Here is a 58,962-nt window from a genome sequence, read left to right as displayed (position 1 = left end):
GAGTCCGGACGAAGTCTACTTGTAGCTGTTGGAGTTGAGACGAAGCCGGCTCCCGTGGGAGTCCGGGCGGAGTCTTCCTACAATCAAAGTTAAAGGTGAAGTCCGGCTCCCGTAGGAGTCCGGACGGGCTTACAGCAGTTGACGCTGAGGACGGAGCCCGGCTCCCGTAGGAGTTCGGGCGGAGTCCGCTTGAGGTCGAAGTTGTCGGCGGAGTCGGCTCCCGTAGGAGTCCGGACGAAGTCTGCTTGTAGCTGTTGGAGTTGAGGACGAAGCCCGGCTCCCGTAGGAGTCCGGGCGGAGTCTTCTGCAATCAAAGTTAAAGGTGAAGTCCGGCTCCCGTAGGAGTCCGGACGGGGTTACCAGCAGTTGACACTGAGGACGGAGCCCGGCTCCCGTAGGAGTTCGGGCGGAGTCCGCTTGCGGTTGAAGTTGTTGGCGGAGTCCGGCTCCCGTAGGAGTCCGGACGAAGTCTGCTTGTAGCTGTTTGGAGTTGAGGACGAAGCCCGGCTCCCGTAGGAGTCCGGGCGGAGTCTCCTGCAATCAAAGTTAAAGGTGAAGTCCGGCTCCGTAGGAGTCCGGACGGGGCTTACCAGCAGTTGACGCTGAGGACGGAGCCCGGCTCCCGTAGGAGTCCGGGCGGAGTCTACTTGCGGTTGAAGTTGTTGGCGGAGTCCGGCTCCCGTAGGAGTCCGGACGAAGTCTGCTTGTGGCTGTTGGAGTTGAGGATGAAGTCCGGCTCCCGTAGGAGTCCGGGCGGAGTCTTCCTGCAATCAAAGTTAAAGGTGAAGTCGGCTCCCGTAGGAGTCCGGACGGAGCTTACCAGCAGTTGACGCTGAGGACGGAGCCCGGCTCCCGTAGGAGTCCGAGCGGAGTCCGCTTGAGGTCGAAGTTGTCGGCGGAGTCCGGCTCCGTAGGAGTCCGGACGAAGTCTGCTTGCGGTTGAAGTTATCAGTGACGGAGTCCGGCTCCCGTAGGAGTCGGACGGAGTTGTCATGTAGTCGATTCCACTGAGGACTTCGGCTGTGGGTATTTTTATACCCTACACCTTCTTGCAGTTTTGTTTAGAAAAAAGAAAACATATGATTTTTTTTTTAATGATTATATCCTTTTATATTCATCGGTCTAAAAAAAAATTGAGGTTGATGAAGTTGTGAGGATCATCAACATCCTTCGAACTACTTTGTTTAGTGATGGTCATCTGTCGAATGCTTCTCTTTGAACAAAGCATATATATCATGTGCATTACATACTAGTTTTAATAAAGCGATGCATGTGAACCTAACACAAAAACAAGAATGATTGTCTAGTCCCCATGAGAAATCAATATTCTATATCGAGCAAGTATACAAGCCTTGGGCCACAAGGACGACAAAGAGGTTGAAAAAGCCAAAAAACTAATGGTCTCAGTCAACATTTGTCTTCGTTGCACAAAATTTCCTATTCTAAGTTTGGATGGGATTTCCTATGAATTTCTTTGCGTGTTTCAACTTGTACCTTTTTTTATTCCTTGTTTTGGGGGGGCTATGGGCCTTCGAATCATAAACCCTTCACAATTGTGCTCAAATGGATTTGGCATCGTAAAGTTCGAGAACAAGAGCCTTGATCTTATCAAAAACAAATCGAGCCGAATTGAATTATTGGAGCCAAGTTTGTCCAAAAAAAAAAAAAAGAAAACAAAATCTATTCAGATCACCGTACTCGCAACCCTATCCACCTACGTCTTTGCATCCCTACGTCGAGTATAATATGAAAGAGGGTGGCTGTCTGGCTTTTGTTCCTTTTGCTTCCGAGTTTCACCTACGGCTTTCCATCCAGCGGTCACCACACGTTGGGCGCATGATCGAGCCTCTGCACACCCGAGTGGGAAGTCCGCAGCAGCGTCGCTGATGGCGACGCGCCACATTCTCACCTCCGCCTTCAATTTAGGAGGGAGTGGGGCAATACCCCTCGGTTGCTTCTCCAAGCCAAACGATGGTCTCCTCTTTCTTCCCCGTTTCGGAGGGCGAACAGCAAGACTAGGTGGAGCAAGTGGCGGCGCTGCTTTAATCTCTCTCACACCATCCATTTTCTTCTTCTTTAATTTGAGGTATCGCTTTATCCCTCTCTCTTACTCTTTCATGAGATAAAATCCTTTTCCTTCCTTCAGATGGCGAGGAACCGTGACCCCGACTGTAAAAAGGGCTTTCTTTTTTCTCTTTTTTTTCTTTTCCTTTTTTTCCTACACTTGTTGAAAAGGAAAGATTTTTGATCCGATTTCGATGTTAATGAGGTAATGGACAGTATGGATTCATCCCCCGTTCGTTGAATGGAACTCATGGTTGCTTTTTTTTTTTCCTACTATATTTGGTTTTGTTGATAATTTTCTTTTAGGTTTTGTGGAGGACTTTGATTGAAGTGAGGAAGCTGAGTGCAGCTCGGGAGATTCAATGGCGATGGCAATAGTGCTCAAGGGGCCCTGCTGCTGGTGCTTCCGTGATGGATTTGGAGGGATTCTGGGATCCATGTTCTGGTCGTCGAGGTTTCTTTGATTGAGGTTCTTTTCAGATTGAAGGATTTGGGGTGGAAGTTTTGACCGTTCGGTGGTTGTATTGTTGAGTGGAATTGGCAGAAATGGAGGAAGACTTTGGTTCTTGGGTGACAAGGGCGAAGTTTTCGCAGGCTGTTTATCACCGGTGGGATTCTTCCAGGTCGCCTGCGGTTTGTGATTTCGATTGGGGTTTGAAGCCAAACAGCTCGAGTCTAGGATTGAAGAACAGGAGTTCAAGTTTGGAATTGAAATCACAGAGCTCGAGTATTGAACTGAAGAACAGGAGTTCAAGTTTGGATTTGAAACCAAAGAGCTCGAGTTCTGATTTATCTAGCTCTGCGATTCCGTCATCGGCTCAGCTCAATTCTGACCAGGGACTCAAGCCAAAGGTGTCTGTTTTAGAGCATTCAAATGCGCCTTTGGTCCAGTTCTCTTTCCTACCTGACAACGATCCAGTTTTGAAAGTGAAGAGCTTTAGTTCAGGTCTGTCTGTGCTGTCTAATCCATCTCGGGTACAACTGGATCGCAGCTGGGGACCAAAAACAATGAATACAAGCTTGGAATCTGCCAATTTTCTGTCTGTTCCATTCTCTTTCCAACCAGGTAGTAATCCCTCGAAGCTACAGCCCAAGGGCTCAGATCTACACTCTTCTGATTTCTCTTTCCGTCCTGACAGAAAACCTGACTCGAATCCAAAAAGCTCGGCGTCTGGTAAAGTTTCTAAATCTTCTTGGAGGGCTATAACAAATTATGAGTCTCCTAAATCTAGTTTGTTTACTAATGGTAGAAAACAGAAATCTAAACCCAAGCAGAGGTCATCATCTCCTCCTCCGACTACCATTCTTTCTGATGTTTTTAAAGAAGCTAGGTCAATTACAAAGAGATTCTCAAGCCCCCCACCTAGCAGAAAAAATTCTAATAAGACCCTTCAGAGGTTCATTGGAAAGAGATTCTCAAGCCCACCACGTAGTGGGAAAAATTCTAATAAGACCTTTCAGAGTCATAGATTCACTTGGCCATCACCTCCAAAAATGGGTGCTTTTCAGGATGCGTCTTCAATTAAAGCCTCTGAGCACTTGAAGACTACTTTGAATTCTAACGTTTCAGGTTCAAGCATGGTTTCTGTCTACTCTGGGAGGACTGCAACACTTCCTGATTCTCATAATTCTGTTCTGTTGACGAACAGTAGAAACTCTAAACCCAAGCAGAGGTCAAAATCTCCTATTCCCACTACTGTCCTCCATGATGTCTTTAAAGAAGCTAGATCCATTGGAAGGAGATTTTCTACCCCACCTCCTAGCAGGAAGAGAGCTGATAAGATGCATGAGCATCATAAGCTCACTCCCCCTTCACCTCCCAATCTGAGTCCTCTTCGGCATTTGTCTTCAGTTAAAGCCTCTGAGAAGTTGAAGAGCAGGAAGGACTCTGCTTGGGCAAAATATTTTGATTATGGGGGAGGGAGAGTTGCTGCCGTGGATACCTTGGAGAAATGCACAGTTGATCTCTCCAAATTGTACGTTGGGCTTCGGTTTTTCCTCTGGAGCTCATAGCAGGCTATACCATGGTATTTATAAGGATCAGCCTGTTGCTGTGAAAATTATCAGACAACCTGATGATGATGAAAATGGAGTGATGGCTGCACGACTAGAGAAGCAGTTCACTAGGGAAGTCACCTTTCTGTCTCATCTTTATCATCGAAATGTGATCAAGGTACTTGCTCTATTTTTTTTCATTTTTTTGACATTTTATTTTGCATTTTTGATAACCTGTAAATAAATTTAGGATCAGCATGTTGGGAAGATAAATGCAATATGACTAGTTTGCTAGCACCTCCCTGTAGTTATCCACTGAGTTTCAGTGGTCTTGAACCAATCCTGAACTTCATAAAGGGTGACAGCTAGTGAATCATTGATAAATTGTTCATATATATTAAAAAGATGCAAACTAGTAAATAGGGTGCCAACTGGCCTAGGCTCAGTTGGTTGGCACTCTCACTTAGAAGAAGGTTCAGGTTTCATACCCTAGTGGTGGTGTCCCCACCATATTTTTCTTTAGAAAATAGAAATATTTTCCTCCGAATAAATTCCTTGAGCCTAGAGTGAGCTTTCACTATATTATTCTTTATGCTATATTTGTTGTGTTTTTATACTCAAATTTTATATTGGTTATGTACGCCTAGAAGATTTTCTTTATGCAGTGCTACCTGGACACTTTAAAACCTGGGTGTTTTTTTTCATGCCTCGACACTTAGACACTTCATGACGCTTCTTGACACTTCAAGTCAAGAAACTGTGATCACCACAGTTGCATATCAATTTGGCTCTTACATCTGGAAATTTTCAAGTCTAGCACCATATTTAGTGAAGAATACATGATTCTTTTTTCAAACTACTAGCATTGGTCTAACAAACTATTTATTATCAAGTACATATAGACATTTATAACCATATCTATATAATATGATCTGTCTCCACATCCATAAAATGTCCCGTGTCTGGTTCTCATGAACACTAGGGCATTTGAGACCTTTGCCACATGTCTAGGTGACATTACTTTTATGTGCTTATAATTGCTTTGAGATAAATATGCTGAGAAGTTATATCGCTTGAAACTTAGTTCCTTTTTTTCCAAGACAGTTGATTGCAATCATATTATCTGCTTAAAAGTTTTCAGTGGGAAAATTGAGCAATTTTCAATGTGGATTGAAAAGAAATTCTGATTGGAAGATTCTTCTTATTCTTTTCCCTGTAGTACAATGGATGATATGTGTAAAAACAAAGAAAAAGAAAAGGATGGAGATTAAAGCATCGTATGGGGATAAAGAAGGAGGTGAGCATCTTGTTGTTGAAGATGGCTCCCTTGATAAGATGCCCTGTGGAAGATGGAGTAGACCTTGGAATTTGGTTAGGTCGATAGAGACTAATTTCCTTGGATGATTCTGATTGGAAGATTCTTCTTATTCTTTTCTCTGCAGTAGAATGGATGATATGTAAAAAGAAAGAAAGAAAAGGATGGAGTTTAAACCATCATATAGTGGTAAAGGAGGAGGGGAGCATCTTGTGGTTGAAGATGGCTCCCTTGATAAGGTGCCCAGTGGAAGATGGAGGGTGAGACCTTGGAATTTGGTTATGCTGATAGAGACTAATTTCTTGGATGATTTTCATCTCTTTAATTTGTAATCTGCTATTATTTGCATGTTTGTCTCTAGAAGGTCTAAAGTTACTAGAACTTTTTAATGGGTGGGGCTCTCGACGTGATTATCCATACTTTGTAATGTTGTGTGTTGTGTAGATTTAATTATTGTTCAATGAATAAATAGTAAAAATGCTTAAAACAACCATGAACTTTCTTAGTTATGGTTTTATATAGCGAGAGAAAAAAAAAAAAGAAGCAAATTTTAATGTTATGTGTAGGGGAAGGACAAGGAAATTAAATGAATTGAATATTTGCTTTTATTTGATGAATACAAGTATTGATATAGGTATAACTTGCATGCTAAAATTTATGTCCTCTTAAATTTTTATCAACTGCTCTAGAAATGACATTATGTCCTCTTAAAATAACCTGGCCCCGTTAAGGAAAAGGAAAGACTTAACTGTGTTACTTTGACAAGGAATGATGGAGGATTCACAAGGAAAAAGAAAGATTGGCGATCAGTTTTAGTCGTAAAGTGGTGACAGGGCTAATATGTGTAGCGAGTCTTTTGAATTTTACATGGGAAGAGAGAATATTTTGGGATCTAATTATAATCCCTGGTTATGCATCATAATCCTGCTTCTGAGACAGGATTAAAGTCATGCATGGTATTCTTTCCGGTCACTAGCTAGCACATCTTGCATATTGTACCGCACAGGCACATTCAGCAGGGACTGCTATCAAGAAAATAAACAAAACTGTTAGAGATATTTGACTAGCATGCCATGACAGACCACTCTTTCTTTCTCATATACAGTACTTTGCAATTCATTCTACTAAAAGCTACACATGTGAACGCTCAAACATAGTACTTGACCTGAACATAACAAGTGTAGCATTTTAAGATGCTTTAGGAATGTTTGTTGTTGCTCACCTATCTGTTCTAACTGCATACTTGCAAAGAAATCCAACCCATAAACTAACTTGGATGACACTATATTGGTCTTGAAAAGCAAAACTCATAGGAGTTCGAGAAGGTCTGGAAGAGGAATACTATTGTTGAAGCACTACAATTTCACTTGTATGAATGTGTAGTTAAGTCACACCTTTCTATTTGTACAAGCTCAACTGTAGCATATTGCAGTAATATCTTATGGTATGGGCTGATAAAAATTGGTATGTAGCTTTACAAGCTGGTACTGATACACACTGCAGCTTAGCATGTATAAAATAACATGATATCAGGTGGATTAGCACATGCTGCTGCAACATAGATGTGGTCTTCTGTTGGATTGATTTTGCTAATGTTTCTGTACTATTCAATAATCAAATTTAATTGAAAAGACATGGAATTATTTTATAATACAAGTGCATATCAAAATCATCTGTGTTATCTCAATTTGATTATTTCTGGTTTGATGCAGCTGGCAGGGGCATGCAAAAATCCACCAGTCTTTTGCATCATCACAGAATATCTCTCAGGAGGCTCTTTGAGAGCATTCTTGCACAAACTTGCCCACAAATCCCTTCCTTTACCAAAACTGATTGCAATTTCTTTAGATATTGCTCGAGGAATGGAGTATATTCACTCACAAGGGGTCATTCACTGTGATCTGAAACCTGAGAATATTCTATTTGATCAAGACTTTTGTGTAAAAATTGCTGATTTTGGAATTGCATGTGAGGAAGCATATTGTGATGCATTAGCTGAGGACCCTGGTACTTATCGCTGGATGGCACCTGAGATGATCAAACACAAAGCTTATGGACGGAAAGTTGATGTTTACAGCTTTGGATTACTGTTATGGGAGATGGTGACAGGAACTGTCCCTTATGAAGACATGATGCCTATCCAGGCTGCTTTTGCAGTGGTTAATAAGGTATGCTTTTTTACTATCACACATTCCTTTTTAAGATCTTTTTTCCTGTATCATCTTCTTGGATAGCATTTTGTCTTAGCTACTGTTATGCAATCTTTTCAATGGCAATAGACTCATCAAAGTGGCATTTTCTGACATCGACCCATCATATTGCCCAAAAAACTTTGGGTGGTGTTTATGTCAAGACTTTGAAAAAGTTACCTTTTTTCAATTATATAGCTGGCCAGTGTTCTGCAAGGTAAATTCTGTATTAATTATCCTTGTCACTACCTGCATTTGCATTGGAAAAATCTAGTTATTAATATATAGAGATGATGGTACTGGAAGTGATGACTCTGTTCAAAAAAAAAAAAAAAGAAAAGTGCATCGATCTTTCCATCAATGTTTACAAATTGACCAAAATACAAAATCACGACCATTATTTTATTTTGCCAATGCATGGAGTTCAAATGAACCATCTCTGTAGATGATTTATTCACATGCCATTTTAACATAGCGTTTAGTTTTGTATATTTCATTCCTCCGTATGACACTTTACTGGTCAAAAGGAATAGTTTCTTGTAATACCTTTATATGTTTTCATTGCTACTATCATAGTTCTTCGATACAGTGGAACAAGCTTTGCCACGTTTGTATTTCTAGATTTCTTGGTTTAACTTAAAAAGCGGAGAACATTGCTGGCAACTTGTTATTTATGCCCTAACAACTGTAAATGCGCTTTTCAGAACCTGAGGCCAGTCGTTCCTGCTAACTGTCCAGCACTCTTACAAGCCCTAATTGAGCAATGTTGGGCTCTGCATCCAGAGAAGAGGCCTCAGTTTTGGCAGATAGTGAAGGTCTTAGAACAGTTTCAGTCTGCTCTTGCTCGTGATGGAACACTTGACCAGCTTCACAGCTTGACCAACCAGGATGACAAGAAGCCGCTGTTCCATGGGATCCAAAAGCTCGGACCCTTGCATGTTTAAATTGCTGTAGATTCTCACCCCTGAATCAACTAAGTAGCTTTTCTGCCTCTGCAGTTATCATACTTCCCAACCGAATAGAACTGCAGATTGTTTTCAGAAAATTTTTAAGTGAACAGCTGGTTCTGCTGTTGCATTTGCTCATGAGCGAACAAGTCATCACCGGTTTTGGACACAACATATCCGTTGTATTTGCAAGGAAACAGATCATGTTTCATGTTAGTTTTCAATGTATCTGCCATTGAGAGGTTTTCAACTTCGTTGGTTGCTGTGGACTTTTTGCTGGTTGGTCTCGTTCGTGTTTTGTCTGCCTTTGTTGGTTGTTCTGTCTCACTGTGACTAAATCTATTCTATCTCTCAAGTTTGTATATCTGCTGTTTTACTAAGCTTTTTGATCGGTCCTTTAGATTTTGTGTTTTGACCGAACAAAGCTCTTAGAAACTCTCTCAAACTAGTATCTTCTCTATATTCTAGTGGATAAAATCTACTAGTAGGTACTCTGAATAGCTGGAAATCATGTTTTGGATGCTTTCAGAAATCATAACATTTCGTGCTTTCGTCTGAAAGAAAGGTCTCTTCTAGAGTTAGTGTTGTATCCAGATGAACAAGACTCGTTACATTTTGTTAAGACAGAGGTGGGAACCTGCATCATATTCGGTTTCTCATGAGAGGAAAAAGGAAACAAAATAAGGCATTTTGGTTCATAGAAGACCAAACTTGCATTGACAATTAGAGGAAGGGAACTCCAGCTCCCCAACTGGTCAAGCCATATCTACTTTAAGCAAACATAGTTTCTTGGTTTTTTGCCATGGTAGTTACATATTGCTGGTATACTTGTTGGCGTTAGTCCTGTTAGATGAACATATATAGTCCCTCCCACGGGAAAAAAAAGAGAGAAGAACACGGTTCCTCCATCTTCTCCATTCAAGTTGGGTTAAGATATGAATACGATGACCAAAACGGGCTGTTGCTCGTAGGCTATTGGCTAGGTTGACCCAAGACTTGCACCTCCTGAAGCACATGGGGTCCCAACAACCAGCGTTGCACGGTTGTCCCTCACCACAAATACTTCATGTTAGTAAACAATCAATTAGAACCATTTTCCTTTTTTTTTTTTTTTTTTTTTTGGTAAAAAAAAGAGATCAATATCTACTCTTAGAACTTCTTGCACTGAGAAATTTATTAGTTTACCTTGAATCGGCTAATGAGATGCGCGAGGGAACGCCCAAGATTTTCCGTCCAAGAAGTCCAGCATGGGATATTCCAGCTCGCCCTCAGAAGCCATCCAAAAGTTAGACCGGGGGGAATCAATCTGGCAAAGCTAGAAGTTCCGGTTCATAAAAACACATTTGGTTCTCGAAGGATTCTGCTGGCGTTGTTTTCGTTATAATAATAATAATAAGAAAGCTGGACGCCTGTCGATACATTAGCAAACGCCGCCGGTGACGAGGTCAAACGGTTTCTTCCGGCAGCGCTAATTTGTGCCCTTTGTGGGCCTCGTCACCTTCGTTGGATCCGCTAGATTTCAAAAATTTAAAACTCGATAACTACGAGGACTTGGACGTTAACGCCTTCCTAACCTGCATCAGATTGACGTGTAAGTGTCCTTAAGAGCCGACCGTTCGGCAGCGTTAATTTAACTCTTTGTTGACCGTTCGGCAGCAATGAAGGGAGAGCATAGGTCGGACGCGCACCCACTTCTTCAGGATATTCGGATCTACCCCTATGATTTCGCTCCAATTTTTATTCAGCATATTTTTTGAGAAACGGACAATACCGTTGATTAGATCTCTCTTATATAAAGAAGCACACCGATGATTGGATCTAGCATCAAGATCAAATTTATCTACAAGTTCTGTAAAATATTTCATTTTTTGATCTTTTGAGATATACTCATGTTAGATCAGTGTGAGTATTTCCCCTCCAAAAAAAAAAAAAAAAAGAGAGAGAGCATAGGTGGAAATCCAGACAAAGTCATGAGAGCTTTTTTTTTTCCACTTCTTTTTTTTTGGCTCTCATACCTTCCATCCTTATTTTCTCCGACGCTCTTGTCCATATTGCAATGTTTGGTTTGAGTCCGATAAAAATGATATGTATGTTGGATGCAATTCAACTTACAAACTTAAACCATGACATATGATTTTCAACATTCTTCCCACTTACTCTACTTTCCATGCCTACTCGGTCTATGACTCATCTCCTACCAACTCGCATATATCCGTTCTTTATAAGAGCTGTACGGCTTTTGCCTAGGATACCATTTGTTGAGGAGAAACAAGAAGTTTGGATCCAACTAGAAAAAGACCTTTAATATATATGCTGAAACCTAGATTAGCACCGTCAAAAAGAAAAAAAGAAACCTAGATTAGCATAAAAGCTTAGACCATTAAATTTTGGACTCAATTATCTATATTAATCCATATACCTGTCACTGATTATTTTGTATGAGACAAAACTGATATATAATCTTCTACCTCTGGGTTTTAAAATCAATAGTTGATTAGGAGGATCTTCAAATTCAATGTGAATTATTTTGACCACCATGGATAGGATTGGATAGGATCCAGAAATAAAATCCACCATCAACTAAAATATCAAAGATAAATTTTTAGTTTTGAAGTTGAATTTGATTTCTAATCAAAATCAGACTTGACAAGATGTAATTTATTCTAAAAGGTGCATTATTGATTTAAGGATAAAGGCAAGCTCACCAAGTTTTTCCCATATTGGGGGCTTGCGGCTAACTTTAGTTGCATGTTTCATATAATGTTTTTTTTCCATCTGCGTCTGACCTTCACGGCTCTATTTTTCCAGAGTATCCATCTCCGGTCAAAAGTAGTGTTCCAGACTACAAAGAAGCATCACTTTCCATCCTCGGTGCACACACATTGGCATTGGGCACCCCTAATTAATTCATTAATTGCCTCCTACCAGCCATTGAAAATTTTGCTGCTTCAATATTATACGCAAAGAAATCCTTCGACCAAAGTATCTGTGGATCATTCAATTGCTATGGTTTTGAGATTATGGTAGATCCGAAAATGTTGTTGCTTAATGCGGCGGTGCCTACAGTCGCACTCAAGGCAATGGAAAGGGACTTCTCCTCTTGGCCATTACTAAAATCTTTGTTGGACCTTCATTTTGCTAGTTCGTGATTTGTCGGAAACAATAGATTTCGTTGTTAATGATGCTAATGAGCTTGGTTTCACTGGTCGATGCCTTTCCCTCGCCGGCCTATAGCCTTTAGGTGGTAGAAAAGGAAAAGCAAGGAAAAGAAGGAGAGAAAAAAAATCATTCACCATGACTTTGTATGACAACCACTAACCAACTGATAGCTGTGTTAACCGAGACAATGGATCTAGTTGGTGAACATTTATTCCACTCAGAGCATTAGAGATACTGATGGAAAAGGACTCACAACATGATTGGAAAAAGTTTTTTAATAAAAAATATATTTGCATGGTTTCTATTTCACTTATACAAATGGTTAAGAAATTTTATTTAAATTTTAAAATATTATATATAGAGTTAGGTAGGATGTGATCTTGTGTATTTGATCCCAAATATTTTATATTGGAGATCAATAATATACCTCTTAAATGAAAATTGACACTATAGAACATTATCCTTGGTGCAGGAAATGCCTAGAAACAAAAAATCACGTAGTTTCAAGATTTTTAATCCATACATCATACCGGTGAAAATAAATGATTTTAAAGTATGATGGCATGTCATCATTGATTCAAAGTGTAAGCATTTAAACGAGCTGAAATTTGATATATACATATATCTTAAAATAATCAGATCAAGATTAACGATTTAGATTTGTGAACCATATTGTGTACAACATAACCAAGCTCACTAGCTATGCTGCTACCACTGTTGGAACTATATAATTTACAATTTTAAACTGTTAATCTTGATCTAAAGATGTTTAGGATTTAACAAGCAAAATGTGATTGTAACCATATAATTTACAATTTTAAACCGTTAATCTTGATCTAAAGATGTTTAGGATTTAACAAGCAAAATGTGATCGCCCCCAGCTCTCCCAAAACCTGCAAAGCCTGGCAGGTTCTGCCATCTAAAGCATGATTCTTTTTTCCTCCCTTCAAGCATAGGTTTTAAGCACCTAACATGCTTCTTATTGAACGCACGGACGGACGGACGGGTACAACTAATGTGCTTGGTCAACTTCTAAATAAATAAATAAATAAATAAAAAGGAACTTAAGAAGAAGAAGAAGAAGAAAGGACCGTGCGCTTGGTTGTGTGAAGCCACCAGAACTCGGACCCACAGTTTCGAGGAGGTCCACCAACCAGTGCTATGCTAGCTGGGAGAGAAGTTGCTTCGTATGAGACTGCCAACGTTTATCCTCAACAGTTGCTTAAGTTGACTCCCCTGTAAGAAACCTTCGGTTTTATCCTGGGTCCCAATCAACTCAGAAGGATTCAATCACTTCATTACTTGGCAACCTCTATGTCAAGGAACATCCTCAGAAGTTTCAAAACATAATCTGACAAAAAAGTTGTTATTTTCAAAGATTTGTTGTGCAAATAGTCCGTTAATATACTCATGTTAGTACTTGACCGCATCCGATCTCTTGTACAGTAATTGTGCTTGCACTCATAAATGTAACAGTAGTGTGGTTGCTTCACTTCTAAAAGGAGAATTGTCAAAGACAACAAAAATGGAATGTATAAATCTCTCTCTCTCTCTCTCTCATGTAGGTAAGTGTACATTTTTCATCTCTATGGTGTAGCATACATCTTAAAAGATCAAAATCTCACAGAGTATTAGTTAGGTGATAGATCCCAACTGAATGTACTGACATTGTTGTGGTCAGATGCAGGAGACATAATCCTGCATTAATTAATTAACTTGGGAGGACGATTGCTGGCTCTCCGTCTAGAACTGAGATGGCAGCCTATAAAACATCCAAGAGCTATGGTTTCGGTTGTGTTGCAGCATGAAATTGCCGCCATGTTCACAGGTAACGTCTTCTTTTTTGGGGCCCTGATGCGAAGCTCATTTCAGAAAGAGCCATCAAATCCTTTGACAAGATCAATAAGCTAAAGGAATCACAACTTAAGCTATGGTGTCAATAACTCAAGTTTGTTGACGACCCTAAGAGTAAACATAAGGCTTCAAGCACCCAACTAAGAACTAAAAAAAAGAAGAAAAAAATCTGAAATTTCTTAGAATCACCTTCCTGCCAGAAATTTTACCGTTGGTTAGATGTTGTATGAACCTTGCACCATGCGGAAACCTCAGACAAGTGACATCTAAATAATTCCCAAATTCTAGTATCATGTAACATTTTGATTCTGGGCTTACTTTACATTCAAGACCTATAGCTCTCATTGTTTCACCCAGAATTCTGACAGATCTTATTTACACTGGTTCCAACCAGGCGTCTTTAAGTGAACTATCCTCTTCATAAGCTTAGCTAGCCTATGAGCCCCAGGTCCAGGCTTCAGCTGTGTTGGATCCCCAATCTCCGAGCATGGCGGATTTCCCACACACCATCCCCCAGGGATAAAGCTCCCATTATTCCGGCCAAGGAGGTCTGCGTCTATCTTATCCAGTACTGTGACGTTTGTGCCGAACTTGCGAGCAAAGGGTGCATTGCTGCCAATCATTTTAGGGACATCGGCTAGGGAGAGGACGTGAGGATGCTGCTTTGGGGGCACATCCCATGCAATGTAGTGGAGGTCATGGTTCACCACCGTGCCCGCGAACTCCGGCGCGTTGCAGATGACTGTTTGGAAATAGCCTTCAGGTGAGGAAACGAAATTTGTGTAGTACATGAGGAGAGTTCTTGGTAGGTTGTCCCAACCCCAGACACAGTACTCGACGAACTCCCGGGTTAAGGCCATCCATGCAGAGCCTGTTAGAGTAGCAGCAGCAGTAACAATCAACCCCCAAGAATGAGTGATGGAATTCAATGTTTGTTCTATTAATATAGAAGGTAATTTTCTTTCCCCAGGAAACCATAAGAAGGGAACATATTTGTTCATGTAAGCTTTAGCCTATTATGTGATCAGGGAAGTGCTACACTGTCCCACAGAATTGACACTGAAAGCAAAAATATTTCGCTATGAGAAGCATAAGATGATTGCAGTCTAGAAGAAACTATTTAAACATAGCCCCAAGGTTTCTAAGATTCTTTTACTTGAGAGGATCAAAGCAAATATGAACGTAAAACGAAATTTTGGAACCCATTTAGGAAAAACAGATTGGGTGGATGACCTGATCAATTTATACTAGCTCAAGTAGAGAAGTAAAACTGATATCTAACCTGCCTCAGAATGACCTTGAATATTTACTAGCCGAAGAAGGTACAGGGTCGATCAGATTAAGTTAGATGATGTATCGAATTCTAGTTTTCTGGAAAGAGTAAGGTCTTAGAGAAGATTCCAGAGATCGAAATGTATGAATGAGAAAGCTGCCCTTTCCCTAGCCAAAACTAACATGATTTAGTAGAGAGTTTACCTGTAAACAGCTTAAATGCAGTTGGTAGCTCTCTATTGGGAGTCACCGAGAAGATTTCCTTTTTCTTGGACATATAGAGCCCAGGGTCTATGATTAATGGCTTTGCCCTCTGCATACTGTAACACCACCAACAAAACCAAATTCTCTTGTTATGCCACAAGATTTCTTCAGTTCAGACTGCAAAAAAGAAACTACCATGAGGCCTAAAAGATGATAGAATGATGTTGCTTACGCCTTCCATCCCAATCGACTCGTGTGCTCGACAAAATTCAGATTCCTAGGCAGTGATGAGAAGGTATGGAGGATATCTACACCCACAAACATAAATCATTAAAATTACTACACAGAACAATGAATCAAACCAACAACAATTCAAAGCAGAGGAGATCCAAAAGGCCTACACGCACCATCTTGCGTCATGAGAGGATAATCGGAGGCACTGAGGTTTATGAACCAATCCCAATCCTTGCTCTTCTTGAGAAGTATAGCACAAGCATGAAGAGTATTGGCAACCATGGTCGGCCCTCGATATGTAACCATATTAGCCTTAGTAATCACATGAACATTGCCGACCTTCTGATAAACTGTTTCATTGGCCACCCGAGAAGCCAATTCCGATCTCTCAGCAGGAGGGGATTCCAAGTCCAGATGGACCACATAGAGATTCCGAGGGTGGTAGAGAGCCTGCAATGTCCTCCATAGGCAATCCAAGTCACCCTTCGATCCCGAGACAAAGTAGGCCAGCCGGGGAATCGATGGGCCGGCAGGCGGTGGCGGGTTACTGGAAAATTTGATTTCCACAAACTCAGGACTCGGGCCCGTCAAATTCCAGGCTTTGAAGTTGGAGAAGATGCTGGGGAGGGGGGAGAGGAGGCCCATATTCATGGAGGTGACAAGGAAAATGATGCAGACAGTAGTGCTCAAGGCCAATGGACATGCCCATTTCTTCTCCATAATTGGAAGCAGAGGAGCTCTTGTCTTCATACATTCCATCGTATATCCCTATACACATATATGTATATAATAGTATATCCTGCCCCTTGAAGCAGTTTATTATGTATGGTTCCAAGTCTAGCTATATATACTAAAACTTCTGCAACGAAAAAGAGATGAGACAAGGTTCAGTGCTGTGGGATTCCCTGGAAACTTTTGATGCTAATACGAAGGTAAACGACACGGGATGAGCAGAGTGGAAGCGCTTTTGTGTAATCCACAAAGGAGACGCTGAAATTTAGAATAAACAAATGAAAAGAAGAATAACAAAAACTAAAAGAAATTAAAAAAACAGAAGGTTGAAAGTTTGAAACTTGAGAATAAAGAAATGGGAAGAAGAAGAAGAACATCAACAAATAGAAGAAAGATATGAAAAACAGTTTTTGAAGGTGAGATTATTTATGGAGGGAGTAACAACAAGATCGATGGAGTAAGCGTGAGTTTCTTAAAGGAATTTGTTGAGGAAACCGAAGCGGAACGACGACGGTTATGCTATATGAAACTAGTTAAAAACAAAAGGGGATCCAAGAAGAGAGAGGAAGGTGACAAGAAGACAAACAAAAAACAAACAAGAAGGAAGTGGACCAAAGCTCTCGGACAAAAGAAAGGATGAATCCCAAATCCAAGGAGGAAAGCCTCGTTCTTATCAGAGGAACAAGAGCTGAAAAAATACCATGGAAACGCAGAGAGGATTGGAGGTAAGCAAGATGAGAAACAGAGAAGGAAGCTATAATTTTTCATCCCATGTGACATACTCTTGTGTATTAATTATTGTTTTCAGTTTTCTTTATTAGGCTCATTTCACCTCTGATTGTTTTAGCACACACATTTTTGAGTCCCTCCCTTTCGCCAATGTTTTACAGATTGGCCATAGAGGGAAGACGGGTATATTATGGAAGAAGGGGGGTGGAAGTAACTTGACCGTCGGTTACATTTATGTGAGCTAATAAATCGGCAAACAGTTGTATCTAATGGGCATTGGCATCGCATTCACGCCGCCCAAGACGGCAGCCAGGTCGCCGAATTCAACCCTTGGCTCGCGTGGTTACGTAGCCATCTCTCTCTTCCCACGCTTCCGGCTGGTTGAGAGCTTTTTGGAGCCGTGCGCTTGCCACCCTTCATTTCCATGCCTTTTTTTTTTTTTTTTGGAATTATTTTTCCTTTTCCGTGCCTTTTCCTTCAGCTAACACCAACGGTTAAAGAATTAAAATTCTACTACATCGTAACGTTTGTAGTATCTAAATTTCGTCCAACACCAACATGCACGTCTGGTTCTCCTTGTTCATTTATTTTTGTCTATGCCATCCTCAAACAATGTTGCATCTCTTTTTAAAGAAAATGAAATACACATTTCATGGAAGCTACGGCACACTTGCAGTTAGATAATTAGTTTCAAAATAGGGATAGTAATAGGTTTAGATCAGATAGATCATTATTCGCCCCATACTTGCCTCAAAGCCAAATAGATAGAATCTTGGAGCAACATGGGATGGTAGAGTTAAAAGAAATGGGTTGGACGAAATGGGTCGTACAAAATTATAGAAAATATTTTTTTTACATATAAATTATTTTTTATGTTAAAGAAAGAATTTGTGAAGAAAGATATATCCAATCATATTTGGAGCTAATTTTATTATCATCCATCCTATTTGGATCCATTCAAATTGGATACCCAATGAACCGAGTAAATTATCATCCCGAATTTCAAGAACCTTTTGAGACCACTTAGAATACACATTCTATAGGAGATCCTAACTAAACTTGATTTATAAATTTGAGCCATGATCATATACTATTTTTATCTTTGAAGCCGCTGATGTTACTTTACCAATAAATTGGCCGGCACCTTCATGATTTAAAACAAATTATGTGATGTCAAGGTCATACATCTGACCTCTAGTAATCTTGTAGAGCTTACGGATTCTTTTTGTTAAAATCTCGAGGTTAAATATAATCTGGATTGTATATCATGCACGTTCGCTTAACTTGCATCATACCACTGCGTTACAAAACAAGGACAAACGGTTTGTACTTGAGAGGGATGCCTGCATGTGAATCTCTAGTGTCCACACAATCAGTCTTCCACAGCAATAAAAATTGTTGCCTTCGATGGAAGGTAGAGTCTGTCTCACTTCCAAAGAAAACTGCAATAGAAAGTATAATCTTTGATCCAAATGATCTATTGTTTAGAGGTTTAGGAATATTTTCAAAAAGGTTACCGTCTTACCGGTATCGTGTCTCACATCTGCATGTGCTTTCTATCAACCAGAAGGAAAAAAATAAAAAAAATTACACTAAAGCTACAAGGGGCAAATCAAGCTCCAAGAAAAAGCTCTTCATCCGGTTGGCTATGTGTCAAGAGAGGAATGGCATGATTCACGAGGTCAAACAAATTATAAGCATGACGTATCCTTGAAATCTTTTTTGATAGTGAGATTAGGACACAACGCATTTTTGCATATTATATATTGATTAGCCATGTCGTGGTGGATGATAGAATAGTGCTAGCTGGATAAGTTGAGCTTCGTGGCCAAGGCCTAACTTGGATGATTTGAAACTTTCGGTTCTTTAGTAATTGACACCTAAACGCATTATAAAATAATGGGTTAATCAGCCGGATTATTTTTGTGCGAAAGAATGACTCATCTTGTTTTAGCGGTGTGCATCATTGGAAGACCTATACAAAGAAATAGCAAGAGCAACTATAGAGTGCTTTGAGATCTATACGAGATATGGCCTAATGATTGATATAGTGAAAGAAGATCAATCATCTTTTTATATGAAAGATACGAGTCGAAGCCTAAAATAATATTGACCAATTTGATAAGAAAAAACAAGCGAGGCCCCTTATGTGAAGAAAAATTCATATCAGCAATCAGGGGCGGCTCAACATCTTTGGAGGCCTAAAGCTAAAAACAAAGGCGGGATCAGGGAGGGGTCTTCTTCTGGGCTCTGGCTTTCGAGAAACGAAGGCGGACCGGCGGGCTGCCGGCCCGGTGCACAACCGGAGCGGAGGAAGAGTGTCGAAAAATAAAAAAAAAAATGAAGAAACTTACCGGTGGAGGCCGGGGTGTGGATTGGGACGTCGGAGGTGGAGGCTGGACGTCTGGACCGGGACGTCGGAGGCGGGAGGTGGAGGCTGGACCGCGATGCTGGATGTGCGCAAGAGGGGGGGGCCTCCTGGGGGCGGAGGCCTAAGGCAAGAGTTTCGGTGGTTTTGCCCTTCAGTGCCACATAGACAAACGTTAGTGCGGCATGGGAAAGTGAATATTTGAAAGCTTGACCATGCGACTATGAGTTGTGGCCGGCAGCCACCGCCTTGCAAGCCCCTATGGGAGGCCACAAAGAAAGGAAGTACCTAATTAACTAGCCGATGACTGGTTCGGCCTCACACTGGTATAATTCTGGGGTTCTCGGGGAATTGTTGGTTCTTGGGGAATTGGGTATGATTCTGCGAGTATAATGTTGCAGGGGATTGCGGTCCCACAATCAATTGTGATTGTTCCCAGTCTTCTATCCTGTCTATATGTATGCTTGTGGTAAATGTGCTTGGTTTAATTACCATGTGAATTTCACTGGCGCAAATCAAGTTTTGCATCATAAAGTGTGACAGAAGACTGTATAATCTAGATGTATTTCTATTATACATAAATAGAAAAATAAGAACATTTTATTTTTGTTTAAAAATTGGAGAATTTTGTTTTATATAGACTTTAGGATTAAAATTTTATTTGAATTCTAGTATTCTATTTATATACAAATTTTTATTAAAATTTTTGATTTATGTAAATCTATTATTATATAATTGAGAATATAAGTTTGCATTATTGAGATTTGAAAATATTGAGTTGCCTTCACTCTTTATCTTTTTTTTCTTTCTCTTATCCCCTCTTTTTTTTCTCTCTCCTTTTTCTTCTTTTGTAGTGTATCAATTCGGTTCAAGAGCATCCTATTCTTCCTACCTTTTGAATTCATCCTCCATCAAAATGCTATAAGTCTTCCGCATCATTTTTAAGGATTGTAAATTACTACTATTATTCTGGTCCTAAAACAACACCCTAACCTCCTATCTATTGCAACGAAAATTAGCTATGCTTTACCCTAGAATCTGCAAGGTCATCACCTTGCTTGTCATGTGAGGGACCAGAAGAATACCAGACCTAGGCATCCTAATGGTTCCTAACTTCATGGCTCCTTTATTTGCCTCCATTGAGCAGCTTTGTAAACTATGCGTCTATATATTATACAAATTATAAACCAATGCATGAGCAAGAAAAAAAAAATTGTTAAGGACCCTTTTGTCAATGCATTTATTTTTTATTTTATTTGCAAACTAAATAATAGAGATCGAGATAAAAAATATATATTTGATGCTATTATTTTTATTTTTTATTTCAAAATATTTTTATTATGTCAAAAAAATATATTTTTTATACTAAAGCTGTAGGTGCCAAATTTAGCTCCAAGAAATTAAAAGCCCTTCTTCCAATAGTGGGCTATATGCCAAGAGAGGATTGGCATGACTCACGAGGTCAAACAAATTATGAGCATGATCTGGTGTAAAGCATCTCTTATGACACCAATCCTCGAAATCTTTCTTGATGGCAAGATTAGGACAAAAAGCATTTTTGCATATTATATACTGCTTAGCCATGTTAAGGTGCATGATAGAATAATGTTATCTAGATAAGTTGAGCTTGGTGGCCAAGGCCTAACTTGGATGATTTGAAACTTCTAGTTCTTTGGTAATTGACACCTAAGCATGGTTGAATCTTTCATGCGAAAAAATGATTCAATTTTTTTTTTTTTTTTTTTAGCGATGTGCACCATTGAAAAATCCATGCAGATAGATGATAAGATAGAGTCCACAGTTGAGATTTATACAAAATATATATATTTCAATAGTTGATACTACAAAAAAAGATCTTTCATTCTGTGGTGTGAAAGATACAAACCAAAGCATAAAATAACATTGACCTACGTGAGAAGGAACAATAAGCAAGACCCTTATACGAAGGAAAATCCATGTCAGCACGTCGTTTAACGGGTAAGGCAAAGTGAAAGTTGGAAAACTTGACCATGCGAGTATAAGTTGCAGCCATCACCATTCACACCCAATACCTACATCACACAGCAATGTGGGAGGCCACAAAAGAATAGAAAAAATTATCTATAGATTCCTAGATTGAGCTGGACTTACTTTTAAGCCCTTGACCTTTTCAGATAGAATAAAATCTCTTTGAACTATTTAAAGAGTTATTTTTAGGTCCCTACCATCCACAGATTTATGTTCAAATTATACGGTTCTCTGATTACCTAGTTTCAAGAATTAATTATACAGATTTAGGTTTAGATTACACAGATATATATCTTGGTTACACCGTTGTTTTATTCAGTTATATAGTTTTATTATTCGATTATATGATTGGATGGTAGGGATCTAAAAAAAAAATTTTAAATAGTTTAAAAAAATTTTATTTCATCTAAGAAATTTAAAGACTTAAAAATAAATTTAGATCAATTTAGAGATCTGTAGGTAATTTTTTTCAAAAGAATACCCGCTTAACTAGTGAACGGCTGCTTGGGCCTCGGACGGATACAATTCTGCCGGTTCTCTGGGGAATGGCCGTTTCCCGAGGAATTGCATATAATTCTGCGAGAATAATGTTGCAGGAGAATGTCACGTGAATATGCCTCTCCAGTTTACAATTATGCTCGTGGTAAATATGCCTGGTTTAATTACCATGTGAACTTCGCAGGCTCAAGTCACGTTCGCATAATAAAGTATGACAAAAGACTGTATAATGAAAAATATAGATATACTTTTATTGGACATAAATATAAAAATATAAAAATTATATTTTTATTTAAAATTAGAAAATTTTATTTTATATGGACTTTAGGATTAGAATTTTACTTGAACTCTAGTATCCTATCTATATACAAATTTTTGTTAAGATTTTTAGCCCATATAAATATATTATTATATAATTATAAATTTAAATTTATATTATTGAGATTTGAAAATATTGAGTCGCTCTCACTCTTTATGTTCTTCTCCTCTTCCTCTTTATTATTTTTTTTTTCTCTCTCTCTTTTTTCTTCTCCTGTATTGCATCAGTTTGGTGTGAGAACATCCTATTCTTCTTGTCTTCCAAATTTATCCTACATCAGAATGTTGGAAGTCTTCTAAATGATTTTTAGGGATTGTAAATTACTATATATTATTATTCTGATCCTAAAACAGCATCCTAAACTCCTGTCCATTGCAACGAAAGCTAGCTACGTTACACCCTGGAATCTGCAAGATCTTTACCTTACCAGCCATGTGAGAGATCAGAATAATACAAGAGCTAGGCATCCTAACAGATCCTAATTTCATGGCTCCTCTATTTGCCTCCATTGAGCAACTTTGTAAAATATGCATTTATATTATACAATATGCCAATGCATGGGTAAAAAAAAAATGTTGAGGACCCTTTTGGCAATGCATCTAGTTTAGGACAATGCATTTATTTTTTATCTTATTTTGAAAATTAAATCATAGAGGCCGAGATAAAAAAAATTATATTTGATTCTCTATTCAAAAAAATATTTTTATTACTTTTAGTAATAAAAATAAGAATTTCTTAACCCATTGTTTTCGAAGATAACCAATTCATATGTTTTACCATTGACACCGATATCATTTCCTTCATTGTCATCATAACAATTGTTGTCTCCATCATCACCATTGTTGGTAATATGGCTGTCTCTATTTTCACTGTCACCATCATCATCATTTCCACCATTACAACTACTGTCATAGTCATCATCATTCAGCCAATACTATCACCACCATTATTATCACTATCACCACTATATAGTTGATATTGTCAGCATCAATATCGCCAACACTTCATCATTACTGCCACTACAACCACTATAACTTTTATTATCTTTACAACCACTATTACTGTCTTGGTCACCATCATAATATTATTATTTCTAAAAATAGTTGGTTATATCAAGTAAATTTCTATTTTAAATTTTTTTTAAAATAAATAAAAATAATTTTATGTTTTATTTTTAAAAGGTAAGGAAGATAAAAGTGATGCTAACTATGCTGTTGATAAATTTTGAGGATTGGCGGCAGAATTTTTAGAATTCCAGCCATGAAACCGTATCATTGCCTATCCGATCCACATTAGACCTGAAAGCCCATGTGCCCAGGAGGTGGTGGACCCTCTGTAACGGCCCAGTTACTTGGGCCTGTAGTCCAGACGGCCCAACAGCACAAAAAAAAAAAAAAAAAAATCAGAGGAGGAGGAAGACTCCTAGCCGGAGTCTTCTTCCTTCACGATTCCGGCAAAATCGGACTCAAAGAGTCCGGCTAGGGTAGGAAACCTCCACTATAAGATCCCCCGTCCTCTCTTAGGAAATTACAACAAAAATTTCGAAGTAAATCAAGGGATTTGAGGGATTTTTCTCAAAGATTTTCGTGGTGGTTGATCGGAAGAAAAAGGGATCGTCGGAGCTGTTTTTGGCCACCGGAACAAGGTATGTTCCTTCCTCCTTCCTTTCGATCTAGTCTCTCCGATCATGGGGTGTTCGGAAGCCGGCGAGGAGCTGGTTCGAGCTCAAACAGGGATACCCTGTTTGTGTGACTTTTCTTCTTTCCCACCGCCGGCAACGAGGAGGGTGGCACTGCCACCGACACGGTAGCATCGCCGGCGTCGGGACGTTGCCGGGGAAGGTGGCTGGAGGTGCTCTCTGGGTCGGGATGTGGGGAGAGTTTCGGATGGGGGCTCGGGTCCCTGTTTTTGAACATGAGGAAGAGAAGAAGAAGAAGCCTCTTCTCTCTTCTTCAAATAAAATAATAATAATAATAATAATAAATAATATATATATATATAATAATAATAATAATGAATAAAATTAAAAAGTACATATATATATATAATATAATTATATATATATATATATACATACATATATATATATAAAAGGGGGGACATGGGTATGAGTCAGATAACTTCAATAAATATAAAAAAAAAAAATTTTTGGTTAAATTAATTTATTTTTGTTTGATAGGAGAACAGTCTAACGATCAGGGAGACAACGAGTAGGGCTTGATTTTCGGACTATAAGGTTGTGAATTTGAATTCTCAATTATCGAGGTAAGAATCATTATACATGATCATCATCACATGTATATATTATTTTACTGATAGTTTTGCATCGTTGGATTTGAAATTAATGAATTTATCATATGTAAAATGTTGACATTTACTTGTGTGGTTGCGAGCATGAATATATTTTCATCAAAGCATATGATGGCATGATTATATAGTTATGATATGTTTATTTTGAGTACACTGCAAAATTTGAATTGATTAATGAAGTCAAATATTATAATTTCATGAAAATGAGAAGAAAGAGAAATATGGTTTGGACTGGCCTTGTCATGTGGAATAGCTTGCCAGGAGCTTATGCCTGGGACAGCCCCCACAGGCTTATGTGTGGAAGAATATGATCCGAGAAAGATCATGAAGAATATGATCCGAGAAAGATCATGAAGAATCTGATCCGAGAAAGATCATGAATGATTTGATCCGAGAAAGATCATGGCCACTTTGATCCGAGAAAGATCATGAATATTTCGATCCGACGAAGATCACAGAAATCGATCCGAATAAAAGATCGTCGCATGATCCTGGTAGTCCAAAGCCAAAAAGGAATAAAAGGTTGTCATTCCAAAGATGTGAAGAATGAAACATATAATATGAAATTCAAACAATGAATGAAGATTTCACCTGATGATGTATGATGATATATATATATATGCATATTTGTGATAATATTCCAGTTATTATATATCTATGTGTTTTCTCAATTGTATTGGTTTTAAAAATATTAATTTTATCTACTAGTTTGATGTACATGTGCAGTGATTCTTACTGAGCTAGAGAAGCTCATATTTCTTTTTTATTTTTTTTCAGACCTACAGGATGCATAGTTTGGGCGGTTTGGGCGAGAGCAAATAAGAACTGAAGCCTTAGTAATTTAGTTAGTTTAAATTCTCTGATGCCAAAGAACATTTGAATAATTGTATTGAACAAGTTTGCTTTCAATTTGAAGCTGTGACATCGGTTGATTGTTTTGGTATTTAATTGGTTATTTAAAATTTGAAGTGTTAAATTTTAGGCCTTACATGATCCTAGGGTGCTGCTCTAGGATTTGTGTGGCCGTGTCATATGCCCAACTCAGGTGCTGGGTTTGGGGCGTGACAGAATGGTATCAGAGCCAGGTTTAGGAATCCTAAGGTTTATTTTAAAGAGAGAGTATATGGGTAGAATTTTAGATGGAAATTGACTAATATGAAACATTATTTTTAAATTCTTGACTAAAGTGAAATTGTGTAGGTTGTCATGGCAAGAGGGACTGAGCGTGGGCGAAATCGGAGACTTACTCATTTTGCGGATGGCTCTAGTGCTTGGGAGCCAGCTACACCACAAGAAAATGCTCCACCCTCATCGAATGATGATGCACCATAACAAGAACATCCTACCGAGCCTGCAGAGGTCACTCCCGGGGAAGAAACTCCAGGAGAACCTGAAATTCAACTTGGGGAATAAATTACTGCAGCTCAGTTAATGCAAGTACTGGTTCAACAACAAGTGGCTGCGAGGAAAGATATGAGGAGGATACTGGAGGTGCAACAGGGACAACAATAGCAGATCATACAATAAATATTTCAAGAGCGACAGTTCCAGCAGCAACAAGGAGCTGGAAATCAATATGAACGTCAAATCAATTTGTTAGACTTCAAGAAATATGCACCACCGGCATTCTCAGGGACCTCAGATCCTATGGAAGCAGAAAACTGGCTAAAAGCAATAGAGAAAGTTTTCCATGCTTTGAGATGTCCTGTTGAGGACAAGGTCACGTTTGCCACATTTATGTTACAAGGTGAGGCAGCCGATTGGTGGGAGATGGAGATTGGAAAGTTAGGGCCAAATGATGTACCTTTTACATGGGAAGAATTTAGAAAGGTTTTCTATGAGAAGTATTTTCTCCAGAGTATCCGACTCCAAAAATTTTGAGAGTTTGATTGACTGGTTCAGGGCCACATGACAGTTGCTCAATATGCAGCCAAATTTGAAGAATTGTCAAGATATGCCCCTGCATTGATAGCTGAGGAAAATGTTCGAGCCAGAAAATGTGAGAATGAATTAAGGGATAGAATCCAACAGTTGGTGACCGTTTTTGAGCTGCCCACTTATAAGGAAGTTGTCAACAAATGCTTAATAATAGAAAAAGGACTCAATGATGCTCAGGTAGCAAGAGAGAAAAGTATGAAAAAAAAGGGTCGAGTAATTGATTCTCAAAGTCAAAGTAGCAGAGCCTTCAAACCAAAGACCCCAAAATCAAGCCAGACTGCCACTGAAGGTAAAGTACAATCTCAAGGGAGCCTTATATGTTATAGGTGTGGAGGACCTCATTTTAGACGAGATGGTACATGGCCCGGAGGACAATATTACAAATGTGGACGAGATGGTCATAAAGCAATTGTTTGCCGCAGTGGAGGAGGAGTACAGAGTCAGCAGATGCCTCAAAATTATCATAATACTCCCGCAAATCGAGCACCCCAAGATGTACAAAGACAAGATGCGGGACAACAAAAATCAAAGACCCAAGGACGAGTCTATGCACTTACACAACAGGATGCAAATGCTTCTAACTCAGTGGTGACAGGTACTGAATCGATCTCCTAAAAGTTCTTTTACATATATGTCATGAAATACTTTATGCTTAGATATATAAGGACATATAGCCCTGAATGATAAATGAATATATGACAGGTATGATCAAAATTGCATCCAACAATGTCTATGCTCTATTTGATCCTGGAGCTACCCACTCTTTTATAGCAACTAGTTTTATTAAGAAGACCAATGAGATGTCTCCTACACCTTTAGAAAATAATCTCTGTGTCTGCACACCAAGTGGAGAGGTGATCTTGGTTAATTCAATTTGCAAAGATTGTGTACTGAGTATCGAGGATAGGGAGATGAAAGCAGACTTACTAGTTTTAGAAATGAAGAACTTTGATCTAATCTTGGGGATGGATTGGTTAGCAGCATATCATGCTACAGTTGACTGCTTCCAAAAGATAATAATGTTTCAAATTCCAGATCAGTCAGAGTTTAGTTTTAAGAGTACTAAACCCTTCTTTCACCAGAAGTTCATCTCAGCTATTCATGCTCAGAAATTTCTTAGAAAAGGATGTGAAGGATTTCTAGCCACTGTATTAGAAACTCAAAATGAGAAACTCAAGTTAGAGGATATCCCTATTGTGAAAGAATTTTTTGATGTTTTTCCAGATGACCTGCCTGGACTACCTCCTGATCGAGAGATTGAATTTTCTATCGATTTGATTTCTGGTACGAGTTCAGTTTCTAAAGCCCCTTATCGAATGGCTCCAGCAGAATTGAAGGAATTACAAAAGCAATTACAAGAGTTGTTGGATAAAGGATTCATTAGACCTAGTGTGTCACCTTGGGGAGCTCCAGTACTTTTTGTAAAAAAGAAAGATGGTAGCCTTCGGCTTTGCATAGATTATCGAGAATTAAACAAGGTAACGGTGCGAAACAAATATCCTTTACCACGAATCGATGACTTGTTTGATCAGTTGCAAGGGGCTCAGGTTTTCTCAAAAATTGATCTTCGTTCTGGCTACCATCAGTTGAAGATACTGCCTGGAGACATACCAAAAACAGCCTTTCGGACTAGATATGGGCATTATGAATTTTTGGTCATGCCTTTTGGTCTGACCAATGCACCGGCAGCCTTTATGGATCTCATGAATCGAGTGTTTGCATCATACTTGGATCGATTTGTAGTTGTATTTATTGATGATATTTTAATTTACTCGAAAAGTTCACTCGAACATGAAGAACATCTGAGGACGGTATTACAAACTCTGAGGGAAAAAAAGCTGTATGCAAAGCTACAAAATTATGAATTTTGGATAAACAGTGTTACGACATCGAATTTTTCCTTATGTGAAGATCCAATGGAGCAATCATAGCAAGAGAGAGGCTACATGGGAACTCGAGACAGAAATGAAGATCAAGTATCCACAACTCTTTGAAAACTCAGATATGTAAATTTCGAGGATGAAATTTTTTTTTTAAGGGGGGGAGATTGTAACGGCCCAGTTCTTGGGCCTGTAGTCCAGACGGCCCAACAACACAAAAAAAAAAAAAAAATCAGAGGAGGAGGAAGACTCCTAGCCGGAGTCTTCTTCCTTCACGATTCCGGCAAAATCGGACTCAAAGAGTCCAGCTAGGGTAGGAAACCTCTACTATAAGATCCTCCGTCCTCTCTTAGGAAATTACAACAAAAATTTCGATGTAAATCAAGGGATTTGAGGGATTTTTCTCAAAGATTTTCGTGGTGGTTGATCGGAAGAAAAAGGGGTCGCCGGAGCTGTTTTTGGCCGCCGGAACAAGGTATGTTCCTTCCTCCTTCCTTTCGGTCTAGTCCCTCCGGTCATGGGGTGTTCGGAAGCCGATGAGGAACCGGTTCGGGCTCAAACAGGGATACCCTGTTTGTGTGACTTTTCTTCTTTCTCCACCGCCGGCAACGAGGAGGGTGGCACTGCCACCGACACAGTAGCATCGCCGGCGTCGGGACGTTGCCGGGGAAGGTGGCTGGAGGTGCTCTCTGGGTCGGGATGTGGGGAGAGTTTCGGATGGGGGCTCGGGTCCCTATTTTTGAACATGAGGAAGAGAAGAAGAAGAAGCCTCTTCTCTCTTCTTCAAATAAAAAAAAAATAATAAATAATAATAAATAATATATATATATAATAATAATAATAATGAATAAAATTAAAAAGTACATATATATATATAATATAATTATATATATATATATACATACATATATATATATAAAAGGGGGGACATGGGTATGAGTCAGATAACTTCAATAAATATAAAAAAAAAAATTTTTTTTGGTTAAATTAATTTATTTTTGTTTGATAGGAGAACAGTCTAACGATCAGGGAGACAACGAGTAGGGCTTGATTTTCGGAATATAAGGTTATGAATTTGAATTCTCAATTATCGAGGTAAGAATCATAATACATGATCATCATCACATGTATATATTATTTTACTGATAGTTTTGCATCGTTGGATTTGAAATTAATGAATTTATCATATGTAAAATGTTGACATTTACTTGTGTGGTTGCGAGCATGAATATATTTTCATCAAAGCATATGATGGCATGATTATATAGTTATGATATGTTTATTTTGAGTACACTGCAAAATTTGAATTGATTAATGAAGTCAAATATTATAATTTCATGAAAATGAGAAGAAAGAGAAATATGGTTTGGACTGGCCTTGTCATGTGGAATAGCTTGCCAGGAGCTTATGCCTGGGACAGCCCCCACAGGCTTATGTGTGGAAGAATATGATCCGAGAAAGATCATGAAGAATCTGATCCGAGAAAGATCATGAATGATTTGATCCGAGAAAGATCATGGCCACTTTGATCCGAGAAAGATCATGAATATTTCGATTCAAGGAAGATCACAGAAATCGATCCGAATAAAAGATCGTCGCATGATCCTGGTAGTCCAAAGCCAAAAAGGAATAAAAGGTTGTCATTCCAAAGATGTGAAGAATGAAACATATAATATGAAATTCAAACAATGAATGAAGATTTCACCTGATGATGTATGATGATATATATATATATGCATATTTGTGACAATATTCCAGTTATTATATACCTACGTGTTTTCTCAATTGTATTGGTTTTAAAAATATTAATTTTATCTACTAGTTTAATGTATATGTGCAGTGATTCTTACTGAGCTAGAGAAGCTCATATTTCTTTCTTATTTTTTTTTCAGACCTACAGGATGCGTAGTTTGGGCGGTTTGGGCGAGAGCAAATAAGAACTGAAGCCTTAGTAATTTAGTTAGTTTAAATTCTCTGATGCCAAAGAACATTTGAATAATTGTATTGAACAAGTTTGTTTTCAATTTGAAGCTGTGACATCGGTTAATTGTTTTGGTATTTAATTGGTTATTTAAAATTTGAAGTGTTAAATTTTAGGCCTTACATGATCTTAGGGTGCTGCTTTAGGGTTTGTGTGGCCGTGTCATGTGCCCAACTCAGATGCTGGGTTTGGGATGTGACACCCTTCATTTTCAAAATTTCTAGTGGAGATGCTATGGACAATGAACTGGTTGACGGTGCTTTTGTAGCTTGGCTTAAAGAACGATATACGAATCTCTCATGGTAAGATTTGAGAGTTTTCCATGCTCGATTCAAATTTAGCCGCTGTCGGCACTAGTTATAAAATAACCCAGATTTGACTCGTTCACTGATGGTTGGGAACGCGTGGCTAGTCTGCATTCTCGAAGTAATAGATTTAATTAATATTTTGACCTGGTCCAGTTTATTGTTGCAAAATTAATGCTTCGCCGGTTGGAGTTGGGTCTCGCTCAAAGACTCATGCATTCCACTAGCTTAATAGTAGGTTAGTTTCAAATTTGACTGGGAGTAGGTCAGATCTTGTTCTGATCGAACCTCCCGGAACCATAATTTCTTACGCTCGACTAGAATAAGCGGACCACATGAACTGGCACCACATTTAACCTGGCCACTTTTCAAGGGACTGGGCTTTTAGGTGTGCCTTAATGGCAGCTAGAGCTGAGTATGGGCTACGCCTTGGATCTAAATTTTATTTATTTTTAATTAGATTTTGGGTTAGATCTATGTGAAATTTAATATTTTTTAGGCTTGAGCTCGGCCCATGATTAGCTCTAATGGCAATCTAAGAGACAGGTTTTCGCTGGATTGTAATAAGAGAAAGTCTTTGTGTATCGAGTGTAGTGTAATAAAATTGATATGGAGCACACCATCCAACTACATTATAATACGTAGCTATCGTTTTTCAATGCGCATTTAATGTCCACAGTTCTGTTTTTTCGTTTAAGATTTTGAATGGTAAAAATATTTTTTCTGTTCTGAAAAAATTATCACATCCTGTTGTCAAATTATGACTTCCTGTACACAGAAAGTCATAATTTTCTTTTCAAAAATCATAAAGAATGAAAGGTATTTTTGTCATTAAAAATTTATGAACTTTTTCAATGATAAAAATATTCTTCCCTTTCTTATGACATCTTGTAGTCAAATTATGAACAAAAAATCATAATTTGATCACAAGATATTATAATATGACCACAAGATGTCATAATTTTTTCAGAAGATTAAGAATATTTTCGTCGTTCAAAATTTCAAACGAAAAAATAAAATTATAGACATTAAATACACGTTGAAAAGTGATGGTTATATGATCCAATTAGGTAAAATAATTTATTTTTTTTATATTGCATGCGTACAAAGAATAACTCTTGTAATAAAAGTGAGTGACTGCCGTGCTCTGATCCAGTTAGTGTAATCTCCGGTAAAGGGGCTTCCGGACAGATCCAAACTTCTATAAAAGACTAGATATCCCTGGTCTTTCTTTTCGAGAATGTTTGTTTCCACCGTGTTTCTAGAAAAGCAAATGAAGTCATGGATTAGGCCGACACAACGTTTGTTTGGACAATCCAATTGAATTTGGATTGAATTTTCAACAAAATTCATAGATTGACAAGTTCATTTGAACATGGACATATCAACCTAATGCACCTTAACCCGAATCCTGTGGAAAGGAAAAAAATCTCAATGGATTTTTTTTTTTTTTTCCCATCCCTTCACACCTACAAGTCCACGAGCTAAGATCTAGGCTGAGAGTTTGAGTGTCCTTTAGAAGATGTACGCTACATGGCCAACAGATGAATCTCGTAGGAATAGGAATATCCAAACAAACTCTTAGTGACATCTATAGAAAGGATTTTATCCCACTGAGCTTAAGCAAGTGGTATATCTTGATATCTCGAGGATATATTGTTAGGAACCATGTACTGACCCTATGTTGAATCCGAAAAAGAAAATGAGATGCAGGTTCAAACTTGGAACACAGTGCATGCAACCGAACATATAAGTTAGGCTTAATTTAAGGTCGAGAAGGGAACACCGTCTTGAGTCACTAAGCCGGATATAAAACTTGCTCGATAGGCAAGAGATAGCTACTCCATAAAGCCCTTCCTCACTCACTTCAACCAAGATTTAGCATCAACTAACCCTGTTCGTATATCCATGATATGGAAGCTGAAGAAAAAGATAAATTAGACACTATAACTTTAAATGATAACAGCAACATCAGTTGTGCACCTTATCCTGCCCTAGCTATTCAGTTCTTGCTCGCAATGCGATACGAGAAACTGGCACATTCTTGGATGTGATATCCTTCAGACCTAGCATTCCTCTAAAGGGAGAGTTCTAGTGATTTATCTAGTATGATGTGCATGACAGAGCTAGGCCTACCTAAAGATGAACTGGTTGGAATTCCAAAGGTTGTGCCTTCTCGGGCCTGGAGCATTCTGACCACTTTCAGGCCAGGATGGTCCCAATTGATTAAGATTCTTATCCCTTTGTAAAGTGAAATAGATGCAGCCCTGCCCATTGTCATTATTAAATGAGAATTAATGTTGGTCCGAGTAAGTCTGCAAGCATCCAACTCTCAAGCGACGTGGGCCTCCTGACAAAGTGGTCTCAATCTCAACCTTAGCCAGAGACATGTCGCAAAAAGAAGACGCTTCTAGTCGTTTTCCTGGAGCCCAATGGGATAAGCTTGATCTCAAAAATTAGTTTAATAATTAATAGGGATGCTTGCTTTGGTCATTTTTCTCCTCCTCCTTTTGGGTAACATTTGGTCATTTTTCTTTGAATTATCAATGATGCTCAAGTGCTTGATTGGAATTGAAATTGGTCATTTTTTCTCCTAATTAACCCACTGTGCACCAAGTTGTCTAGCTACCTCGGCTGCTTCATTTCTTCTAATACATGAAGCCCAGCAAGTGTCCATGAACTGCCAAACAGAAGTTAGCACTTAACACACTTTCACTCATTTCATTTTCTCGACATATTTACAACTCTCACGCTAACAAGATCATCACTCAAGTGCGGAACAAACACGCCAAAGCCGGAGTAGAAAGAAGTGGATGAGGAGGATGGTGATGAAGTAAGTAAGAAGCTTTTCTTCACAATTTTAGGTGATCAAACAACTTCCACAGCAGTGCAGTGCAAGTCGAAGGTCAGCATCGAAGCTCTAAGCTTTGGTTGCCGGTCGGACACCGGGGTTGGGTGGAACGGCCAAGGAGCAATCCTCTCTGGTGTCCCAAGCCATTTAGACTGCATGTACTTGTGCTTCCTCCATGGGCCCATGTGCATCTTGTTATCTTTCATGCACTTCTTTGCTGCGGAACACATGATCTTGATCACATTCTTTAGCTTCTCTGACTTGCCAACAAAGACCTCTGGAAGGCAGTTTACAAGGTTGGTGTATTCCCGGCTGGCTCTGGCCATCTCAAACTCTGTGCGGAAGTTTAGCTCTATGACTACTCTAATTGGGCTTCTTTTGCCATTCTTTGCCTCCATTACTATGTCTACATAACTGTGTTCTCCTGTGGACATACAACCCTAATAAGTCATATATTAGTGCAATCATATCGGTACTAATGCACCGGATCCCATCATAATACGTCATATACGGAACATGATGTAAATGGCAAGATATTATGAATAGAAAAGATAATGCATTAGCGAAAAAAGCAACCGACATGGGGAAGTGGATGATACATCCTGAAAGGCACTAAAGATACCAAATATCCAAGAATTGGATGTATACCGAAAAGCTTATTTGTCAACTGATCAACTTTGGGCCCGCCATAGATGCACTTGGTTAACTTTTGCAGATACTGTAGCCTAAGCCTAATCTGGCATGTTAGAAACAAACCCAACTCGTTGGGCAAGATACTTTAATCATCATCCACCCACTTACGTTAATATTTTGTGGCAACCTTACTCATCTAATCCAAACTTACCTTTCTTTTTAGTAAAAAATACTCCCTCAACTAGTTCGAAAAATGTCCAGCTTTGTCACTTCATATCATGTAGTGGAGATGTCACACATGTGACGTTGTATTGTCATATAATAATGTCCATAAGAAGTAGATATTTTTCCAAATGCCGGATGGAATCTGGAAATAGCTCTCCGTACTAGGTTATTTTTTTTGATGAAACCTTGGCCTAATCCAAACCTATCCTGTTAAAAATCTCCCCCAACTTGGTTCTAAAATATCTAACTTTGTCACTTCATACCATGTAGCTAGTGGAGGAAACAACGTACCTCATGCGATGATATAAATTATCATGTCACATTATGATGTGAACATAAAGAAGAAGAGATCCCCAATTACCTGAAGGAATATTTGGGGACCGCCTCCACTTGGACTTACAAAGGGCGCTGTTATATCCTGCTTCCCGGAGCCTTTCGGCGATGTTTCTACGTGCACAAGTCCGGCATTTCTGGGGCATTCGATTCGGGCAGATGCAAACAAATCCCGTGGAGTGCATCTTCTTCACAGCATCCTCCGTCGCCATCCGTATCTTTGCTTCCACCGAGCTATTCTTAGACAGGGCCTCCTGGCACAATCCATTGTACAACTAGATCTAATTATATCGCCATTAAATAAAAACTATCAAGGTAATAACAGTTAAACACCTCCTCCCGCAACCATGGTTGTCTATTGCTGGCACCCGCTCTCTCTCAATAATTTTATCGAGAAAATAAATTGACACGAAACATCCACCAAAAACGGATCAGTATAAAACAAAACTCTCTCTTAAATCATACTAAGTAATCTAATCAATTATATATATATATATATATATTGGGATAACTCAATCGATCTCCGACTCAAATCAATCGACTATCGACTCTGACTCAACAACAGCCGACCGACCAAACATACAATCCCGACTGACTCTACATCTGCTAAATATGCAATTTCGATTCTTCATCAACCAATTGAACGAACCGCACCGACTTATTGCCGGCTGACCGACTAATAATTTTATTATTACTGATCGACAGCGGACGACTTAGATCATTGGCATAATAGAACTATTAGTCGACGATCACGCATGGATCCTACCGATATATGGTCGGTTCTACCGACATATGGTCGATTAATCTACTCAATATATCATAATCGTCGCGAACAGTTACCAGCCGCATATCACGGCGCGATCAGTGAGAATTAATGATCTATTACGTGATTATGACCTGATGATTTAGTACCATAAAATATGAATCACGTCTGATGATTACGACAATCTCATTTATAAAAAGGGACAAGAGAACAGGACTGATAAATTTACACTGGATCAAAATTCTGCTACTATTTATATTCAATTTTTATTCATCAATTTTTCTCTCTGACTTAAACATCGGAGAGTCTCCGTCGGATATAAATTTGATCTGTCTCGATATTATTTTGTAGGTATTCATTCCCGACGACAAGCAATGAAAAGTTGGCAGCAACAATATCTATATTGGGTTACATCATCTCGACTCTCAGATTTGGTAAACGCCTGTACATGTTCTCAAAAGATAATATCATCTGCATGCAAATAATTTTCAGCAAACAAACAAACATCTCGACTCTCATATATTTTTGAATCTGGTTGGTGTTTTTCCAAAATAGTACAATCAAAAGAATAAACCATCCAACATTTCTTTCAAGTGATTGCGAGATATTTTCATAAAAAAATTGATATACATATATATTGTACTTACTTGGAGGAGCTGGTGTTGCGTCTCCCAGAAAGCCTTGCTTTCTAAAGCACCGCTCTCGGAGCCGTCACTGCCATCCTCTTCGTCGCTGTATCCACCATTAGAGTCCAAGGGGTCACCGCCCCATTCCTTTCCTTCCCTTCTTTCCCCTTCTTCAAAGAAGCCCAACACCATGGCAGAAAGGCTCACCATACCCATCTTCTCCTCCATTACTCTCCTCCTCGAAAACTATTCGTTCTCGGATCCGAACCCGGATGATGCCCAAACTCGGTGGCTGCGATGGATGGCTCTATATACGAGGGCACGAGGCAAGGTGGGTCCCAGGGGATAACGTGGACGAACGGGCCGCCGGGAACGTGCGTCGGACAGCTAAGGATCCACGCGGCGTCTCGCCGTTGTGTAGGGCCCAGACTGCGGGGTGGGGATCGAGGTTGGTGGTTCGGATGAGGGTCAACAACAGCACAGATCCACGTCAGGTACGTTTGTCCGCCACTCAATTATAAGCCGTGGGTCCCAAACGCTGTCCCAAGTATCTGTCGGAATATTCGGCCATCTCCCTCGCTCGTTCCGATCGTTACGCTCACTCGCGGATATACGTTTGGGATCATAAAGCACAGAAAACGTCCGAGGCCTTTTCCCAAGTAATATAAAAAAAAAATTAATTATCAAAATAATTTAAATTTGAACTTATTTATCGATTTGATACAGAAATGATAAAATGATATTTTGAATGATATTTTATCATGCCACATCACCCCCCATTCTTCCCATTTTTCACGTAGACTAAAGGAGGGGAAAGAAAAAAAAATAGAAATGCCATGTGGAACGGCATTTCTAAAAACGCTATCATTTAGTATTTTTAATTATTTCTCAAAAAAAAAAAAAATTAAAATTAAAATTTTAAATTTATAAAAAAATAAAAATTATAATTTTGATAAAAATAAAAATTATCATTTCAAATTATTATCCCCATTTCAAATTATCTTTTAAAAAAAATTATAAAAAAAATTAAAAATATCATAAAAAAGTATTGAAAAAAATAAAAATTATAATTAAAAATGTTAAGAAAATAAAAATTTTAATTTTAATTCAAATAAAAATCATCATTTCAAATTACAATCTTCTTTTGAAATTAACTTTTTTTAAAAAATATCATAAAAAAATTAAAAATTTATTAAAAAAATAAAAAAATAAAAATTATAATTTTGAATAAATTTTTAAAAATAAAAATTCAAATTTTAATTAAAATAAAAAATATATTTAAATTTTTTTCTTCATTTAAAATTAATTTTTTTAAAAAAATATGTAAAAAAATATTTAAAAAAATCTTAAAAATTTTAAAAAATAAAGAATACCATAAAAAAATGAGAAAGAAATCAGAAAAAATAAAAATTATAATTTTAAATATAAAAAAATAAAAATTTTAATTTTAATTCAAATAAAAACTATCATTTCAAATTACTTTTTCCATTTCAAAATATCTTTTTAAAAAAATATCTGAAAAGATTGTTGAAAAAATAATAAAAATACCATAAAAAAGAATTTAAAAGAAATATAAATTATAATTTTAAAATTTAGAATTATATTTCTTTTATTTTCTTAAAATTTAGAATTATAATTTATATTTCTTTTAAAATTTTTTATGATATTTTTATTTTTTTCAACAATTTTTTTCAGATATTTTTTTAAAAAGATATTTTGAAATGGGAAAAGTAATTTGAAATGATGGTTTTTATTTGAATTAAAATTAAAATTTTTTTCTTTATATTTAAAATTATAATTTTTATTTTTTCTGATTTCTTTCTCATTTTTTTTATGGTATTCTTTATTTTTTAAAATTTTTAAGATTTTTTAGATATTTTTTTTACATATTTTTTTAAAAAAATTAATTTTAAATAAAGAAAATAATTTAAATTTATTTTTTATTTTAATTAAAATTAAAATTTTTATTTTTAAAAATTTATTCAAAATTATAATTTTTATTTTTTTCTTTTTTTAATAATTTTTTAATTTTTTTATGATATTTTTAAAAAAAATTAATTTCAAAAGGAGATTGTAATTTGAAATGATGATTTTTATTTGAATTAAAATTAAAATTTTTATTTTTTTAACATTTTGAATTATAATTTCTATTTCTTTTCAATACTTTTTTATGATATTTTTAATTTTTTTATAATTATTTTTTATAATTTTTTTAAAAGATAATTTGAAATGAGGATACTAATTTGAAATGATAATTTTTTTATCAAAATTATAATTTTTATTTTTTTATAAATTTTAATTTTAATTTTAAATTTTTTATCATTTTTTTTGGAGAATAATTAAAGTGCCAAATGATATGGCGTTTTTAAAAACGTAATTTGGAAAGGTATTTTTGTTTCTATTTTTTTTTTTCTGCCTAGCCCATGTGAAAAATGGGGGGAAATGGGAGGGTGACGTGGCATGATAAAATGCAATTCAAAATGGTGTTTTATCATTTCTGCATCAGATCGATAAATAAATTTAAATTTAAATTATTTTAATAATTAAATTTTTTTTTTATATTACTTAGAAAAAGGCTCACGTCTCAAGAGTGACTACGCGGCAAGAAGAGGTTCTCTTTGCATCGGGCTTGAAGAGTGACTACGGAGAACCGCTTTAAATTATGTTATACGATATTCCGGGAGAGCCCTTTGGTTTTTTTGCGCGCTGATGGCGGAGCTGGACACCGGTCAGCACCATCGCAGCGCCTAAGAGTGACCGGAACGGCGCTCATCCGAATGGACAGGCTGGCCTAGAGGTTGGGTGGAACACTGTATATTATTTATGAGGTAGCTTTTTTCTGACCCTTTCAGTGGATTAAACTGGCTTAAGCTGTGGTTAGCTTGGGCCGCAGGCCACGCTAGCTTAAGTTCGAGGATTATATCTAGAATCTAGAGCCAGAGAGAGCCGGTGATTTTAAGATGTTAAACCAGTTATTTGAATTTTTCTAATTAGTAAAATTTTGAAATAAAAAAAATGATACCTTGGAGGTCTGATTTTAATATGCTGCATGAGAAACAATTTGCACAAAATATTAATAATAAGCTCTAGATTAAATAAACAAGTAAGAGTCTCTTTCGATGGTTGAATCCAAAATTTCAAAAAACTCATGAATTGCACCAATCCAACGATCAAAATATTGAATTATCAATTAGGCTAGAATTTTTTTATATTTAAATTATTTTTTGACTGATCCAAATTTTATAGAAAAAAAAATGATCTTAACACATGATCTTTAATTCAATATTTTTGGCTATTATACTGATCCATTATGAATTCTATAAAATTTTGGATCGAAAGAATATAATTTAGATTTATTGGTCTCAAAAATTTTAAGAATTCAGTTATTCTTGAATTTATTTTCAAAAAATTTTATCTCGAATTTATGGTTGGATCTCATAATAAACAAGACTGAGATTTATGGTCCATCAACTTAGGTTAATAAAATTGGGACGCAGGAACAAAAGAAATTTATCCTCATCTGGAAGACTTAAAACAGTGGTCTGGCTTTCCTTTTTTTGAAAAAGACATTATAAACATCCATTAAACAGAAGCGCATCATCATGAGGCTAAAATAAAGAGATGGTGGTTCTTATCCCGAACGTCCGGTGGGGCTCGGACCGCCCCCTCCCATCGGTCAGACGAGCGACAGCTGTACGTCCGGTAGTTTTTATCCAAAACCGGCCCGGCATTTATGTCTGTCCGACGTCACGGGCCTGGGCTTGTCGGCTTCTAACATGCCGTGAATAGGGATAGGGAGAGATTATCCGCTTGCCCGGTGGACCAGCTCAGCGGTGCATCCAGCCAATTATTGTTCACCACGTAACGTGCCTCGCAACAGCGGAAAGTTTGCAAGCGGAGATGAAGGTGGTGGCCGCGTACCTCCTCGCCATCCTCGCCGGAAATGCTTACCCCTCCGCTAACGATATCAAGGCCATTCTTGAATCAGGTCCAATCACCCCCCACCGACCCCCTTCCTCATGCGATCATTTTGTTATCTCGTTCTTTATCTTGGTTCGGCTCTGTTGACGCGAAATTTTATTCGAAATCAGAGATACTAAAATAAAACGATGTTCGATGGATCGATGACAGTCAGATCTATAAAAAAATTTTATTAAAAATGATTCTGATGAGGATCTTTCAATACTCAAGTCAGCTTCATACGTAATAGATAGAAAAGAGTATTTGTGAGATGAAGAAGTGATGTACCTTGAAATCCCTTTGTTTATCTCTTTTATATAGAAGCCGGAGCCACGAAAGAGCATGGAACTGACAAAAATCCTGTCTCCCATTAATATTTTTAAGAATTATACCTAGCAATATCATTTCATAGCACGTGGGAAGCCGTTCACATTTATGGCACAGACTAACAGGGGGCTGCTGGAAGATGTGAAAAGCTCATCATGACTACTGTTATTAATTAATGAGGGTTTATGACGGATCATAAAAGATGCCTCCCACATTCATCATGACTGACTGTTAGTAAATATTTGAGGACCGTAAAAGTAGATCGACAAATGAAAGGGCTTCGGACCATGGAGTACGAGGACTTCAGCATGGCCAAAGTGAGATTCGATTTTGACAGGAACAAATGAGAGCATATTCTCTCTCTTCACCCTATGGCCACCATCTTTGCTCTCTCCTCCACCTTTTCTTTTTATCTTGTTGTATGGCCCTTAGCCCATGGGAAGATAAGACGTTAGAAAAGGAGGCATTGATGCCTTTATTATTTTTGTATGGTCACCTCCTCTCCATGGCTTCTTATATTATTATTTTTTTATTCTATTGTGATGTCTCATAAGAGAAAAGAATGAGCGGAAAAAAAGCATTTAATGCTCCTTGTCAGATCCATGTGACCCAGGGGCAGATACTCGAGTATGTGCACAATGGATAGCACAATCCGAAGACCTTCCACCTCATGTCTTTGGCCGATACAGGTTTACCGCCCAACAATAGCCCCTCTTACTCTTGAGTATGAGTTATAACAGGGTCGAGCGAAGAGAGTACTATTAATTTGTCGAAGACGTACCGAGGTCATCCCTTCACTTTGGCTTTTGAGGGGTCTATCACATAAAAACAAATCTTAGATATCTGCCATATTGGAATGCTCGCACAGCTAATCTAAACCTCAGCATTAGAAAGGTATCAGTTGGGGCTTTCATGACTCTTTGCTGATTTTTTACCAGCTATACTATTGGCCGATGATATAGAACAAAAAGTTTCTTCATCCTCACATTAAGAAGTATTCATGGTGGTCTCAGCATTCAGTTGGTTGTTGAAGATAATTCTAAAAATATTTTCCTCTCATTCAGATCAATTTGATCTTCTGCAGACATCTCACCATTGAACTGATTCTACATTTACATATAACTCCTCATCTTCAAGTCATAAAAGAGAACCAGATCCAACTCTTGAACTATCAAGAGATGATCCTGTGGAAGAAGTTCATGTTGAATCGCATGACCAAATAGAGAGTAAACCAAAAGATGCTCTAGTGAATAGGTCTCTGGGGCGATCAGTAAACTATCATGGTATATAGAATTGTGGAAAATAGCAGCAATAGCACATGTTGGTATAGATATCTTTCCAGACACAGATGTGGTGGGTTCAGTGTTGATGGACCTCGGTGTCCATACATGGGTTCAGTGTTGACGGAGGAGCATGCGGGAGAGGTTCCGGAGCTGTTGATCTGAAAAGGCTCGCACATGGGCCATTGGTCTTAGCTTAGTTGTCAGCGTGAGTGCATGAGAGAGATCTTGTGAGGCCCCAGGCCAGCCGATCCCGACATCGGCTTTTGACATCAGCCGCCCAGGATGAATCTACTGGTGGACAATTGATGTCAAGATGAATCACTGGGTTCGATGTGCCTCACGAGAAATCGATGTTGATGAAGGCAAGATGCGCATGGGTATGGGCAAAAGGGGGGGTTCGGTCGGGGATGAGGCGCATGGAGATGTAGGCCGAAGGGGGTCCGATCGGAGGTGGGACATGCAGAGGCAACGTCGGTTGAAGGGGGCGCACGCGAACATCTCCGAAGAGAGGAGGGACATGCGAAGGTCGATCGAGGGAGCGCATGGAGGAGGCCCAAAGGGCCGATGTAGAGCACCTAATCCCGGCCTTGGAGCCAACGGAGCGCATGGGGGGGATCGGCCACGCGGGAGGCCATCCCGAGGAGTTTGATGCTGCTCAAGAGGGGATCGAAGTCAGAGGAGTTCGACGTCACTCAAGAGGAAATCGACGTTGGAGGAGTTTGGCCAGATGGGTTCAGCACCGTTGGGGATCAGTGTCAGAGAGGTTCAATGCCGTTGCTGACATCATCCACACGATGTCATCTTTGGAGACCGCGATCCTAAGCACAGCGAACACGGGGGAGGCCAATGTCATCTTTGGAGTCGACGGAGACGCTCGCAAGGCAGGCCGATGTCGGCTTCAAAGCCGGCAAGAATGCTTGTAGTGGAGATCGATTGCCCGATCCCGATCACGGCACAGGGGGAGGCCCATGGCTTCCTGATCTCAGTCACGGCATGTGAGGGGAGGCCCATGACTTCTCGATCCCAATCACGGCGTGGGGGGGCAGGCCGATGTTGTCCTTGGAGCAGATAGAGACACTCACAGGGGAGGTCGATGTCGGCTTTGAAGCTGGTGAGGATGCTTGCAGTGGAGACCGACTGCCCGATCCTGATCATGGCACACAGGGGGAGGCCATGGTTTCCCGATCCCGATCACGACGCATGGGAGGAGGCCGATGTTGTCCTTGGAGCCAATGGAGACGCTCGTAGGGGAGGCCGATGCCAGCTTCGAAGCCGACATGGATGCTTGCAGTGGAGATTGGCTACCCGATCCCGATCACGGCATGCAGGGGGAGGCCCATGGCTTTTCGATCCCGATCACGGCACATGGGGGGAGGCTGATGTTGTCCTTCTTTTCTCCTCTCCCTCTCTTCCTCTCTTTTTCTTCCTCATCTATTATTTGATCGTGTTGTTTATAGGTGGATGGGGCGAGAGAGAGCGGCATGTGCCGGGCTCAAGTGACCCAGGGCAAATCTAAAGCATGTGTTTGGTGGATAATGGGGTGATCAGGAGCTGACAAAATACAAGAACAGTGCACCATTTGGTGCATCGATGACCTCTTAATGCATGTGGTACGGAGGCAATTAAAGACAATGCTGATGTTCTTTTAATTGAGGATCTTATTTTTTATTATATATATATATATGTATGGCTTGATCTTTTCTGATCAAATAATAAAATACTTTGAATTAAAATTTTTCATCTTCATCTGTGTTCATTGCTTCGGTCTTCATGTGAAGTTGCATTTCAAACATAAATATGCTTAAATTTGCACCAGTGAGGTCTTCTACCCCTTACTGAAGAGCGGGGGTCTTCGGATAGTGAATTTTGGCTTCTACCTTGATCACAGATAAACATGAGGATGTGCATGTAGGGAGTTTGTGATACAATCACAACCCAACAAACATGTAAGCATCTAAACTGAGGTCTTTATCTACACTCCCATCGTGGTAGGGACTTCATCTGCACTCCCACTATGGTGAGGGCTTCATCTGCTTTTTCATTGAAGAGTGGAGACTTTGACTGTACTTTCATTGAGCAGTGGGGTTTTCGACTGCACTTTCATTAAGCAGTAGGGGCTTCGGCTGTTTTTTCACTGAAGAGCGGGGGCTTTGCTTGCTCTTCTACTAAATAATGGAGGCTATACCAGTTCTCTTACTGAACAATGGAGGCTTTGTCTGTTCTCTTCAAGGGTATAAGTGATCGTTCATGCCCTCCATAGAAGTTATGAGTTCTGTTAGGAAGCTCTTGGATCCTGTTTGACTCCTCATTAATTGCTTTGGCTTACACCTGAGCTCTTCGTCAGTTCGAGCTTATTTTTTCTTTAGATCAATCTAATTCTAGACTGTAGATCGGTCTAGATTTGACTTCAGCCTCAGCCCTTTGATTTTAATGCTCATAGGCCTGCAATTTTTCTAAGAGGAAAGAAAATGAAATGAAAAGTGAGGGCCTAAGAATCTCTTACCAAGAAAATCTTGTGCAAGTCTTTTGAGGCTTGCTTCCTCTTTCGATTCAAAATGCATGCCCTCATTATTAGACCCGATCGGAAATGTTTGTAGGGGCATTCTCCAATCCATTCAATTTGTGGCCATGGAAGAGGGAGTACTTGAGCAGTTGGGTTCGGTACTATTTACGAACTCACAAGTCACCCAAGGAGATTCCTTTAAGAAGTCTCTCCGTATCCTGTTAAGAAAAAGAGAGGACGTCTATAGGAGATGTTAAATGAATAATGAAATAGGCGTAAAGTCCCATCATAATGGGATATAGACAAAAGATGGGGGACCAGGATTAGCTCGGAATCTCTTTTACATTTTTATTCTCCCTTTTTTTCCCTTATTTCCAGCAAATCTTTTCTCTTTTTCTCTTTCTCTCTCCTTTTTTTAATGCATACTTGAAAAGAAGAAAAGGCATGCGAATAGAAAAATAGTCCCTCAAGCGAGAGGAGATTTCTTTCGAAAACTGGGGGTTCGGCCAACTTTTATTTTTGGAGATATTTTGCCATTAGGGTGACGTAACGGAGTTCCTATGATCACTCCTCATGAATGAGCTTGCATCCTCTCGATTTGAATTATTTGCCCTCCATTCTTAGATCTAACCCAGAGAGCTTAAAGGATACTGGTGCCTCTCATTTAATAAAAGCTTGACGGTCGCACAGTGTGAACCACCTCATTTTTTTTGAAAGCCAGTAGAGGGGGTTGTGAGGCTGGGAGCCTATAGAGTGGGTTGTGAGATGCCTCCGATGGATAACAGGGAGCATAGTCTATAGCCAAAAGTCTCACCGGTGAGGAAGCTCTTCGCGGCAGTATAATAGTAGATAAGGTACTCTTTTCCAAAAGCGAACAGTCGCACAAGCACCCAATGCCAGTGCGAGGGAGCCCGACCCTCCTTCTAGCGCCAATCTATTGATGCAGAAATCTTTTTGGAGCCGGAGGTGCTGGAGTGAGGCAACGTTTGGTGGATCGACGGTAGTTGGACCTGTAAGAAAAGTTCCGTCGGAAGTGGCTCTGGCAAGGACCCTCCGACACTCAAGTCAGATTCATGTGCAACAAGTAGGAAAAAGCGTTTGTGAGAGGGAGAGGAGATGTACCTTGGGGTCCCTTATTTATCTCTTTCATATAGAAGTCAGAGCCACAGGAGAGTATGGAACTGTCAAGAATCATGTTTCTCATTAATGTCTTTGGAAATTATACCTAGTAATATCTTTCGTAGAGAGCCGCCCATATTTATGGCATAGGCTGACAGGGGCTGACTACTATTATAAATTCATAAGGGATATAGCAGGCCATAAAAAATACCTCTCACAGTCATCATGACTGGCTGTTAGTAAATATTTTGGGTCCATAAAAAATGGATCGACAATGAGAAAGCTTTCGATCATGGAGTATGAGGACTTCGACATGGCCAAAATGAGATTTCGGTTCTGATAGAGGTAAGTGAGAGTATATTCTCTCTTCTCTCTCTATGGCCATTATTTTTGCTCTCTTCCCTACTTTTCTTTTTTTTTTTTTTAACTTTGTTGTGCGTTCTTTAGCCTGTAAGAGGATGAGACGTGAGGAATGGAGGTATTAATATTTTTATAATTTTTATATGATCATCTCTTCACTTTGATTTTTTTTTTATATATATATTTTTATTTTTTTACTCTATTGTGATGTCTCGTAGAAGAAGAAAATGAGTGAATAAAAAAAATATTTAATGCTGCTTCTCGGATCCATATAACCCAGAGGCACGTACTCGAGTATGTGTCCGATAGATAGCACGATCCAAAACCCTCCGCTCTTCGGCCGATACAGATATACCCCAACAGGCTCTTCGATCCTTCTTCCTATCAATGTTTCAATCGGACCCTCTTTCTTTGGTTCTCGATTCATAGTGGGTGCGGAGCCAGGGAGGAGAGAATAGATCTTCTGCTGACCCAGGTCAAGGGGATGGACATCACAGAGCTGATCGCGGCCAGAAGGAAGAAGTTCACCTCGGCCCCGCGCGGAGTAGGCGTTGCCGCTGTCGCCGTCGCTGCGGGCGGCGGAGGTGGCGCTCCCGCCGCTGCGCCTGCCGCTATGAAGACCAAGAAAGAGGAGGAGGAGCTAGATGACGCATGATCCTAACATTGTTCTCTTTTCCCCAAAAAAAAAAAAAAATCTTTTTTCACAATTAATGTTTTATTTAATTTTGTGATGCAGGATGTGGGCCTTAGTTTGCTTGACAGAAGACCTTCATGCATCGTGCCCTTTTTGGAATTCAAACGGCAGTTTTGATCGCAAGGGTTAAACAGAAGAATGTGGTTCTATTTCCATCTTCTTCTTTTTGTTTTTTCCTTTTCTTTTTTTGTTTTAAAAAAACTAATGGAAATCTTGATCCATTTTTCGCTTGAATCGAACATGGAAAACTGAAGACGGAGGATGCGAGCTAGGATTTTGGAAGAGGACGGAGAGCCAGGCAGAACTGTTCTCCTCCAGATCGCGATGCGGGTGGTGACGCAGGATGCAAGAGATGTTTGTGGAGGGTGTCGTTCACTCAAAAGAGGGTGGCGGGGGGTGGGGGATGCTCAGGGAGACGGTCAGAGGACACGGGTGACATTATCTCTTCTTCGTTCGCTTGTAAGTATATGCCGCTCGAGAGAGAGAGAGAGAGAGAGAGGGGGGGACGGCTAAGATTCCGTTCGCTTGGGAGGCAGGGCGGAGCGCTGGCTTCCTTTTTCTTCCCCCTTTATGCTGCGGTGGCCAGGTGCGGTACGTGGTGAAAAATTGCGGTGCAAAATAATTGGCTCCATATGCTATTAAATTTGTACATTCGGAGTGGTTATAATTTCTCTGATCTCTGGGCGTTATTTAGGGGTGGAAAGTAGGTTAAGTTTAAACCATCTATCTTATTCATAAATATATAATTTAATTTTATAAAAATTTTGAGCTTGCATAAATTTTTAATTTTATTCTAAATTTTTTTAGTATAATAAGAAATTAAACTTTCAAAATTTTTCAATTCAAATTCTATTTATGATTTTCATCAGCCTACCGTAACAGAGTTATGACGTCGCTTATTTATACAGCAAAAAAATTTGCTTATGTGGCAAAAATTAGGATTTTCATCCGTTCCAATCTAAAGCTCTTCTTATCTTCTTAGTACTGGAACACTAATGATAGCCTTGAGAGAGATGGTGTTTACCTTTGACGAAAAGATTGATGACTGATCCTCGATTTTATGATGGAGGTAATATTTTCAGCTTGTATTATATCGTACCTATAAATATATTATAATTTTAGATTTTTTTTTTCATAATTTCTAATCCTTACATCATGGATCCCTTAATTAACTTGAAAAATAATGTAAGAATTGTTTTATCATCAAACATTGATAGTGATTTTGAGCAGAAAGTGACCCAAACCATTGATGAAAGATGAATAGAATGGTGAAATTGGAGTGAAAGGAAGTTAGAGATAGAATTGCATTAGTTTTGATCGCTACAATCTAAAAATGAAATCTCTTCTTTCTATTCAAAGGAGGTAGAAAAGAGAGAAGATAATGATCCAAAGAAGGGTTTTTTCACCTTTCTATTGATAGAAACCCCACAAGAAGAAAATAAAGAAAGGAGAGAAAAAAAAATTTAAATTTTTTTTCAAATTAATAAAAGAAAGCCACATAAGCGGATCACATGTATCACGTGACACCAATCACGGCAAGCAGATAGAAATCAGAGAAAGGGTCTAAATTTAAATAATTTAAAAATTCGATGATCTAATTGTACTAAATAAAAATTCAGAAAGAAATTAAAAATTTTAAAAAAATTTAAAATTTTTTATATAATTAAGCCTAAATATATTGCTTCAAAATATTTTTTTACTGATTAAAATAACATATGCCATAATTTATACATTCTCTTTAACTCAAACAAGCTTAAAACTCTAGCTAAATTTTATGCAAAGCACAAGCTACTCGTCAATAGCTAGCTCCTTTTATTTTTTTTGGTACAAACAGACGGTCACACTATTTTGGTGTAAGAGCAGTACTAATGAACAAAATACAAAATATCCCATAGGACTGGCTGGCAGACATCCTCTGGCCTTCAAATTCATCCCCCGAATGCTCCGCCACAAAGGCACAACCCAATCTGCTGTGCTATTTGTCTTCCTGTAGATGTGGCAGATAGATATCGCAGCAGATTAACGAAGGAAAGTCCAAATGTCACAGATCAACGGATGAGCCTCTTGCTGCTTCGAGCCATCCTGGATCCAGGCAATAACGGTAGCAGGTCGTCCTCGATGAAGATCCTTTCCACACGAAGCTCCCACACTGGAAAGATGATGCCAGCCCAAGCAACGTGAAGCTCCATTCTCGGGACTGAGGGCTCATAGAGATGGAACCCTCCAGCTGCTAGCAGTCCGCATCAGGGCCACGGATGACGAAACTAGCTCTACCTCTGCTCCCCCCTAATACTACCATCAAAGTTTACTTTGACAATCCCTAAGGGGGCCTCTCTAGAGATAAATAAGGCTCGCTAGGGTGCTACTGGAGTAGCATAAGAGTCCCAGTGATCGAAGGTATTAAGGGGATCAGTAGCAACATCAAACTGAAGGTACTCCGCAGCGAGGCAACAGGCTCTCTCTAGCACCTTACGCATAGAAGCCACCTCACCATCGAAGACTAGACAGTTTCTAGAAAGCCAAATCTGATAAGATATATAAATCATCTAACGCCATAGAAGTACTCTCCCTCAGTCACACTCTGATGGATCATACTCAGGAAGGACTCTAGCCACAGGCCACTACTCGACTCCCAGGTGTAGACACTAGCCTGTCTCCAAATCAGCCTTGCCCTCAGATAGTGCAGGATGGCATACTTGATCAACTCCTCCTCGAGCGCCCACAATGGACTAGAGATCGGAATGTTCATGCCCCTCCCTCTAAGAAGAGTGCACGTCGGTAAACGATCTCAAGCAAGCGTTCAAAAGAAGAGCCTCACTCTGGGATGGATAGCCATTCTCCAAATCTATGCCACCTCAATCCTCCTAACTACCATCGGTCTGCACATTTGGGTTAGGTCACGCAAGGGGATCTTTGAGCAGCAAAACTGACCCCAAACCTTCACGTCCCTGCAGGAATGAATCGAGATCAGAGTGGCTAGAATCTGGTCAGCAAGCTAACCACCAAACAGGTAGTTGACCTCCTGGACTCACCAACTCCTGTCATCCTCAGTCATTAGGTCGCAAACTTGCCCCTGAGCAGCCACCTCGCTGCTAATAAAGGTCGGCTAATGGAAAAGGGGCAATCTTGAGATCCAAGCATCAAGAGTCACGTCAACCGAATAGCCATCCCCAATCAACCAACTGACCTCATTCATCATACTGAGACCTCGAGCACAGATCTTTCAAATGGAGGAGCATCCATGAGTTGCCTCGATCGAAAGCCCCTGGCTCCACTCCTCGTATCGGGCTCTCATCACTCTGCTCCAAAGATAATCCAGCTAAATAAGGAATCTGATAATATGTATGACGATCAAGGCCTCCTTCCAGACCATAAGGGACTGGATCCCTAGACCACTATTTCTCATAGGCTGACAAATCACCTCCTAGGTCAGAAGATGAATCCCATGATGGTCGTGACCAAAGCCCCAGAGAAAGTTTTGAAATCGCTGCTCCAGCTCTCTGAGATAAGAAATCAGCACAATCATGTTTGCCAAGAGATAAACCAGGATAGAGCTCAATACTGACCTCACAAGGCTCATCCTGCCTATCAAAGAGAGGATAGTAGCTTGCTATCCCTCGAGGTGCTCCTGGATTCGCTGCACCATGGGTCTGCACTCGGCTCTCTGGAGATGCCTCTTTGTGATCGGAACACCTAGATAGGTCAACATCCCGATCTGCTCCTAGATCCCAAGCCTCATCCGAACCACCTGCTTCACCTGGATCCTCGTTCGAGGGTAGAAAATGATCGAGGACTTCTGAAGGTTCACCATCTGGCCAGATGATCAACAATAATCTCGATAATGAAGGCAAAACACTCTGCATTCCGAGCCGAGACTCGATCGATGAGGAGGCAATCATCTACAACAAGGAGGTGTGAGAGCGGTTGGACACCATGGGCAGGCCAATAGGGCTCCAGCATCAACCTCCGAATAGTTGCCTTCAATGCTCGGGATAAAGCATCAGCGCCCAAAATGAATAAGTAGGGGGATAGAAGGCAACCTTGGTGAAGTCCAATGAAAGAGTGGAAGAACTCCATCAAGATGCCATTGATCAGGATGGCAAAGCTCGAGGACTCCATGCAAGCCATGTCCAACCCATCCACCACTCTGAAAAGTCCAGCTCCTGAAGAGTCTGTCAAAAAAGGGCCAGCTCATCCGATCGTATGCCCGCTCCATATCCAACTTGATCACCATCAGGCTGCGGCGACAGGGGGCGTGCTGGAAGTCATGCATTAACTCTTGTGCCAGCAGAACGTTATCGATGATGGACCGTCCACCAACAAAGACACCTTGCTTCGGACTAATCAGATGAGGCATGATCAGCTTCAAGCAGTTGACTAAGATTCTAGAACACACCTTATAAAAAGTGGTGCAGAGGCTCATCGGTCTAAAGTGACTCGGGAGCAACGCATCAGGGCACTTCGGGACGAGAGTGATCAGAGTCTTCTTCCACTCCATCGAAATGCTCCTGCACTCAAAAATCAGCTGAATCGCCTCCACCACCTCCTCACGAACAATCGGCCAGTACCTATGGAAGAAAAGTGAAGGAAACCCATCGAGCCCCAGGGCTTTATCCTCTCCGAGGGACCAAAGGGCCTCACTCACCTTCTCGATTGACATCGGATGAATCAAGATAGAATTCTCCTGCTTGGAGATTCAAGTCATCAACTGGGCCCCTTGGATGGGGCAATCCTCCCCCAAAGGTGCCATCCAACGATCCCTGAAAAACTGAAGGAGCTGCCCACGGATCCCCTCACTATGGCCCTATCATCGTTGTCCCATAGCTGCCTAATGCAGTTGATGGACTTTCGGATCATAGTAGATTGGTAGAAGAATCTGGTATTCCTATCACCCTTTCGAATCCACTGGATCCTAGAGTTCTACCTCTAGAAGTTCTCCTACTGTCTCAACAAAGAGTGGTGCTCCAAGAGCTTACCCCGAAGCTCCTACAGTGCCAGCTCTTGGAGTCCCCTATCCCGATCCTCCCTCAACTGCAACTCCATGATGTTCGTCTCTACCTGCTCGACCCATCCGAAAATATCACCCACGTCATGATGGTTCCACCGAAGGAGCCTATGTCTAGCAAGCTCCAACCTCCGAGTCACCCTATGCATCGCATCCACTACAAGAAAAAAAAATTTAGCAATGAAATTATTTGCGATGAAAATATTTTCATCGCAAATATATGTATTAGCGATGTAATAAAATTTGCATCATAAATAATTAATTATTTACAATAGAAAATATTTTTTTCATAAATAATTTATTATTTACAATATAAAATTTTTTTTATCATAAATATTAAATTATTTACGATGCAAAATTTTTATTATAAATAATCAATAAAAAATTTAAAATTTAAAAAATAAATGATAAAATATTTGTGATGAAAATTTTTCATCCTAAATAATTTTATTTATGATGTAAATTAAATTTGCATCGTGAATAATCAATTATTTGTCACACAAAATTTTCGTCACAAATAACCAACAAAAAATCAAAAATTTTAAAAAAATGAATAACAGATTATTTACGATGAAATATTTATGTCATAAATAATTAATTATTTACGATAAAAATTAAATTTGTATCGTAAATAATTACTATTTACGATATAAAATTTTTATCATAAATAATCGATAAAAATTAAAAATTCTAAAAAAAATAAATGACAGATTATTTATGATGAAAATTTTACATCATAAATAATCAATAATTTATGATGTAAATTGAATTTGCATCGTAAATAATTTTATATTTACGACGTAAAATTTCCATCACAAATAATCGATAAAAAGTTAAAAAAAATTTTAAAAAATAAATAGTAGATCATTTATGATGAAAATATCTATAAATTTAAAAAATAATTTAAATATTTTATGATTGATTTTTTAATCATAAATTTTTTTAATATTTTACAACCAAAAAATCGATCGTAAATATATTTTATAATCGAATATAATTTTTTTTTATTTTTTAAATATGATATAATTTTAAAATTTAAAATCTATCTTCACCGTTCATTATCTAAATGATTATCATTAGAGTATCGTCACAAAAGACCATCTCGATCTGATAGCTCTAGCTATGTCGATCAATAAAATTTGATTTCGACGGTCACAAACGACTGCATGATGATCTGATAGATAGAGACCACCGATGGATCTAAAAATTTATAACGATGATGTCGATGATATTTGTAGTATACTATTAAAATTTTATTTCAATTAGACATCATTATCATAGTCAATTTAGCATGGGATGATTTGGATCGTTAAATAAAAAATGAGTGATCAAAAGATCAAACGACATCCGATTATGAGATAATTTTTTAGATAAATAATCTTTGTTACTACTTTAATCATTTTTATGGTAGTGATCGTAAAATCCAAACCGTACGTATATGAACCATCCATGCTAAGTAGATCTTACAAAAGCACCTGTATAATTACTTAAGGACTTTAAGAATGAGTATCAAGAGACATATAATTTTGGATGGTTCATAGACACACGATTTAAATTTTATAATCACCATTATACAAACAATCAAAGTAGTAGTAAAGATCATTTGTCTAAAAAAATTATCTTATAATCTGACATCGTTTGATCTTTTGATCACTCATTTTTTATTTAACAGCTCAAATCATCCTGTGCTAAATTGACCATGTTAATGATGTTCGATTAAAGTAAAATTTTGATAGTATACTATAAATATCATCGAGATCATCGTTGTAAGTTTTTGGATCCATCGATGGTCTCAATCTATCAAATTATCATGCAACATTTGTGACCGTCAAAATCAAATATTATTGATCGACATAGTTAGGGCTACCAGATCAAGGCGATCTTTTGTGAAGATATTCTGATAATAAACAGTGAAGATAGACTTTAAATTTTAAAATTATATCATATTTAAAAAAAATAAAAAAATATTATATTATAAAAAAAAAAGATTTTTGCGATGAAAGTATTTGCTATGAAAATTACCATCGTAAATAATTCATATCTATGATACAAAATTTTCATCACAAAATAATTGATGAAAAATTAAATTTTTTTTTAAAAATAAATGAGTCAATTATCATTGACGTAAAAATTACGTCGTAAATAAGTATTATTTATGATGTAAATATATTTTGCATCATAAATATTAAATTATTTATGATGCAAAGTTTCTGTCACAAATAATCGATGAAAAATTAAAAATTTTTTAAAAAAATAAATGATAGATTATTTACGAAGTAAATTTTATTTGCATCACAAATAACTATTATTAGCGATAGAAATTTTGATTTTCATCGTAAATTATTTTTTTGAGAATTTTTTTGGTTAAATTTTTTTAGAAAAAAAAATAGAAAAAAAATTGATAGAAATTATTAGCAATGAAAAAAAATTTCATCGCTAATAATTATTTTAGTGATGGAAATATTGCATCGCTAAAAGTTCTATTAAAATTGTGCCCTTCACTTCCATCTGCCTGTCACTTCCCACTAAACCCTCTCCGCCCCTCTCGGGCTTCCATCGGTCGACGAGTGAGCCCCCATCATGACCATCGTCACTTCTGATCTTCTTCTCCGTCATTGCCGCTGCCGCCACCACTGCGAGGTAAATCTTTGTTTTTTTGGCTCCACAGGGAAGGGAGGAGGGGGGTGGGGGGCACAAGTGGAGCGAGCCAGGGGAGTGGTGGTGATGTGGGGTGGGGCGGAGGACTGGGGGGTGGGGGCCATTGGGGTTGGGGGGTGCGAGTAGAGCTGGCCAGGGGGTGACGCAGGATGGGGCAGAGGACGGGGGTGGGGGCCACGAGTGGAATAGGCCAGGGGGTGGGGGTGATGCGAGGTGGGGCAGAGGATCGAGGTGGGGTAGAAGACGGGTGTTGGGGGCCACGAGTGGAGCAGGCTAGGAGGTGGGGGCGACACGGGGTGGAGGACGGGGGGTGGGCCGTGGGGGAGGGGCGCCGGGGGGGGGTGGAGGGTGGTGGTGACGAGCCGGAGAGTGGCGGCGGTGGTGGGGGGGTTGTGGCATGTAGGAGAAGAAAGGAGAAAAAAATAAAAAAAAATATTTTTTTAAAAATAATAATTTATTAATAATAATAAGTATTAAAAATTAATAATGATAAGTAAAATAAAATATTTAAAAATATTTAAAAATAAATTATTTTTTTATAATAAAAATAGTTATATTTTAAAATAATGATAAAATATTATTTTTAAAAAAATAATTTAATACTTTTGCTTGTTATAATTTAATACTTTTACTTGTTTAGTTTCTGTATTTTATTATGATTATGATTTAATGTTTTAACTAGGATTAGTCGAATCCGAGATTTGATCCAGGATCCATCCGGTTCGACTCAGATTTGGTTTGAGATTCGAGTCGCATCCGAGTTGGGATTCGGATCACAATCTGGGTCGGATCGAGATCTGGATCAGGAGCTAGTCCGAATTCGGGTCGAGATTCGGGTTGGATCTGGGTACATCTCTCCATTTTCATAGAGAGATGCATGGTAGTGATTTAATGCATACATTGATGTAGTCTTACACCGGCTCAAAGGGAGGTCGTCTATAGCCACTTATAGATAAAATAATATTTAGTAAAATATTTAATTAGCACTGTATTTTTATAAGATTTGTTATTGGCAGGCTGTATTTGATATTATTGATTTTGAGCACGATTACGTGAGGCGAGCTGTGGATGACCATCTATGCTCGTATTTCAAAGATTATCAGGATTGCATTCATCACCACTAGTATGCTGTAGTGGAGGACTAGGGGTTAAAGGTAGTGCGGCAGCGGTCATATGACCGCATCAGTATCGAGGACTAGGCTGTCATATGCCGCAGCTATAAGGACCCGACATATCAGGTTAAGCATCCAAATTTTTTTTTAGAGTTTAATAATTAAATTATTTATTCTTAAATCCAGTTAGTTACTTACTAACTTGACTGTTAACTGTACATGATCGATGTTTTCGAAATGCCATGAATCGGGTGAGACAGACCATCTTGCACTGTGAGTGTTCGAGGCCATTCGCTCGCCATATAAAGCAGATGGTAAATAATTTCTATTTAGCATATTTTAACTTTTTAACTATTTAAAAAAAATATATTAATTATTCTCAAATTACACAGAGATGTAAAAAGTGACAAGCTTCCTGATAGGATCGAGATCTATCAGTAGACCCACCAGGATGATCAGGAGAGTAGATGGCAGGGAGCCAGGAGCTTTATGTAAATTTTTTTAACTATTTTATTCATCGAGATTTTAATTTTCAGTACAAACTTAGAATAATTATAACTTTAATTTTCAAGATCGTATGATAGAGATCGATCCCAACCTACCCCTGAGGGCTCGACCATATCCACAGATGATGAATTCTGTGATCAGATGCTTAGTACGAGATCCTGTTATGTTAAGAGCTAAGATATGGGATCAGAGCTCCCCCATCCTCATACTCATCTAGAGCTGACGTCTATGCTACCTGCGATGTCTGGCTAGCGGAGATACAGAGACAGGCTGTTGAGGATCAACAGCGAACTGCTGAAGATCGACAGCGAGCTGATGAGTTGGCTGCACACGTCGACTCCTACCAGCCGTTGCAAATGTAGATGATGGAGCGGATGGTACAGATGGAGATAATGATAAAGCTGATGAGGCAGCAACAAGCCAATCCATCATGCTCCATTCATTTCTCTTTTCTAGATGCTGATGCTTGATGGTTAGCAACTTATTTCTGTATTTTTTATTTTTATTTTGAACTTCTTGAAATTATTAAATTTATTTTTTTATAATTATATTTTAATATAATGAAATGATCAAATTTATTTTTGGATTTATTGTGTGAATTTTTTATTTTTATTTTATAGATCATAAATATAAAATATTAAAAATATAAATTTATAAATTATTTTTTAAAAAAATATTATATTTTAATTAGCGATGAAATTATTTGTGATGGAATATCCATCGCAAATAAACTTATTTGCGATGAAAATCTTCCATCGTAAATAATTTATTTTTTAAAAAATTTAAAAAAATTTTAAAATTATTTATGATGGAATATTTTCATCGTAAATTCATCTATTTGAATTTACGACATAATTATTCCATTGTAAATAATTTTAAAAATAAAAAAATTATGATGAAAAAATTTCATCGCAGAAAAATAATTATTAGTGTTAAAATTATTTTTTCATCACAAAATATTATCTATGCCCCCATTTTTAACAACAAATTATTAGTGATGGAAGTTCCATCATAAATAATTATTTGCCATGAAAATTTGTTATTTGCACCGCTATATTTGCATCACAAATATCCTTTTCTGTTGTAGTGATCCCCACACACAGGCATCCTCCACACCTCCCGAATAAAGTTCCACAACCACGGATAGAGAGTCCAGAACTTCTCAAATCAAAATGGGGTCCTAAAAAGGTCAAGACCATCCATGGTGATGAAGATCGAGCAATAGTCCAAAGCGATCCTTGGCAGGTGCTGAACATGGTACCCTAAAAAATGATGGATCCACTTCGAAGAAGCAAGCACCCCGATCGATCCTCTTCTAGGCCCAAGCCGTCCCCTGATGGTATTACACCAGGTGGCCCGAGGACCCGCATAGCCCAGGTCGATCGGACTAGCCTCACTGATGAAGTCTCTGAACTCTCTAAACTCAATGCCATCCCCTGCTTGCCTACCACCTTTCTTCTCATAAGGGTCCACAATGCAGTTGAAGTCACCAGCAATGAGGGATGACAGATCCTGTAATATCAGCTTGAAAATCTTAGCCCAAAGCACCCTGCGCTCCCTATAGTCAATGCTCGCATAAACACCAGATAGAAGCCAGGATCTGCTAGTCTGCTCTAAGATGACTAGAGCCACCTGCTGCTCACATCTATGAAAGGTGTCCACCTTGACGGAGCCGCAACACCACATCATCAAGATGCCTTCCATAGATCTCTGGAATCCACCGCATAGGAACTCCAGGTCCTCGGGATCCGCCGTCTGGCCTGAGTAAGACTAGCTCCGAACAGCTGGGTATTGCTTAGGACACAAACATCATGACTGTACTCTGGATCAATCGACCGAAGGTCGATCGGAATGAGGGCTTCCCTGCCCCCGGGTGTTTCAGATTAGTAGTCTCATGGAGAAGGCACGACCGGAAGGAGACCTTCACTAGGCCCCTCTCCATCCTAGGTCCTCCCCCAGCCCCATCATCCATCGGATCAAGTGGCTCTATGCTCACTCCTTCCTTCTGGATGGCCTGTCTCAATCTGGCTATAGCATCCTCGTGGGAAGGGTCCATACCGTCGACCGACTACCTCGGACCCTCCTCACGATGTCCTCCCGAGTGTCATCCTCCAAGCACAGCTTCATCATCTGCACCGACATCCCTACCCTGTTAGGGATAACTGGCTCCCAAGCTACCCTGTCAGTCTCCGAAGCCACCTCACCCACCATCTCTGAAGCTCTGGCAAAAATAGAAAGACCCTGGACTCCCCAAGGCCATCTGCCTACTCCCTATAAAGCTCAGATGAGGCATGGGCCTTCCCTTTGGCCCTAGTCTTCCTTGAAGACTCCTTCTTGGGCCATCCAACTCCGAGTCCTTTCCACTGGGCCTGAGAGGTGCCCATCCCACATCAAACTCAAGGGGCAGATGCGCTTGGGCTGGGTTGAGCCCGCCGCCCACGGCCTACTCTCCTAGCCCGCACGAGATGCCCGTTTCACTAGGCTGTCCATGCCACGGCCAGCCCACCGCCAGCAGGCCGAATGGGTTAGAGCCCGACTCTAGGGCCTCCCCATCCCAGCACAGCTCTTGGCGCCATCTGCACCGTCCATCCTGACGGATGATCTCCATCGAGTAATTTGATCAGTTGGATCTAGCCGTTAGATGCTGCAATCGGGTTGACCCGCTCTGAGTCCGCCACAGGCCCAACCGATCCAGGTCGACTCGCGACGGTTTGGCGAGTTGGCACCCCCATCTTCTTCCAACCTTCGTCCGCCATCTCAGCCCCCACTTCGTGCCACTGGATAGCCGGCAGCCATGGTCCCAGGCATGGACCTTCCACTCCCAGCAACCCTTCCGGCTCCTCTACCCGAACCACTTCTCCTGGTTCAAACCGATCGCCGCACCCCCAGAAGTCCCTCCGGCCCAACACCCCTCCTCTTGTTGGTGGAAGAAGCCGCAGCTTGGGTAGACCCCCTCTAGGTTTTCAAAGACAAAACACTGCCAGAAGGGCTTGTCCAGCCCTTTAACGAGCACCCCGGCCTCAACGGTCGGGAAAGCTCGACATGAACACCCGGGCAAACCCCAGTCGTCTCATCTCCAACATGCAGTCGTCAACGGAGGAGAGATCACTGGCAGGGCGCACAATCTCTCGGATCGCAGACTCCTCCTAGTACTTCGCTGGTAAGTGCGGCAGCCGGACCCAAACCAGCGCAGTGCTGATCGCCCCGTCCGTCGGAAAGAAATCTGGCCACCATGGTTCCAATGCCAATGACTGCCCTGCCACATTCCCGAGCGTCGAAGAACCACATCTCGTTCCTCAGCATCTCCAAACAGAAGAGGAGGAACTCCCTGTCTAGTCCACAGACCGTCACCGATCCTTGATTTTGGCATGGAGCCAAAAATCTCAGGCCACCAAGTCCGGCGCCACCCACCTTCCCAACTTCTCGCCACCACCGCCGTAGCCGCCCAAAGCTCCGATCTCTCCTTGAGGCCCTCCGTCGGAGCCTCGACACCTCTGGAAACCACTACGACAGGTCGATCACCTCCGTCGACGATGGCTCCGACGAGATCCAGATAGTACGTCCCTGCATCGCTCTCCATGGTCGCCATAAACTCCGGCACCAGCGACGATGGCAGCCCACCGAATCACCAGCAATCACACCAAGAAAAGAGCACAAATCTTAAAGCACCAGTTCAAACGGACAACGTAACAGACAAGAAAAA

At 39.3% G+C, this 58,962-nt stretch overlaps 3 protein-coding genes, 1 long non-coding RNA gene and 1 pseudogene across 6 annotated transcripts; 2 read left to right on the top strand and 3 right to left on the bottom strand.

Annotated features, from left to right (window-relative positions):
• LOC105040954 (dihydroorotase, mitochondrial-like) overlaps positions 1–2,065 on the bottom strand; it is a 12,186-nt pseudogene extending 10,121 nt beyond the window's left edge.
• On the top strand, positions 1,777–8,760 carry LOC140855836 (serine/threonine/tyrosine-protein kinase HT1-like). Its single transcript, XM_073252919.1, is given in 6 exon segments — positions 1,777–2,086; positions 2,371–3,238; positions 3,635–4,056; positions 4,058–4,237; positions 7,087–7,542; positions 8,268–8,760. Coding segments are annotated over 5 exon segments (1,926 nt in total). The 5' UTR covers positions 1,777–2,086; positions 2,371–2,610; the 3' UTR covers positions 8,508–8,760.
• Positions 8,761–13,770: 5,010 nt separating this feature from the next.
• On the bottom strand, positions 13,771–16,732 carry LOC105040933 (beta-glucuronosyltransferase GlcAT14A). Its single transcript, XM_010917696.4, has 4 exons — positions 15,407–16,732; positions 15,232–15,307; positions 15,000–15,115; positions 13,771–14,394 (listed from the first exon to the last, which is right to left on the bottom strand). Exons 1-4 carry the CDS (start codon positions 15,990–15,992, stop codon positions 13,895–13,897), a joined length of 1,278 nt encoding a protein of 425 aa, XP_010915998.1. The 5' UTR covers positions 15,993–16,732; the 3' UTR covers positions 13,771–13,894.
• A 16,262-nt stretch (positions 16,733–32,994) lies between these two features.
• On the bottom strand, positions 32,995–36,006 carry LOC105040923 (uncharacterized). Of its 2 annotated transcripts, none has more exons than XM_073252917.1 (3): positions 35,753–36,006; positions 34,371–34,617; positions 32,995–33,575 (listed from the first exon to the last, which is right to left on the bottom strand). In XM_073252917.1, exons 1-3 carry the CDS (start codon positions 35,957–35,959, stop codon positions 33,169–33,171), a joined length of 861 nt encoding a protein of 286 aa, XP_073109018.1. In that variant the 5' UTR covers positions 35,960–36,006; the 3' UTR covers positions 32,995–33,168. The 2 variants fall into 2 exon arrangements, with proteins under 2 accessions (XP_073109018.1, XP_073109019.1); XM_073252918.1 differs by having other exon boundaries at positions 34,371–34,596.
• A 9,270-nt stretch (positions 36,007–45,276) lies between these two features.
• Positions 45,277–46,626, top strand: LOC140855834 (uncharacterized). 2 transcript variants are annotated; one of them, XR_012139203.1, is made up of 3 exons: positions 45,277–45,932; positions 46,020–46,120; positions 46,232–46,626. It is a non-coding gene; the product is annotated as an uncharacterized lncRNA (long non-coding RNA). The 2 variants fall into 2 exon arrangements; XR_012139202.1 differs by having other exon boundaries at positions 46,020–46,626.
• The last annotated feature ends 12,336 nt before the right edge of the window (positions 46,627–58,962 follow it).

This window comes from Elaeis guineensis, chromosome 2, assembly GCF_000442705.2.
Source record: "Elaeis guineensis isolate ETL-2024a chromosome 2, EG11, whole genome shotgun sequence".
NCBI classification, from domain to species: domain Eukaryota; kingdom Viridiplantae; phylum Streptophyta; class Magnoliopsida; order Arecales; family Arecaceae; genus Elaeis; species Elaeis guineensis.
This window is presented reverse-complemented; position numbering and strand designations above follow the sequence as displayed.

Coding starts and splice junctions, on each gene's coding strand:
- LOC105040933 (XM_010917696.4), bottom strand. CDS start 15,992: ATGGAATGTATGAAGACAAGAGCTCCTCTGCTTCCAATTATGGAGAAG. Junction 15,308..15,406: donor TCCTCTCATGACGCAAGATG/GTGCGTGTAGGC, acceptor TTGTGGGTGTAG/ATATCCTCCATACCTTCTCA. Junction 15,116..15,231: donor AGTCGATTGGGATGGAAGGC/GTAAGCAACATC, acceptor GTGGTGTTACAG/TATGCAGAGGGCAAAGCCAT.
- LOC105040923 (XM_073252917.1), bottom strand. CDS start 35,959: ATGGAGGAGAAGATGGGTATGGTGAGCCTTTCTGCCATGGTGTTGGGC. Junction 34,618..35,752: donor CGCAACACCAGCTCCTCCAA/GTAAGTACAATA, acceptor AATTAGATCTAG/TTGTACAATGGATTGTGCCA. Junction 33,576..34,370: donor GTCCCCAAATATTCCTTCAG/GTAATTGGGGAT, acceptor GTATGTCCACAG/GAGAACACAGTTATGTAGAC.